This window comes from Urocitellus parryii, chromosome 2, assembly GCF_045843805.1.
Source record: "Urocitellus parryii isolate mUroPar1 chromosome 2, mUroPar1.hap1, whole genome shotgun sequence".
NCBI lineage: Eukaryota > Metazoa > Chordata > Mammalia > Rodentia > Sciuridae > Urocitellus > Urocitellus parryii.
The window spans coordinates 207,438,514-207,510,602 of record NC_135532.1 but is presented as its reverse complement, the minus strand read 5'-3'; positions in this window follow the sequence as shown (position 1 = coordinate 207,510,602).

Here is a 72,089-nt window from a genome sequence, read left to right as displayed (position 1 = left end):
CTTATAGGTATGCCTATGAAAAATATACACACAGGAGGATATTTTTTTATCTTCACTTTTTTGGGAAGGTTGAAATGCTTTATAAATCTTTTTAATTCCTTTTTCTTGAATGCAAGTTAAGTACGGTGAGGAATTTTATTAGCTTTGCTTAATATTCTATATTTCTATATCCAGCCCTCAGAACAGTGCTAAACAGTCCTATCTCTGGGTTTTCAGGAATGACGAAGCTTCTGTACTTTCCAATGTGGAAGCACAGGCCTCATGTGACTAATGAGCTCTTGAAAGGTGTCTAATACAACCGAAGTGCTGACTTTAAATTTTACTTAATTTTAATCAATAACATTCAAATTCAAAAAGCTACATATGGTTAGAGCTATAGAACTAGATAGGTAGGTTTAGAGCATGTGTCCTACATGTATGCATTGGATATAAAAATGCATGTCATTATTTTGTTTGTTTTTCAGAGTTAGATATACTCAAAAATCCCTTCAGTTCAAGTGAACATTTTATGTTCATTTTTTAAAAATAATTTAATGCTTCATGTTATACCTCTCTCATAATTTTGTTTCCATTCATTTATTTCCTGAACCTTTCCTTTGCTTGCTGGCGATTTTATTTCTGTGTAATAAATCCCTGGGACTAAGGTTATATAGTTAGATACACTTTTATCTTAATAAATAAAGCAGCTGTTGGGCAGACTATTTTTTTAAAGACATAATATTTTTGAAATGTGACCTACGTACTAGCAGTAAATACTAGTGATAGATTTTCTCATTCTAAACTTTCACCTATCAGCAATATAGGGGTAACAAATTAGAATTTTATTTGCATGCCCATGACTGTTAAAGTGCTTAAATATTTTTACATACATTTTTAGATGGGATATTTCTTATATGTGAATATTGTTTGCACACTGTCTGTATGTATTATTCATCTTTCTAACTTCCTATCAACATGAGAGATTTTTTTCTTGCATATGTACCTATATTTTTATGTGTATACACATACATGAACAGAAAATATGCAAAATTTTATTATATAAAATGTCACCAACTTCTAAATGTCCTTTATGTTTCACTGATCTACTTATTTCTGTTCCAGTAGAATAATGATTTGTTTGTAGTGACTTTGTAGAAATTCTGAAGATGCAAGTTCTCCCATCTATAATCTCTTAAACATATTGTAGTATCTCTTCCTGAAAATTTCAGATGATTTTATCCAATCAAAAGATTTTTAAATATTTCAATCAAATTTAATTATCTTTTTTGATAGCTATTAATTTTGAAACTGTTTTAAATATTACATTCCCAAACATGTCATATCTTTGCATTTTGATAACTAACTTTATGCCACTTTATACATTAGAAAACCACTCCTATTTTTATCCAGTTTTTCATAATTTATTCTTCCCTTAACCAGCTTAAATTCATGGTTCACTCTTTTAATAACTGTAATGTACTTAATTTCCAGAATTCATGCTTAATTGTTTTAATCATTCTAAGGTATTTAATTTCCATTCTCTTTGATCTCTCATTATCTTATTTCATCATGCCCCTTGGCATAGCCTTGGCATAATCTCAAGCCCAATTCCATTCACATCTCCACGTATGCTCAGCATGTACACATGCTTGGGGGTGGGGGGGCTTCTAGCTGATGGTTCTCTATATAAATTCTCATCTATGTAAGTTATCATCTCCTCTCAATAATAAGATTTTTGATATTTCAGAAAGTCCTATAACATGTTTTCTTTGTTCTCCTGATTACTGTGCTCTCCATTTTATAGGCTAAATGAGCTTCACAGATTCTTATTAGAGTGTCTTCTCTTTGGGATCTGTGCTATTTCAATATCCATTGCTATGAGCCTGCAGTGAGGGAGAACATCAGGGCAGGGAGATCGTGGTGAAGCAGAACAGTTCAACTCATGAGGCTAGAAAGCAGACAGAGGGAGAGAAAGACAGAAAGAGGTTGGAGATAAGATGTACTCTTTCAGGGAATGTCCCTAGTGACCTGCTTCCTATGTCTATGCCCCACTTACTTTGGTGTCTAATACTTCCCAATATTTTACTCAACTATGAATCCATTCATGAATTAATCCATCCATGAGTTGAGAGTCCTCATGATTCAATGACTCCTTATGAGCTCACCTTTGAACATTGCTGCAATGAGGACATGAGACTTTGGGAGACATTGCAGATCCAAAACATAATAGGAATCAATGTTTTTGTTTAATACATGCACAAGACCAGTCATTATTTTGGTTAATCAAAGTTAATAAATGCAAGGCTTTACTTAAAGCTCAAGTCAGTGTAGCATATTATACAGCTGTCTTCATAGAATCTGAAAGATAAGTTTTGCCTTGGAAAACAATTGGCCTTAATAGAGATATTTGCTTCATATATCAGAGAAATTCACTAGAAGGCTTTTAAGGGGTATAGAAGTTATAAATTTATATAAAAATTAAGGAAAAGCAGATATAAGGGTCACTTTCACATATGTGTCAAAATAATAGATGTAGTACCTCCTTATATATTTTAATATAAATGAAAATGGCATGCAGAGAACAAAATATTGTGGGAAAGTAAATTGTAGTGACTATAACTTAAACATAATTATGATGGTTGAAATTATTTTTTAAAAATGCTATAAGTTCTACACTTAATAGTAAGATATAACTAGAAGTCTTTTGTTTGCTGCACAAATGAAAACATTGTGAAAGAGTAACTAAGATTTATTCTCTTTAATTGAATTTTAAGACAATACTAGGTAAAAATAAATTATTTTTTTTCTATTGCCTTGGAAAAGATAGGTCACCCCTATGTGGGTTTACTACTCATTCATGAGGGTATAAAGCCTGGAAATGTATGACAGGAGTCTCAGTTTAAGGACATTGTCTGCACAATGACTTTTTTATTGCTTTACTTTTTGTAGTGGTAAGTATGTGGACATATATGCTTTGGGTTAAAAACTCCTGTCACCAGTTTTGAGCTGTGTGACCTCAGGGAAATAATTTGGCCCATGTTATGATATGGATGTGAGGAGTCCCCCAAAAGCTCACCTGTGAGACAATGCAGGAAGGTTTGGAGGAGAAATGATTGGGTTATATCCTTAACCTAATCAGTAGATTAATCCCTGGTAGGATTAACTGAATGGTAACTGGAGGCAGGTGGGATGTGGCTTGAGAAAGTAGTTCATTGGGGGTGTGGCTATGGGGTATATATATTATATCTGAAGAATGAAGTTGTTGTGAGGAGATAGCTCAGAAACCACACAGAGTCTGAATATAAACCCAATTAGAGAGCTTTATTACATCGCCAGGGACTGTTTCCCATAGAGATACGGAGTCTATAGTCTCTAGGGAGAACAGCAACTTCTTGGTACTGACCTTCATCATTTACTGAGGAAAACCACAAGCCTTGGGAAGTCTCTAGCATGCAAGCTAGCCAATCACAGAAGGTAAAGCAGCAGTTAGCAGAACTTAAGAAGCCCTAAGAAAAACTAAAGATCCCCTAAGGCGGGTGTACAGTTTGGGTTTTAGTCCAGTTTCGGGGTACAAAGTACAGAAGATACAACTCTTTTGGGGAAGACAGCTCAGATGCTGATTTCCCAGAAATGGCTCTTGCCTACAGGAATAGCATTGGAGTCACTTTAGCATGCTTACTTATGTTGGCCTACAAAAATTTTTGCCTTAATATGACTATGTCTTAATTATTTGTATCTTGTAACTTCACCTGTATCATCTTAACATTTGTATGTGACTATGGACCTATGGACCCCCCCCCCCACACACACACATTTATAACTTATATTATCTATAACTTACCACTAACACCTTTAAGTCTTATGTCTATGTACTATATAAGGCTATATGTTTATACTACTGTATTGTTATTTCTATCTTAAGCCCTAAAACATATTTAAGTATCAACATTAACTTTTATTTTTATTATTTTCTATTTATTAATTTATATCTATTAATCTATAGCCTATGACTTATCAATATGACTTATTACTAATCTATGGCTTATCTCTAATAAAACTGTTGCTTATTTTAGACCATAACAAAGTCTCTCTATCTCTCTGCTTCTGATTACCATGTTAGCTGCTTCCCTCTGTCACATTTTTCCCCCATGATGTCCTGCCTCACCTCAAGCCCTGAGGAATGAATCCAGCCCTCTATGGACCATGACCTCTGAAACTGTGAGCCCTCAAATAAACTTTTCCTCCTCTACAGTTGTTCTGGTAGAATTCCTTAGTTACAGCAGCAAAAAGAGCTGACTAAAACAACTCAATTCTAAATTTCCACATTAGGAAAATGGAATATAAATGATTTTTGTTAAAATCAATGTAGATCATTTATCTAATGCCCTTCCACAGTCTGTCTCATCTTAGAGATTTAAGAAAAAGTTATGTGCTACTGTCTTCCCACATAGTTTGAATTCTGGGTTCATTCTATTTTTTTTTCTTTTTAGCAATTTAGCAAATATACATTGAGAAACTTTATCTTTGAAAATACAGTAAAGGGATTCCCAGATATTACTTTCCTGTGAGGTGGCATGTACAGAGCCTACAATCTGTGAGTTCATAGATTGTAGTAATCACAGTGTTATCATGTTTAATTGAAAGATTTACTAATATTAAAAATTGTAATTTTGTGAGAAAAGTACACATACTTGGTTAAGTGCATGTAAATATTCTGTACTCTCTTCATCCATACATAGTTTCTCAGATACCAATCCCTTTTGAAGGAACTGCTGACATCTGTGTACTTGGGAATAACTAGACTTTGAGGAATTATGCAAATGTTACTCTTGTCCTATCAGAACTCTTTATGTCATTACATCTGTGTTGGCAGCTTTTCATTACTATAATAAGACGTCAATAGTAATAAACTTGTAAAGAGAAAAATTTTATTCTGACACAATTTTGGAATTTCTAGCCCATGATCATTTGGTTCATTTGATTTTGGATCTGGGACAAGGCATTAGGTCCTAGCAGGAGCACACAGAGAGCAAAACTGTTCACCTCATGGTAGGAAGAAATAGAGAGACAAGGAAAGGGTCAGGTTCCCATAATCCCCTTTGAGGGTATGTCCCAATGACAGAAAGACCTCTCAGTAGGTCCAACCTCTTAAAGTTTCCACGACGTCCTTGTGGCAATAGTTTTGCAACCAAGACTTTCAACATGTGGACTCTGAGGACATACATACAAGATCCAAATTATAGCAATATCCTCATATAATAAAATATTTCTCAGGTTTCTTTTTTTTTCCCCAGAGCGGAACATCCAATTTTCAGTCTTACACATGCTAGGCAAGGGCTCTAACTCTGAACTTCATCCCAGTCATCAATAAATGGCTCCTTTATCAGTGGTTGAGTTAAATGAAATATTTTCACATTCATGGATAAAATACTCATTATTTTAAATGTACTTCAATAGGGATAACTTTTTATTAGTTACATGTTCTCATATAGCTGCAGTGAGATTGCTGAAATAGAAAGGCACTTTCCTTTTGGGGGGAATCTGTGATTTGTGAAGGAACCAGGCAAACAACTAGAAGTGGTCACAATTTGTAGTCTCCTTTGTGAGCATCTAGGAGGAAAATGATTGATTCTAAAAAAACATAACATTAGAAGGTTCAAAATGGAAAAAAAATAGGTAGATAGGAGAAATAATTCCTGTTAATCTTTTTCTTCAGTTTTCCAGAAAGTCCCCCCAAATCCTTCTTTTTCTCCTTATTTATTTATTTATTTATTTATTTATTTATTTATTTATTTTGTTTAACTTCTTGAGTACTCAATGAGTTCAAACTGGTTAGATGTGGTGAACAGTTTGCATAACCAGTGCAGAAGTACCTGCAATATGACTCAGGACAGCCTGGGTTTGCAGCAGACAAATGAGTGGCTGGGTCCTTCAAGAAGGTCTGATTTGTAGCAAACCTGAGAAGTAGAAACTGGAACCCTGAGAAATTTCACCTCCTTTATTGTTTGTCTTTGAGGGAGTCAGGGAACAAAAAAGGAGAAGAGCATTGTAAAATGCCAAACAACATATTTAAAAAACCCTAATGGACTTTAATTTCATATTTGACTTAATAATTATCCCAGGAAGACAGTAGAGAGAATTATGTTGTTGTTGTTGTTGTTGTTGTCATTGTTATTGAAACTATAAAGTGATGCTTATTAAGTGAATGGAAAAAAATTATCATCTGCTTCTAAAAACAATTTCTTTTCTGCTTTTCTGCTTTAATGATGAAACTTAACTGAAAAATTATTTGATTTTCATTAATGAAAAAATGACTAGAATAGTTTTTGCATACTAACGTACATAGTTAGTTTTGAAAAAATAAGATAATATTTTTAAAAATTGTTTTCTGAGATCACCAGATAGATGCAAATTATAATCATAGCCACATACCTCAAAGGAAGCAATTTTTCTAAAATGCTACCTTCACTTTTATCAGTTCTTCCTTTTTTTCTGTAATTACTATTATAAATTCTATTCTCAATCATTCGGAGCAATTAGACTCAAGTTTTGACAATGAACTTCTTACACGTTGTCACTTAATTTTAATCAAAATAAAACCATAACAAAACTGTGAATGAAAACACATTTTCAATCAGCCTTAAGAAGCACGGAAAATATATTGATTTAAAATTGATAGTTATACAGAAATCTATAATGTGAGATACTTTTTGAAGGGTTTTGTTTTACTTTTGCATGTAAAAATGTTTAATACAGAAAAGCAAAATCCTTTTTAACTCATTCTTTGCTGAAGTGCAGAAAACTTTTGCTGAGGAGTTTTAGTAAAAAAATGATTATATCAATACTATTTAAAATCAATATGTAAAGAAGAATTTGTACCCTAGTTGCATAAAGATTCCAGACTCTAAATTCAAATATCTTGTTTAATTTCAATTTTACTTTTCATTAGCTGTATTTATTCATGTATAAAATTTGTTAGTAGTATTTGTTTCACAGAGTTAATGAGAGGACTCAGTATAATATAGTCTTAAATATAGTGCTCCAAAAGCAGTAACTATTCACCAGAATTAATTCTTTATAACCGTCATTTAAATTATCAGATCAAAACATCTACTAGGAAGTAGTATCCTGATAGGAATCTGAAAGTTTAAGTATTAAAGTATGAAATATGGAATTGTATATCTGAATAAAAGTCCTATCAAGTCAAAGAAAAGTAAAGAATTATTTTTATAGTAAGAAAATATTGGATTGGGGTTGTGGCTCAGTGACAGAGTGCTCACCTAGCATGAGCAAAGCCCTGAGTTTGATCCTCAGCACTGCATATAATAAATAAATATAATAAAGGTTTTGTGTTCAACTACAACTAAAAAATAAATATTAAAAAAAGAAAATATTACTTAGGAATCCCCAAGGAAACAATAAAACAGTAGTGTTTTTTTTTCTTTTTCCTTTTCTTTTTCTTTCTTTTTTTTTTTTTTTTAGGCAATGGTTAAGATCTAGGTCAATTTTCAATGTATGTTTAATCATTTAGATATATTTTATTTGTAAAAACCAAAGCATGTCTATATTATGAAAAATAAAAATCACTTTGTTTTTGATTAAATAATTTTGTCAATGAGGAATCTCATTTTGTTTTTTAAAAAGCTACAATTATTTGTATACATCCGGTTAATTTTAAGCATGGGTAGAACACTTATTACATTATCTTAAAGTCAATTCTTCATAATCACAAAACCTATGGAGAAAGTTAAAACATGAAATAAAATGTGAATTTTTTGATGAAATTTAAAAGGGCCATTATTGCCTCTTGTTATCTATTGCCAACAGTTAACAAATGTTGTAGAGAAAAATTCGATGTGTACATAATTTTTGGAGATATTTAACATTAAAGCAGGCAGTCATGGATCTTATTTGGATATAAAATCTTAAGCACATCTTAGAAGAATTAAAAAGAGCATTAAACCTTTCTGAGCTTCATAAGATTCATATCCATAATTAAATCACTGGACTTAAAGACTTCCAGACTTATAGAAAATAATAACTCAGGGCTAGTAAGGGGTAAAAAAAAGCCAAACCAAAGCAAATCAGAACAAAACAGAATCATTCATATCATTTCAAGCCATAAGATGAGATTCAGTGAAGATAAACAACCATTGTGAAGTAAGATATTATCAGTGGACACATAGCTTTCTGGTTGTATGAAATGAGACATTTAAAGTTTTCACAGTCACAGCTTCTTCCCAGTGTAAACAGGAAAACTCAGCTTTACTTACATCATAGGCTCTAAGAGTGTTTACACAATGTGGGCAAATGCTGCTTATAAGGTTTAGGTGGAGGTTGCTCAAAGCATGTTTCACACAGAGTAAAGCCCTTTTCCAATAATGAATTTGAAATATATTTTCAGGGAAAAGGAACTATTGAAAATAAAGCAAAGCCCATCATCTAGCACCAGAATTTTTGTGTTCTGCTGAAGATAAGTTATCCATGGTCAATAGGCAGGTCTCTGGGAAAAAGATTTCATCTACTAAGGAGGTAAATAAAGAGTTACTACTGTTCCTTGGTCTGTATTTTCTGGATATCAAGGTGTTTGGAATCACTGATATTGCCAAGCTACTGAAGATGGATGAAGTCCTTAAAGAAAAAGAGATAGGGACAAGAGAGCCTAGGTCTGTTGCTGCATTATAAAGGGTAAGTTGGAAGAACAGAATAGCTGATCCTAGTACTGCAGATCCTGGTATTTAAGGAAAGTTACCTTGAGAATGAGGTGTGGTGGTGAGTGTGGACAGCAGAGGGGGAGACAGTAATGTCAGAAGAGGAGCCTTAGGAACTCTTGACCTATGTTTACTTGCAATCTCATTGTTGGAAGGCTGAGGGAGAAATTTAATAAAAACCTAACTCAATTCCTCTTGATTATAATTGGGCCCTTGATGTTTCCTGTGACTAGGTTAGCTTAGTGGAATAAAGACTTACACATAAAATGATGCTTGTATTTTTTATTTTAGAGACCAGCACATTTTTTTTTTTTCCTTTTTAGTGTTGAGGATAGAACACAGGGCCTCACATATGCCAAACAGGCGTATGAACCACATTGCTTTACCACTGAGCCACGTTGCTCCAGCAATAGTGAAGACATTTTAGAGAAAAACAGAGGTTCAGGATGATTTCAATTGGCAAATAAGGAAACATATTTTTAAATTAATCTTAAGGTAAACAATGATAATAGTTAAAGAAGTCAATTTGATAACTAGGAAAAAATATTAACAATGAGACATGAACTTAATTGGATGAAGGATTCCATCATACTGTGATCCAGCTGCAAACAGGGACCAAACTATAACTATGAAGAGCTTTGAAACTAAAGAACAAAGAGATTTCCAGGAGGAAAATAATGTGGAATTGTATGGTAAAATATGTAAGCTATAATTTCTTTGGCCTTTTTTAAAAGTGTAAAGTTATAAGTGGAAGAAGGGGAAAAATTATAATAGTTCAAAAACAATTGTTCAGGTACAAGGCAGTCATGATGAGAGTACACTGAGCTGAAAGAAATACAAAGAAAAGCATACCACTTCAAAGCATAATTTCACAGACCCATTAATTTTCTTGGACAGGAATTTCTTGATTTATGTAGTAGAAAGGATAAAATATGATAGATATTTTGCTTATTGTTATTTTATTTTGTACTCTTTTGTTTGACCTTTCTTTGTTTTTAGGTAACAAAACCAAACATTTTTTTCCTTCCATTTTCTTTGCTTTCATTGTGGAGATTAAAGTACTGTAATTAAAACAAAAACAATTTTTTAATATATTTCAGCAAACCACCAAGGTAATCTAGCTCCTATATACCATAAATAGGGAAATTGAGACAGCAAGAGGTTAAGATTTCACACAGCATCTCCCAGCAATTAAACAGAAGATTTGTGACTAAACTCCTGTTTTCCGAAGTTAAAATAAAAGGCCTACAGAAGTATGTCATTATCATGCTTTATGCCATAGCTCATGCCTTAAAAAAGATTTAATATTAGATGCCAATCTTCTGGTTATTGGCTTTCTTCCCAAAATTAACTAATTCAAATATTCTACTTTTGTATTCACTAATGAGTTAACTTTCTTCTAGATCTGGCACTGTGCAAGTTAGTGGGTGTGTGTAATTATGCAGCATATGGAACAGTTGAATGCATTCTTGGGTGTGCTACTTTGTATTCTCTGTAATGCCACTCATTATTCTGTTTGACTTTAATTGTGTTCTTAGGTGGATATGTTAAAGATTAATGATGCATTTAGCCTAAATCAAGACTTACAGAGATGTGAAGATAAAAAAGTGAGTAGAGGCTATAATAGTTAATGATTTTACTTTTTCTTTTTGAAGAGACCATATACTGAGGATTTTATGTGAAAAAATTGAAGTAGTTATAGTCAATCTCCTGGTACATGTGTTACTATCCCATATCCTTGCCATAAAGCTGATATTTTAAGTCTGCCATCCAACCTGGAAAAACAGGGTAAGCTGGTGTGCAAAGAGAGCCATTATCCAATTCAATACTGTTGTTTCTAAATGATCAGGGTGTTCACATATCTACATTGCCTTAGTAAAAGAAAAAATACAACTTTCTGCTTTGTATCAAACAAGATGCTTGTCTTTGCATACAAAAGTAGTTGTCTAAGTCTGGAACAATAATTTCTTGTGTAACTAATTGAAAGGAATACATATTGACAGGTGCCAGTTAAAAATGGAACTATATTTTCTTTTCCAAATAAAATTATAGTAACATGATGAGATTAGATACATTTTTCATTAATTAATGATTATTTGGTTTATAATAAGTAAAGTAATTATGATAATAAATATTATGATTATATTAATAGAAGCCATGGTAGATATGTGACAGCAGCAATAGGAAGAAACATATTTAGAATTATATGTAATGTAACCAAAACACTGTATGTAACAAATTGTTAAATGTTGATAATAATCCTATAAAATAGGTCACAATTTTGTGCTCATTGTATCAATCATAGAGATTAAATAATTTGATAAATGTTGCATTCATAGTAAATTGGACATTTGGAACTGTAAAAGAGTTTTTATGGCAAGATTCTGTATTCCTGTGTATGTGTGTTTATATGTGTGTAATAACTTTAGTGAGCTATAATTATACATACATTCATTTCAATTATACAATTAATATTTTCAGTATATTCACACAGCTTTTAAAATATTACATGTATTTTAGAATATTTTCATTGCCCCCAAATAAAACATTTCTGTTAATAATTACCTTTGCTATACCCCATCCCTTTAGCCCTTAGACAATCACTCATCTACTTTCTATTCATATAGATTTTTCTGTTCCAGTCATTTTGCATAAATGGTATCATAAAATGTAAAGTCATTTTTTGACTGTTTTCTTTCATTGTAATGCTATTAATATCCATCCATGCTGTGGCATGTAGGTACTTCATTCATTTTTGATGAATAATCTTCCACTATAGGAATAGAACATATTTTATTTATTCATTTATTAGGTAGATGAACATTTAGATTGTTTCGACATACCACTGTTTCATAGTTAAGCCACTATTGCCAAATTATATTTTTATGAAAAAAAAATGGAGTCCAAAACTGTTGGAGAGTCTACAGTATCTAAACAAATCACTAACAAGTTGTTCTTATCTTCTTTGTAAAAGAAACATTCTGCTTACTAATCTCATAAGAGAATGGTGCTAACTCCATTAAGTATAAACCACTGCCCATTTCTATTTAGCTTGTAAGGATGGCATCAGAACTCACTGGAGGCAAAGGAATCAAAATGCAGTCTGAGTTTTATTCATCTTTATTGAACTTTATTCATTTTTTTCTCCACAAGTTTCTACAGGGTTTAGTATATATTGGTTGCTCAAATTCTTTGCTGAAATCAAATCCTGCGCTCATCAAAAATAATTATTTGTTGTCAATTTTGTCACCTTCTTAGTGACTGGTCTTTTTCCTAGACATTACAAATGACACCAAAAAGGCTTTATTCCAGTTGTGGAAATCACTTCAGGCATGTACATATAGCATTATCTTTCGAGTTGTCCCTACTTTCTACCAAATTTTTTGAAATGTTTTAACAGAATATATACCAGCTTCTTGAGATTTTGGGGATAATATTTTGTATTGTACTTTTCATTGAGATAGTTTGTGATGTTTATAACTGTCCACCACATGGAAAAACACTTTCAACGTATCTATTTATTTCCTTACACAGCATCACCATGTCAGACTGATTAAGTACCTTAAGCCCTGAATTGCCACAGTCTGGCTGGGCACAAAATCACAAGCCACTCACACCTTGTAGATTCAAACAGCAACTCTTTATTCTCGAACTGTCACGGACACTCTACACACATGCTCTGGGGAAATCCACACCTCCACTGGGCTCTGCATGCCAAAAAACTCTCTGAATCCCAGGAGAACTCAATGGGAACTCAAGGAGTGGGCGTGCCTGAGGCAGCAGGATAAGCCCTATTCCCAGCAGGGTACACCTTAAACCTGGAACCGCCCTAAACCCAAGGAGCGGGATACTCCCTATTCCCAGCAGGATACACTCTAAACCTGGATCCACCCTAATCCAACACGATCCTCCCTAAACCCCCATCCACCCTGGTCCTTGAGCAGGGTCACCTTACTCAAGCATACATGCAATGTCACTGCAAATGACCTGGGTCCAAAGGCAAGCCCATTTCCACAATGGAGAGTCCTTCCTCTAAGCAACATGAAGTAGGCTGACAAAGAAATTGCCATGCATCATTCCTTCTTGGCAATGGCTCTCAGCACTGAATACATACTAGAAGTGACCTGACAATCCATATTCTCATAGGCTTTTACAAAAAAAAGTGACTCATATTTATTTCTTCATCTAAATGAAACAGTAACTTGATTCTTGATTTGCAGTTCATCATTTCCTGCAACAAGTTGTGTTCTTTCCCTGTGATCCAGCCCCTTTGACTGTAACTATGATGAGGTGTTGTAGCTTCATTTCTCTAAAAAAGTGTTTCTGCTACATTTTCCTCTCATACATGCATTGAATGAACCAAGATCCCTCTTGTTATAGCAATATCCCCTCTACTATATCTTTATTGCTTTCATCTGTGGAGAGTTTCTAACCCCAAACTTGATAGAATTAGCAAATTTATCACACACCCTGTGATCGCTGATCTCTGTATTGGATATCGCATACTTACAGTCACTAGCTTCTCTTTCAGTCTGGCTCATTTTATGCCTGTGTGGACCACTTCTCCTCAGGGTTGCACAGCTGAGGCTCCCCCATGTTTCTCAGCTGAATCAGTAAAAACTAAACTTGATTTTCAGACATTTCACTTCATTTTCAAATGAGATGGATTCAGAGAAAGTTCATGAGGCTGTTCCAAAATACATTTTATATTTTGTATAAAGAGACACCTCTCAAAATTAATTAGTTAGAATTTTAGACTTTTGATATATAATGAATAAGCAAGCTTATTTGTGGCTTTGACATTTAGAAAATAATGTGCAACAGGAAAATATTTTGATTAGCAGCCTTAGTTTATTATATTTAACATAAAATACTTCATGACCACATGTTACCAGAAATATTTGAGACTTTCATCCTGGACCTTTAACATAAAGAGCATTGTTCTTGATAATGTTTCTATCTTTTGTTCTTTAACTATCTTAATGAAATATTTGTTTTATTTTCAATTCACAATGTAAACTATTAATTAGAAGTGAGAATGGTTTTGTTTCTTTATCTCTTTGATGTTTTTCATTTTCTTTAGTTTTTTGTTGTTGTTGTTGTTCTTTTTCTTCCCCAAAGAACTTGGTTTTATAATCAATAACTACTCCTACCAAAATTAAACATACCTTAGTTAAGCAGATTTAGTATATTTTAAATTGTGTGACTTTCATCAGATTGATGGTCATATGGTCATCCTTTTGAGTTTCAGTGTCTCCATCAAAAGCATTATCAAAACCTATAAATTGGGATTAATGTGAGGATTACAATAAATGTCTAAACAGCAAAATTATGGAAATGAAAATTATCTCATTGACACATTTTTATTATATATTTTATTAAAGTACTATCATACCATTTTTTCAAACAGGGATACTGAGAGAAGGATAGTCAAGTAAAAATTTCACTTGATTCTCTGATTTTATCAGTTTTATCAGTTATCAATCAACTCACCTTTCTCTGTTCAAATAAACAAAATACAAATAATATTTATTTTGTCATATGATAGGATAACAAATGATATTTATTTTGTCAGATAATGTCCCAAAAGGTATTTTTTTCTAGGTGTTGCCCCCCCCACACACACACACTGAGCCTTTGTTAAGTGTAGTTATGCCCTCTTACTATCAATCAGCAAACTTTTAATTAAGCAATGACTTATTCATTCTGTTCAAAGTTCTATGGGTCATACATACTGTTAATAAACTTAAAGTCTAGTTGTTAATATTGTAGTAATTAATGCCATCTTGATGGATTAATAGATAAAGAATAACTGAGCCCATCAGGCAGTAGATAGGTAGAAAAGGAACTAAAAGCCATAATTTTTAGCACTGACAGCTTTCAGCATTTATCTCCCCAGATTTTTTTGTTGTTGTTTTGAAACAGCATGGTGCCAACATATGCTTCCAATTTTTGAAAAGCTTCTATGCAGAAATATATTGAACTAATGGTATGGAAGATTTGTATTTCACTGTAAGTACTTTGTTCTCCTTGACTGTTAAGTAGTGCCGAAACTCCAGGGCTGTACATTTTTCAAACAAATTGGCAGAGCTATTGTGGCAAAGGGATTTGACAGAAGAACACATTCATTTCTTTGCTGATTCAAGTTACATTGTTGTGCTAAGTCTATTTCATTTTCCTGAACTCTTTCACTGAGTCAGTAAGATTATAAACTCAATATAAATAACTAAAGATGATTTAGTACATTCAAAAGCACTAGAATAATAGTCTCATACAAAAGAGTTTTTTTTTCTTTTCATTTCAAGACAGAGATGCCTCTGTTCAAAACTGCATCCAAATAGCCAAAAATTCAGATTAGTTTCCACAAGCTGCTGCTTCTTATACTATCCTTAAACCTTCAGAGCACAGACCTCTTTGACATTCCCTCTTGGTTCAATTTTTACTCTTAGATATTAGAAATAAGAGGTTTTTAGGGTCAAGTAGCAAAGCCAAATTAAAAAATTTTAAGTATTATAAGATTTTTTAATATTAGATTTTTATCAGTACTTTGAGATTTCTCTTTTTTCTTTATTTGATTTTTTTTAGTTTCTTATTTTAAAGAAAAATAGAATCAATGTCCCATATAGTTCTGAGATTTTCTTAACAATGTGTATGTCAGATAATTATAAAATTACTTCTGAAATCATATTTTTATGATCTGTGAGTATGTTATCTCACAGGAAGGTAAATTTCACTGTTCTAATATGTGATGAACTCAAGTTTGACCCTCCTTCGATCTAAGCTCAAACCTCTGGGAAAAGGGTATCAAATTCATTTACCTTTCATGTATTGGGTTTCATATATTTACATCTATTTATATTTATATCTGTTCCTTATTCCATTTATACTAATACCAGTACTTTGGGTTTCAGATATTTTTATATGTATTTTGGTTGATCAAATCATAAAAAAGAAATAAAAAATAAGATAAACCTCATGTAGTTTATAATCCACCACAAAAATAGAAAATAAATGAAAGACAAGCTCAATGTCTATTATTTAGTATTATGTGATAACTAGAAAGTAAAATGGAGCTAGAGGATAAGACAAGTGTGGACATTGTGTATGTGTAAAGTGATTCTATTCCTATAGAAGACCTGACTGAGAGGTGATGTTTAAATACAGACCTAAAAGACGTGAGGGATTTAGTCACACAGATATCTCATGTAAGTCAGGCACAGACAAGACAAATATGTAGAGTTTTCTAGACAAAATCTCTTCCTTTGCTCAATGCCAGACCTTTTAAGTGTTAAATGAGCTTATGTGTTTCTTCTCTAGTTGAAAAGTCTTTATTTTGGCTGTAGCATGATTACACATTCTTTATCCATGCAAAAACATCCTCCTTCTGAATATTGTCTAGTTTGTGTCCAATATATTTCTTCACATTTGCATTCGATGACAATTTTGACTAACTCAGGAGTAACTGAAATAAATTAGTGAAAAATCCATATGTCATATTTGTGGATTTAAGTATACACTTCATTGCTAAATACTGTTGAATATTCATATTCTTTTCCAAATATCATCTACTTTTTTTTCTTTTTTTTTAACTCTCCCTGTTCTTCTTTAAATAGAGTCAATACATGACTTATTGTTCCATAAATCTTCTTATTCTTTCCCTGGGAAATCAAATAATGGTCAAATGGCTGAGGGATTGTCTGACATTATCTAACCTTGCTCACATATCATTTGGAAACTAGCAGCCCATTTGCAATTTTTATCAACCTCATGGTTAGAATGTATGTACATATATGTGTTGGGGTGTGCTTTGCTCATGTTTTCTGTATAAGTTAACTCAATTAAAATCAGTAAAACAGGTTAGTTACTTCCTGTTCCTTGTTCATTTAAGTAAAATATTACCATTTTAATCTGATTTGTCAATAACATATGTTTTCAATATAGTATATTAAACAATCTGATAATTTTTGTGTATATAAAGTGGTTTGAGCTTAGATCTAAGGTAATATATATGAACGAGAACAATTACAGAAAAATTAAGACTTAAGGTCATTCTAGTAAAAAGAGTTTTTTAAACAAATTTGTCTTGCATAATGTCTCAGATCTAGAGTCAGTATGCAGGGAAACATTCTATCATAGTTGTGCACAACCAGGCATGTGATATTGGGAATTTAGATTGTCCAAACTTCAATTTCTTCATCTGTCAATTATGATTAATAATATCAATTATCACATAGGATTATTGTAAGGATCTATCAAGTAAAACATGCGCATATATATATATATATATATATATATATATATATATATATATATATTTGGTACCAGATATTGAACTCAGGGGCATTATTGAGTCACATTTTGGCCCTATTTTGTATTTTATTTAGAGATAGGGTCTCAATGAATTGCTTAGCACCTCACTTTTGCTGAGGTTATCTTTGAAATCCAGATCCTCCTGCATTAACCTCCCAAACCACTGGGATTACAGGAATGCACCACCACACCCAGTGAGTAGAACATAAAATTTGACTTAGCAACAATACATGCTTGAAGTTAAAGATATATTTATACTTATTTCAACATTGCACAATATGTATATGTATTGACATATTAAATGGTACTCTAGTAACATGCAATTTTATTTGTGATTTGAAAAGGTAAACGTAAATATAATGTAAAAAAAGAATAAATTTTATAATCAAAAAGTTCACAATTTAAAGGGTACTTTAACCTGTTTATATTGCAAATACTCAATTCAATTATAAACAAATTGACTATGAAATTCTAAAGCAAATGTGTATAATAATTTGAGTAAAAATAGGTTTTAGTTGGTTATTAATAGTTGCAATTAATAGATTGCTATTAAAATTGTTTTTGATCCTAATGGTTTAAATTGCATGAAACTATCAATAACAGAAAAACACTTTTATTATGTCTAACTTCTGACAATGTTTAAAACATTTAGATGCAGTAAATTCTCTACTTTTTCTCACAACCCAATGCACAGGTATTGCAAATAAAATGGAGAAGATAGAGATTAATGGATTAATTCAAAATCTCACATCTATTAAGTAACAAATCTGAGATTTAAGCCCAGGTATTCTGGCACCTGAATTATATTCTTAACAGGCTATACTGCCTTTAATATAAAGTACATTAATGTATCTATCCATTGTAATATTTAAACATGCATAATTTGAAATTCAGAAATTTAGACAAATTTTTTGAAATAAAATAACTGGGTAAAAGTTATAGTGATTGTTTATGGAAGATTAAGGAGAAGTCAACCATTTTAATATCATCAAATTATAAAATAAACATATGGGGAAAAATCAAGTTCACATTTGATGAAATTATTAGAAACTAGAAATTTGTAATGAAAATTTCGAAATAAAATAGTGTAACAAAAGCTAGAAATGGAAATCCAAAAATTAGCAATTATAACGTTTTGAAAATTAAATATATATATTGATATCATTTCAGAAAAAATAAGAGGAATGAATCTCATCAATACAACTTGTGAGAGATTAGGCAAACTTTCATTCAATAATATGGTTATAAAATTAAATCTGATATAAATGTATAGATAACAATTAAGACATTTGAAAATATAGACTTTATAAATGAATTTTCCTGTAAGTTTAGATTTGCTTACTCCTTTTTAAAAACATAACAAATATGGAATGTGTGGCCAATACATGTGAAGTTCTGGTTACTGTATTCAGGCTGTTCATCAGAACTAACAGTATCCAAGGAAAATACTACAATGATAGTCAGCAATTTCCAACATAAGAGACTACATTTAACAAATTCTAATAATTTGCTTCCTAATTATGTGTTATGATCAAATATGAGGTGGCCCCCACAAGCTCAAGTGTGAGACAATGCAAGAATGTTCAGAGGTAAAATGATAAGATGTTAAAAGTTGTAACCAAAAGTGTATTAATCCAGTGATATGGATTAACCCAGAGGTAACTAAATGTAGGTAGAGTATAACTGGAAGAGACAGGTCACTGGGGCCATTCCTTTGGGTTATATATTTCATCCCTGGTGAATGGAGCTTTCTCTCTGCTTCCTTTTTGCCATATCCTGAGATTCTTTCCTAAACCATGCCCCTCTGTCACAATGTTCTCCATCATCTCATCCCCAGAACTCTGGAGCTTTCTATGGACTGAGACCTCTGCAACCATTAATGTCAAACTTTTCTTCCTCTAATTATTATTGTCAGGTATTTTATCACAGATACAAAAAGCTGACTAAAATTGTATGCTTCCAAAATGAAGGCAAATTTCTTGAGAACAGAAACCATATTTTTAGTTTAATGGTGTTATTTCTAACTTGTAGTACAATGCCTGGCACATGATACAACTGCAAACATAATCTGGTTAATTGAATTATTTTTCGTATAATCTAAAGAAAAGCTACATGAAAAAAATTAAATAATTTATGAAGCTGGAATTAGGAATGTTGTTGAGTATGTGGTGTTCATTACATTTTTTCTATTATTTGTTAGAAAGTTAAATTTCTTTAAAATGATGAAGATGTCATGCGATTAGAAGTTTCTTATAATAACTATTATTAGGTTTTTCCAATTACTATAAATGGAAGGGGAAAATTAGGTCCAATGATTAAAGTAATTCTAACAAAACAGATCTGTAGAAACATAGGATACTGAGTTTTTGAAACAGGCCAGGAAGCCCCATAATTTTATTTTCAATTATATTTATTCTTTTATTTAATGCAGTTGATTTTGTAAAGAATAAACTTCTTGTTAAAAAAATGAAACATATTTCATGAGTGTCCATGGTAAATGGTTATTAATAAGGAAACCACATCATTACATACCTGAAATTTGGCACCTGATTAAAGTTCAATCCTGAGGAAGGTGAGAGAGACATTTCATGATTTAGTATAAGATTCTGATTTAAATATAAGCCTGTTGTCTTCAATGCTCTAGAACTGAGAAACATAAAATTAAGTGAGAGAAGCATTTTGTTAAAACTCTGCATGAGCCCTTGGTGAGTGGTGATGAAAAGATGGAGATATGGTAGAGAGAAGGCCTGTGGCATCATTTAGTCTGTATTTCTTCCAGGTAATAGTTATCAATGCTATGCCATTTGCAATTAAATTCAAAGACCACTGGGAGTCATAATCCATTTAATTAAACTGGAGAAATGGAGCGTAAGAAACCAGATCACCTGGATTACCAGTTGGGCAGGGAAGACAGAAGGTATGAGGACAGCTCCCCATGCCTTTATGTCTGCTCTGTCCTCATTGCTTTCTCCTCCTGCTCACAAAGGCATCAAGAATTGTAGAAATAATTGATGACCAAACTTAAAAGTTTGCTGCATATCACACTGGAAAGTCCATGTTATTTATATTTTCCAAATGTTCTCATCAGATACTAAAAATTGTTCATGAATCTGTTCTTGGAACTGAAAGCAAATACATTCATTGTGAAACGAAGGTAAAGAAATGGAAGTTGTCTTTAGAGATATTATTATGCTATCAACACTTACAAAAATTTTTTGTCATATATATTTTTATTCAATTATCTATCATTAAATTTCTTTAATTCTGAGTTATTTTAAAATGTTTAAAACATTATATCTTCTACAATGTATATTATAGGGTCCTTTAAAAAAGGCCCTTTTTTGTGTCATGATTATTTTCCACAGTCATCTTCAGATTTGATACAATCCACACACGAAAATCAACTGGGAAATTTACATTTCTCTGTTTTTAAAACCCCAAGCAAAACAAAATAATGACTAAGACTTTTCCAAACATGCTTGATCTAATTTAGGGTAAAAAAGTGCTGCCAATAGACACATTTGCATTTTTACATATAAAAAAAATAAATAATTATTGTTAGATTTTGTTTATTGTTGTTGTCACTGCAACAACATAGACAAAAACATGATGGAAACCAGATTAAATAAACAAAGCATTTTATTGCCTTATCAAACTACAAGTTCAAGAAATTATACACTTTTAGGTATAGAGTTTCCCCTTTTTCCTTCTCATGATACTTACTGCTTTTGGTTTCTTTAGTCTTCTTCAGTTTGTTGAAAACACTGTCCCAGTTCACCTGGCCTAGAATATTCTGGGGAGTGGGAATGCCTAGTTCTTCTACAACCCTGCTACCTGTCTTTTGGTTAACACTGACTACATCTGTCCCCAATGTCCAATCAAGCACTGTGTCCCAGAGAAAGGAGTTAGGGAGAAGTTTTGATAGAGCTGACTATTAGATTGCTTGAGTACTTTTGTGAAATTGCATCAGACTTTTCCTAAAGACACAAGATTTTAGTCAAATATTAAAGTAACAGTAAACCATAAAATTAATGAGAAATTTAGTGAAGTATAAAAAGTGTCTTGCATCAGTAGTAAAGAATAATTAGTTCTAGTTTGAAGTTTCATCCTGGCTAACAAATCTTAAAAGCAAGGCAAAAAGCATTAACCTACTTGCAAAAAATCACAGTGTTTCCCAGAAAAAAAATCTGAATATTTAGAAAAATTAAAATACACAACCCTCAACAAAATCTATCAGGAAACTATTAACATGTAAGTAGAACTTGATGTTTTACCTCTGATATTTAAAGAAAAAGGATGGGTTGTCACTCTTGCCCCTCCCTCCCGAAAAATGTATGTGTGCTTGTAAACTGAATATGAGAAAATTTTCCTAGACTTGTTAGAAATCTGTCACAGGACAATCCAGCTTCTAAATCTGGAACCAGGAATGTCTCAAGCATACAGAGCTTTTCTTAGGTGAGATCTGCAAGCCTAAGGCAGAAATTAGTGGACCCTAATATATAAGAACTATTTCACTGATAATTTTGATTAATTTTTAGTATAGATGTCTCTGAAAGTGAGGCCCCTAGGGCCACAGTCCTTGTAGTTGATAAAACTTAATTGGATATTTTTTCAGAAAAAAACATGAGGAGTAAATGCAAAAAAAAAAAAAATCTTAAGAATCTGGCAGTGGGAGAGGAAGAATAATAAATAATCATTTTCAAAAACACAGTCTTCTTCATAACTGGAAAATACAGAGAAATGTCATTAATTATGTAAAATCTGCAATCTAATTTCAGCTGTATTACAAATTCAGGCATTAGGGATTTAAGAATTTTGAAATTCTGTGAAGAAGCACATAAAAAAAAACCTTCAAAGTCAAAATGGGGGGGAAAACATACAAATAAACCCAAGAACATTATGTGAATTTGAAGCCTTTGATGACCATATATAGAACACACATCGTACACAGTCCAACACTTCTTAGGAATGTAAAGGCAAAAATTATCTGACGGAAAAGTAAATCAAAACTAGAAATGCAAAAAGGGAACTATAAATTGTGACCAACTATGATTTATTCAAGGTAAGTTTGATTTAGTATTGTAAAAAATAATGAAATTAATCCACTACATCAACAAACCAAAGAGGAAAAATTTTATAATTATAATATTGATAAACAAGAATCACCTGACAAAATCTAACATTTTTTTTTTCATGATAAAACCTTTCTAACTGTTAGCAGTCTGGGAATGTAGGCCTGTAGTAGAGAGAGCTAGTGGTAGATAGAGCATGTGCAAAGCCCTGCATTTAATCCTAATACAAACCAAACCAAACAAGGGGCTGGAATTGTGGCTCAGTGGTAGAGCGCCTGACTAGCACGGGTGGGACCTGGGTTCGATTCTCAGCACCACATAAAAGTAAAGGCATTGTGTTGTGTCCATCTACATCTAAAAAATAAATGTAAAAAAACAAAACAACAACAACAAAAAATCAAACCCAGACCAAAAAAAAAAAAAAAAAAAAAAACACACACACACACAAAATTTAGAAAACCAGAGGAACATTTCCACAACTTAAACAAGAGCATATACAAAAACCCTCAACTGATATCATACCCAAATGGCAAAAAAGTTGATGCTTTCTTCCACCCACTCCCCAAGAGCCTGCACAGGAAACATATACTCTTTCATGATTTATGTTCATTATAGCAGAAGTTGCATCTATTTCTTTTAAAGTTATAAAGGTAATAAAGAAGGAAAGAAATCTCCCTCTGTCACAATTGACAAATGACTTCTTATGAAAAGAACTCCCCAAAATGACAAAAAATAAAATAAAGTAAAATTTTCATACTAATAAGTGATTATAATTCAGTCAGAGGAAGCATATTTAATATACAAATGTCAATGCCATTCTCTATACACCAGAAACACTGAACATTTAAAATATAAATTTATGTGTATATATGAAAATGTATGTTTTTTATGCATACAGATAACTTATGATAGCTTCAACAAAATACTTGTCTAAATCTAAAAATTATTTTTAATGTTTCTGTGTGAAATTTTCTGATTAAAAAAAGAAAAAATATATAAATAAATGGAGAATATTTAGTCTTCAAAATTCATATTCAATATTAAGATGTCAATTCTTTCCAATTTTATCAATATATTTTGAACCCAAATCTCATCAAGTCCTTAAGTTTGTATAGGTTGAGTAAAAATGTATAATATTCAATGAAATATTGAAATAAAAAGTTTGGAAGACTCATACATTCCAAATAAGACTTAATTTAGAGCTAAAATATTGGAAATATCAAGAATTTTGGCGAAAAAATGAACACATTGATTAGTGAAACAAATAGAGAGCACTCAAATATGGATCCACACAAATATAGATGACTAATCTTTGATGAAGTAGCAAAGGTAATTCAACAGAGAAAAGAAAGTGCCACTAAAAATAATTTCTATTAAAAAATGAACCTAGACAGGGGCTGGGACTGTAGCTCAGTGATACAGTGCTTGCCTGGCATGTCTAAGGCACTGGGTTCAATTCTCAGCACTGTGTATAAATAATTAAAATAAAGGTCCATTGACAATTAAAAAAATATTTTTAAATGAACCTAGACAGAGTTTTATACTGTGAATAAAAATTAACCAAAACTAGTCATATTCTTTTGTTTAAACTGAAACTAGTCATACTCTTAAATGTAAATGTAAAACTAAAAAAAATTCTAAAGTGAAATACAGGATAAAATCTCTATAATATTGGGCTTGGTCATTACTTTCAGATATAGCCTCAAAGAGCATGATCCATGAAGAATAGTACTGACAAATTGGACCATGCATAATTTAATGATGAAGATCCATTCTGAGAGTTATGTCATCAATCAATTTCATCCTTATGTGAACATACTGTGTATTTAGGTAGACCTAGAACATAATTGAAGATGTGCTCACACAAGTGATTTTGCTCTATAATAAGTTCATCTGAAGTTTCAAAAATTCTTCTATTGTTTCACATCAAAATTTGCATGTTTCAACTTATTTTCATCTTATGGAATGAGTATTCTTGAATCATGCAAAACACCCAGAGCTACCAGTAAATTCAAGAATGTGGACAGCACCATTCTACCTTCCAACATGGTAAATGAACTTTGGTTTTTGCCATGATTGCCATGGTGATCAGAAGGATATGCTTCTGGTTTAGGTCTTCAATCCAGTTTAATAGAAGTTTCTCTATATCTTACATAGGCCCTTCTAAAATTCCTGTTAGTCTCATTGCCTTTAATAAAGAAGACCATGTAAAAACTTCCATTACTTTGTTCTTGCTCTTCGTGATTGTACTTGTGTTGGAATGGGACTTGCTTATTTATGAGTAATAACCATCATGGGTTTTCCACCTTCCTAGTATTTAATCATTTTAAAGTTAATTTCAGGGTCAATCATTCAGTGGAGTCTACTACAGTCAATGTTAAAAGGGGATTTTTGTACACCTTATGACCATGGTGAACAAAATAAGAAATTAAATAAGGCACAAGATAAAATGATTCAATCAAAACCTGTAGTGAACACAGGATGAGCTAGGATGCCACTAGTCACCATTCACTGAACTACAAGAACTTTTATGATTGTGAATGAAAATGCATCATGGCATAGTTACTTTGGAAGTCAGTTGGAAGTTTCTTAGAACACTGAAAATAGGTGGTAAATATAGTAGCAATCACACTTTTAGGTATTTTACAAAATGACTGGAAAACAACTAATATCTATACAAAATCTTATATGTGAATGTTTATAGAAGTATTATGCATGATCATCCCAACCAAGATGAATCAATATGTTCTTAATTAGATGAAAGTATAAACTAAACAAATATGGTATATCCATACAATGAAGCATTGTGATGAAAATAAAAACTATTTCCTCATTAAATACATGAATAAACACTAAATGTATATTGGAATTAGTATATCCCACAATCAGACTTTGTCTTCTAATACCATTATAATTAAAAGAAATCAGATTATCTTGCAAAAAAAAATGTCTGATTTCAGGACTTAGGCAGAGAACATTTAAAATAGGTCACTTGAATTTTATAGTGCCAAACAGTAAAAAGTTGCTTAAAAGAAATCCATAAAATAGAGCTGTGTGTGACAGAAGGAGAGAGGTGCTACCCAAAATCTGAAATAATTTGTACAACAGAATAAACATAGCAATATTAAATTATAATTTAAAGTAGAAAGTAGGTTTTCACCAGACATAGCAGTATAAAATGGGTTAAACAAACTGGAGGAAAGTGGCAAATATTTAGTGCAGAAAATTTTTAAATAATTTATTGAGTTTTTTCTCCCTTAAGAAGAACCACATAATACCATGGTAGTTATTGCAGTCTTTGTATGTTGACTTTGTTTAGAAAGAACAGTATGGCAGGTGCAGAAAAATTATACCTCTATAGAAGACAATACTCTAGAAAAGACTGCTTCAGCCAGATGATGAAGGTTGAAATAAAAAACAATGTCCTGTTTATTTTACACACTCATAGATAATTGTGATGAGAATAATATGTTCTCTTTCTCCTATTATACAAAATCCTTGTTTAATTATGACTCAATCAATTTATCAATTAGTAGAATTTCAACTGATAGAAAATCCACGAATACCTCACTAGTATTAAGTAAAATTGTCAAAATCATCAAAATCACTGAAAGTCTAAAAGTTGTGCCAGCTACAAAGAGCTTAAGAAGACATGACACCTAAATGTAATTGTGATACTCAAGATCAGGACTTAAAATAGAAAAAGAATATTAAGAGAAAACTAAGTAAATATAAATAAAATATGTACCTAAATTTATAAGAAAGTTAATATTGGCTCAATATTGACAAATATAATTTGTTAATAATACAAAACTGAGTGTGACATATTTGGAAATTTTCTATATGATTTCTGTATCATTTTGTAATTTTGTAACTCATTTCAAAAGATATATTGGAAAATTACCAGGCTCATTTCTAGTTTCTTATAATGGTATAAGAACTGATACCATGTTTAATATTGGCCTAAAGATAAAAAAATAGTTTAAATATATTAATATATACATATGTATGTATATAAAAACAAGCTTAAAACATCACTCATATATAATACATCTATATATATGTATATGTACATGGAATCTAATTTTTTACAAATGTTATATAGACAATTCAGTGATGAAAGAATGAAAGAATATTATTCACCAGAAATAATGTTGGAACTATATAAAATAAATTGATCTTGATCTATATCATATGTATAAGTAATTAAATTCAAAATAGATTGTATATATGTTAACCTAGAAACTATAACATGTACAGTGAAGCATGAGAGAATACATTTATGACCTTAGTTTAGTCCAATATTTTTATGTGAGAAAAAATTAAACTGTATAAATTTATACTTTATAAATGAGATCGCACAATAATGAATTTCTTCTCTTAAAAAGACAATCTTAGATGAAGGCTGAGACAATATAAATTAATTGCAGTTCAAATATCAGTTAAAAAATGTGTAACCAGATTAAGGACATTAGTAACAATAACTAAAACTTTTTTAAAAAGCCCCACTGACCAGCATATCCACACCAGTGCCCAGACACAGGCCATGGACATGGCCTTCCTCATGCAGTAGCCTAGAAGCAGCTGAATCTCCAAACAGGTAGCATCCCAAAGCAGTATAAGACTCACACTTTCAGCCCCATCATTGAAAGTGGTTGCATCCATCTTTGGACACCCCTACTGCTATCTCAAGTTACCTCTGCTATAGCCTCCACCACCTTTAGTTGGAATAGCATTCATTGTGGGACACAGAGGATGTCTTAAAGCCCAACACCAAGGTGAGGTACAGTTAAATTGCGTGGATACTACAAGATTAGGGTAGAAATTGGAATACTTCAGATCTGCACTGCAAGAAAGAAAGACACATAGACAACATGAAAAAACAAAGGAAGAAAGTGCCCCAAACAAACCGGATATCACAATAACAGAATCCATGGACAAGCACAGTTGATGAAACGTCAGAGAAGGAGTTCAGAATGTATATAATTAAAATGATCTGTGAATTAAAGTATGACCTAACTAGGCAAATATAGGCAAAAATGATTACTACAACAAAGACACAGAGAGCAAATAAAGACAACCATTGATCACACCAACAAATATATAAGGAAACAAATACAGGTGGCAAAATATTACTTCTACACGAAAGGAAAGGCCAATCAAAGGAGACACCAAGTCAATTTAAAAACCAAAAATAAATCAAAATGTCTGGAAGTACAAATCATATTTTAATAATAATCCTGAATATGAATGGTCTAAACTCATCAATTAAAAGACATAGACTGACAGATTGGATTTAAAAAAAAAAGGACCCAACAATATGTTGCCTTCAAGAGACTGATTTCACAGGAAAGGTGACTGAAGAAGACTCATCTCACAGAATGAAGGTGAAAGGGTAGGAAAAAAAGTACCACTCACATGGACCACGTAAACAAGCAGAGGTTTCCATCTTCATATTATATAAAGTAGAAGTCAAACTAAAGCTAGTGAAAAGGAATAAAGATGGACATTTTATACAGCTTAAGGGATATTCATACATTAACAAGACATAACAATTATAAATATCAACTCCCCAAACAATGGGGCATCTATGTATGTCAAACTAACCCTTCTCAAATGAAACAACCAAATAGACCACGACACAATAATACTGGGTAACTTTAGTACACCTCTCTTACCACTGAATAGACCTTCCGAACAAAAACTAAACCAAAAAACTATAAAACTCAATAATATAATCAATAATTTAGACTTAACAGACATATATAAAATATCCCATCCATCAATGAGTGAATATACTTTCTTCACAGCAGCACATGAATCTTTCTCTAAAATAGACCATACTTTATGCCACAAAGCAATCATTGATGCAAAAATTCTCAATAAAATTTGGTAAATTGCATACAAAAAATATTAAAAATATAGTGAACCATGTTCAAGTGGGGTTCATTCCAGGGATGCAAGGTTGGTTCAACCTATGGAAATCAATAAATATAATTCATCACATCAATAGACTTAAGGATTAAGAATCATATGATAGCATCAATTGGTGTAGAGAAAACATTTGTCAAAATATAACACCCCTCCATGTTTAAAACACTAGAAAAACTAGGGACAATAGTAACATACCTCAACATTGTAAAGCTATTTATGCTAAACCCAAGGCAAACGTCTAACTGGAAAAAAAATAGAAGTATTCCCTCTAAAAACTGAGCAAGACAGGAAAGCCCTTTTTCACCACTTCTATTCAACATAGTCCTTGATACTGTAGTCAGAACAATTAGATGAAAGAAATTAAAGGGATACAAATAGGAAAAAAAAAAGAATTCAAACTCTCATTAATTGCTGACAATATTTTTCTATACTTGAAGGATAAAAAAAAAACTCCACCAGGAAACTTCTATAATTAATTAATGAATTCAGCAAATTAGCAAAATATAAAATCAAAACCTATAAATCAAATGCATTTCTAAATATCATTGCTGAATCCTCTGAAAGAGAAATTAGGAAAACCTAATTCACAATAGCCTCAATCCATCCATCCATCAATCAATCAATCAATAAAACACTTGGGAATCAACCTAACAAAGGAGGTAAAAGTCCTCTATAATGAAGTCTACAGAACACTAAAGAAAGAAATTAAAGAAGACCTTAGAAGATGGAAAGATCTCCCATGCTCTTGGATAGGAAAAATAAATATTGTCAAAATGACCACACTACCCAAAGTGCTATACAGCTTCAATATGATTGCAATTAAAACCCCAACATCATTCTTTATAGAAATAAAAAGAGCAATCATGAAACTCATTTGGAAAAATAAAAGACACAGAATTGCCAAAGTAATCCTTAGCAAGAAGAGTGAAGCAGGAGGCATTACAATACCAGATCTTAAACTATGTTACAAAGCTGTAGTAACAAAAACAGCATAATATTGGTACCAAAATAGACGTTTAGATCAATGGTACAAAATAGAAGACACAAATATGAACCCACATAAATAAGTTATCTCATATGAGACAAAGGCACCAAAAACATACATTGGAGAAAAGATAACCTCTTCAACAAATGGTGCTGGGAGAACAGAAAAGTCACATGTAGCAAAATGAAACTAAACATCTCTCTCTCTCACCATGCACAAAATTCAACTCAAAGTGTATTAAGGACCTAGGAATTAGACTAGAGATCCTGTGCCTAATAGATGAAAAAGTCGGCCCAAATCTTCGTCACATGGGATTAGGCCCTGACTTCCTTACCAAGACTCCTAAAGTACAAGAAACAAAATCAAGAATTAATAAATGGGATGGACTCAAACCAAAAAGCTTTTTCTCAGCAAAAGGAACCATCAATGAGAGGAAGAGAGAGCCTACATTTTGCGACCCAATTTTTGCCACATGTATGTTGGATAGAGCACCATTCTTCAGGGTATATAAAGAACTCAAAACCTTACCACCAAAAAATCAAACAATCCAATCAATAAATGGTCTAAAGAGCTGAACAGACACTTTTCAGAAGAAAATATACATTCTATCAACAAATATATGAAAAAAATATTCACTATCTCTAGCAATTAGAGAAATGAAAATCAAAACTACCCTAAGATTTTATCTCACTCCAGTCAGAATGACATTTATAAAGAATAGAGACAACAATAAATGCTGGTGAGGATGTGGGCAGGGGGAGTTCACTCATACATTGCTAGTGGGAATGCAAATTGTTGCGACCGATATGTAAAGCAATATGGAGAATCCTTGGAAAACTTGGAATGGAACCACCATTTGACCCAGCTATCCCACTCCTTGATCTATACCCCAAGGGCTTAAAATAAGCGTACTATAGTAACACAGCCACATCAATTTTTACAGCAGCTCAATTCACAATAGTTAAAATGTGGAAGCAATCTAGATGCCCGTGAATAGATGAATAAAGAATACGCAATGGATATATATATATATATATATATATATATATATATATATATACATATATATATATATATATATATATACATATATATATATATATATATATATATATATACATATATATATATATACACATACATACATACAATGGAATGTTACTCAGAATTAAAAGAGAACAAAATTATGGAATTTTCAGGTAAATAGATAGAGTTGGAGAATATCATGCTAAGTAAAATAAGCCAATCCCCAAAATCAAAGGCTGAATGTTCTCTCTGATAAGTGCTTGCTGATCCATAACAGGGAAGGTCATGGGAAAAATGGAGGAACTTTAATTGGGCAAAGGGGAAGGAAGGTAGGGATGGGGGATGGGAACAGGAAAAATGGTGGAATGAAATGGACATAGTTACCCTAGGTACATGTATGACAACACATACGGTGTGATAATACATCCTGTACAATCATAGAAATTAAATTTGTGCTGCAATTGTGTACAACGAATCGAAATGCATTCTGCTGTCATATATACCAAGTTAAAATTAATTAATCAATAAAAACAAAGTAAAATAAAGAAAAAGAACATTAAGAAAACAAGGAACATTAAATAGTCATCCAATTTGGGTGTGCATCGACAATAGTGATAGTAAACATGTGCATGAAGTAATCTTCAGTGTTGTTGCTTATTAGTCAAATGCAAATTAAAACTACAATGAGGCACTTTTATACACCTAGGACAATCATGAAAATTGAAATATAAACTAAACCAAATAATGAGATATTCAAAAGAAATAAACTTTCAAATACTATTGGTAGAAGTTTAAAATAATATCATATATGAAAAAAAATTGGCCTTCTTCAAAACTTAAGCATATAAATGCCACATGAACCAGATTTCCTAGATGTTTTCTGAGGAATAGGAAAATAAGAATACAAAGATTTGTGCATCAATATACAGATCCTTCATTTATCACAGTTCCATGAGTGAATAGAAAAAAGTGTTGTGGTATATTCATAAGGTTGAGTATTTATCAACAATAAAATTAATGAGGCATTGGTGTATATGAGAAATACAAGTAACTCTCAAAGTCATTATGCTGAGGGAAGAAACTAGATCATCCCCTTCCAGGAAATAGATGCTTATTATAATATGATTCAATTTATGTTGAATTCCAGAAAACACCAACTACTACATATCAAGTAATGCAGATCTGTGGTTCTTGGATGAGGTGGGTCCAGGAAGAAGCAGGAGGCAAGAATGCCAAAGGGCAGGCAGAAACTTGGAGACACCCAGTGAACTCATTGTCTGGATTGTGGGTTTCACGCATTATATACTTCTATAGAAAAATTTCAATTTTTCAATTGTTATTTTACAACTATTATATGTGAATGTAACTTTTTATTAAAGAAAATCATGAAACTTATTTGTACCGAGAAAGAGAAAAGTGGTCTATAGTATGTGGGTGCTGGCCAAACAAAGCAGTTAGGCTTTGGTTTTCTGTGGATCATAAAGACTTCACAGAACGTCAACATCAAACAAGGTCACTCTGTTGATAATTTAGTAAGATAAAAACAAATGTACTACCAGGTGTAATGTGCAAACCCATAATCCCAGTGGCTCATAAGGCTAAGGCAAGAGGATCACAAATTCAAAGCCAGGCTCAGCAAAAGCAAGGTGCTAAGTATAACTCAGTGAGACTGTCTCTAAATAAAATACAAAATAGGGCTGGGAACATGGCTCAGAGATCTAGTACCACTGAGTTCAATCCCCATTACAGAAAATAAATAAATAAATAAATAAATAAATAAATAAATAAATAAGAGTACTCCATAGTTCTGTCTGAAAGCAAATCAAAATTGGAACATTGTGGCAGATGTTAACATAAGATCCAAAACATCCCTTTTCTTCTGCCCAATATAAATTGTGACTACTTCTTTTAAATGACAGCTATATCCTTGTTTTTTATCCTCTCTTCTTCCAGGTAAAAATAAGATAGCCAGTCATAGAATTATCCCCACTTGCTGACTCTATGCAGTACAAAGAAACACCATTCTCACTAAAAACTTTCCTCAAACCTTCACCTACAGTCCAAATTCAATATTAAGTCCTATATAACATGTTCTAAGTGAAATAACCCATGATTCCATATAACATGTAGTCTGCATTGCTGAGTTGAACAAGGAACCCAAGTTTGTTCAACTTTAGAATTCTCACTTTATGGTGGACAAATACACAAAACTGACTTCATAAAAATTCATAAATGGAGTAATGGGATCGAAAAATTGTCACTCATGAAAATCCAAGTAATGATCAACTTAGTTGGAGGTTGAAGGTCCTATGTGGTTACCAATAATGTAGAGTCCTTGAAAAAAATTGATTTTGAATTATATTAAAACTTCATATTCTTATAATAGAAGTATTTTGTGAAGCTCACTGTCTTGGAAGGAAGGAAGTATAATAAGTAGAATTGGACAGCCCCTCAAACTTTAGCTGTCTAAAGAAGCTCTACTAAATCTATGGTACTTGTCATTAGAACTTCTAAATGCATATTTATGGATAGAAAATATACCAGTAGAAATTAAACTCAGGTAAGATTGCAGCAGTAAAAATGAAACTCAATAGAAATGACTCATTTCCTGTGTGTCATTTAGTTTGAACAATTAAGGGAAGAGATTCTTAATCCATTGTAAAGAATCACTCACTTGGATTAGAATTGGATCCTTTTGAAACTGTGTGCTAGGAGTCCACTGCACACATCTAACAAGGTAATGACACCCAAGGAAAGGAATTTAAGGAGGATCTTGTCACCAACAAGAGTCAAGACACACATTTGCCCTTGAGCTAGTGATAGGACAATTTTCAATGAACTGTCTTATGAAAAAAGGAATAGGAGTGGCCTTGGCAGTGTTGTTTTGAGACCAACATAAAGGGATGCAAAGCCTGGCAGCAGAGGTAAATGCTGCAAAAAGCAATTAAATACCAGCAATGTCTTGAAATTCTCCCCACAGGGACTTAGGAAAAAATCAGTCTTTTTGGAGTCCTAAGTAATGAAATGCTGATTTTTGCCTCTCTTTTTCTTCAGCTCTCACCTCAATGACTTCCACAATTAGCTTGTAAACAGCTCTACTGGACACAGCTCCATTGTCTTTTTCTTTGTTGGAAAAACACACACAGAGACAAAGACATTTCAGCAATTATAGACCTCTTTAATGTGCAGCACAGGTGGAGACTGAACCTAATGGCTTTAGATGATGTGCCCTAAAATTGCTTTGCTCCTGCAGGGTTTTCAATTTTTTTGCCTTTCCATATGGACCTAATTTGCTCAATTTATGTTACATTGATCTTTACATGACATATGTGTACTCTGTTTCATTCCTTTAAATCAATGAGCTCTGTATTCTTATTGTTTATGCTAGGTACCGTTAACCCTTCAAAAAAGGGAATTTTGTATACATTTCCTGAGTCTTTCTGTCCTCTTTCTGTTTCCATGGGAGATATATTGCTGGGAGATGAATGGTTTCCTGCTCCAGGTAGAGAGAGGACACCCACAAACATCACATTACCCATGCAATTTCAGCAAATGATAGAGGAAACACAACCAAGATCTAACCTGAGAATGTCTACATGCATATTGTATATTGTATAAATCCATATATATCTGACCTTGAGATCACTTCACATGTGTGATACATAATCATGTGGGAAACCAAAATAGAAAAAAAAATAGATTACATCTGGTGCTACAGTCTTGATTTTGATACTAACTGGGACACAGCCACATCAAAATTTATAGCAGCATAATTCACAATAGCTAAACTGTGGAACCAACCTTGATGCCCTTCAATAGATGAATGGATAAAAATGTAGCATATATACAAAATGGAATATTACTCAGCAATAAAAGAGAATAAAAATCATGGCATTTGCAGGAAAATGAATGGAGTTAGAGAAGATAATATTAAGTAAAGTTAGCCAATCTCAAAAAAAAAAAAGCAAGTTCAGAATGTTTTCTCTGTATAAAGAGGCTGATTCATAGTGGGGTAGGGAGGGAGAGCATGGGATGAATACACAAATTCTAGACAGGGCAGAGGGTTGGGAGGGCAGGGAGGGGGCATGGGGTTAGAACTGATGGTGGAATGTGATGATCATTATTATCCAAAGTACAGGTATGAAGACATGAATATACTTTGTATTCAACCAGATATATGAAAATTTGTGCTCTATATGTGTAATAAGAATTGCAATGCATTCCACTGTCATATATAAATTAAAAATTAAAAGAAAAAAAGAAAAAGGAAAAATAAGACGTTTTGCTTTCTACCAAAGGAGAAACACACAGGATGTTTGTCTCAAATGATGTGATTCTGCACAACAGTAGGATGAGGGGGCTTTTAAAGAGGGGGCTTTTAAGGGCTACATTCTACCTGTTCTTTGTTGGAGTTGTAATTCCCTTGTTAATTTGGGAAACAGTCTTTTCTGACATCTTCTGGTGTCATCCCCAAAGTCTGGATTGCTTTATTTCTACAGACTGTATACTCAAGGGTAGATAAATCTGCCTAGGATAGGGAAGAAAGGTAATCCTGTTCCCTTGAGATTAGGGAGGGGTAGAGATTAGGAAGGAGCAGGGAGACAGGAAGAGGAAAAAAACACATCCATTTAAAAAATAAGTCGCAGTGGCATAAAGTGGACCACTGTTAAATTGCCCACTGTCAATTTCTACATTCCATTCCTATGGAAACATGGTTGATGAGATCTCCAAGCTAGTTCCTGCTGAAAGAGGGTGAAGTCGAGGAAAGTAAGCCAATGTCCTTGTTCTCTATCAGATGGGGTGTGGACCGTTAAAGATATTCAGCACCAGAACCATCAAACCTGATTGATAAATGAACTATGCATTTTTATTTTAACATAAAATACTACTTCCAATTTTCTGAGCTATAGTTTTTTAGAATTACTGCTGTTTGTAAAGACTAGCTATGAGCTCAAATGCACTGTCTGTGTGTTTACTTTCCCTTTTAATTCCATCTATTTCTGAGAATGAACATAAGGCTAGCATAGACTATTTAGTGATATAAATGATAATTAATTTCAACCAAATTTACTTATTTATACAAACATTTGGAAATATGAATGACAAACTATTCAATGTAATGTTTATTTTCATTCAATAATGAGAAAAGAATAGTTGCTAGATATATTTTCAAGGATAAAATGCAGACCACATTGTAAACAATAAGAATTTAATATGACATCATGTCTAATTTGGGAAGATATTTAATAGTTCTTATAATTTACTTTTTGGGGAATTATGGTTTACAGAATGAAGATAGTGATTTGTCTTAAGCAAAACTGTGTTTTGTGTGTATATGAGGACCACCAAGGATTTGTTGACTGCCCTGATCAGGTGAGTATGGGAGGCAAGCTGAAGTGAGCTTTCTATAGTTCTGAGCACCATAACTTTTGTCAGTTTTTAGGGAATGAATAAGAGGATGCTTGCAGTTTACTACGACTATTGTCTCTAGAGAAAATGGGAGAACCAGTTCAGATAGGAACAAACTTTTCTGAAATCTTACTGTTTAATATTTTTAAATTGTTAATAATAATGATGATGTTAGTACATGTAGTTTGGGTTATATTGAACAAAATCTATCTAAATGTAAGAAATCTGGTATAGAATCCTTCTGAATGTTTTAACTTCTCTAATTTTATTGCTTAAATTTACTATTAATTTGTGTTAAATAGAACTAAACTGTCTATGTTCACTTTAAATGTTTATTACCTAAAATCTCTAATTAAAAATATAATATTTTAATTTTGGTCTTATTATATCTCACACTAATACCAACAGAAGACCAATATATTAGTGGCAGTTTTATTGTAATTCCTTTTTTAAAAAATCTTTATTTTTTAGTTTTAGTTGGGCACAATACCTTTATTTTATTTATTTATTTTTATGTGGTGCTGAGGATCCAACCCAGGTTCTCACACGCGCTAGGTGAGTGTTCTATTACAACCCCAGCCCCTATAAATCCTTTTTCTTTACCCCTTTTTCTTACTTTTTTTAATTTTTTTTTACTGACTCCATTTGTTTTTATTTTTAGCAGGTACATATACATCATATATTTTGTGGGGTACCATGTGTAGTTTTGATGTACAGACTGTACAATGTTTAAATCAGCTAACTATTTCTTTCTCCTCAATTATCATGCATTTTTGGTGACAATATTTAATTTTTTTTTCTTATAGTTTTTTAAAATTATACCACAGACTATTGTTATCTATAGTCTTCCTACAAGGCAAAGGAACATGAGAACTTCTTACTCTTAACTATAATTTAGTATTTTAATCAACTTTTTCCAATTTCCTCTACCTCCTACTCTCTCTACTCTTTGAGCTCCATCATTAGGCTTTCAACTTCCATAAGATTAACTTTTTAATATTCTGCATATGAATAAGATTATGTGGCACTTGCATTTCTATACCTAACTTTTTTATTATTAAACTAACAAAAATTAAAATATGTGTATAATTATATATGTCTATGTATTTAATTCATACACACACACTTGTATTTACTCTTCAGAAATGATATATATACATGTTTTATATTGTAAGAAGATATAAATATATAACAGCAGGTGATATATCAATATATCTCCTTCTATGGCAGATCAGTGGCAGGTTAACCTTATTCATTTATTTATTTGCAGTACTGGGGCTTAAACCCAGGGGCACTTGTACCACTTAATTATATCTCCAACCATTTCATCTTTTATTTTGAGACAAGGTCTCATTAAATTGTCCAGGCTGACCTTGAATGTGCAGCCCACCCTACTCATAGAAATTACAGTAATGTGCCAACATGCCTGGCAGGTTAATCATATTCTTACTCCAAGTTGCATTATAACCACTTGGATTTTTACTGTATGCCATGTTGTTCTCTGTGTTTATAGTAACCCTGTTTTCAAGTATATATGTTGCATGCTTTGACAACTTAGGGCCTCGGTGATCCTGGAGAGACTTTCCTTTTCAGTATTAGTTAATTTTCTAATATCAGCAAAGATTTTTTTTCCTGAAATCTTACCTTTCATATGAAACTCTACCACTCCAGAGCCCATGTTCCCAACTGCCTTCTTTATGGAGCTCTCATACACAAGAGCAGTAGTCCCCTGTCCACATCAACTCGGGACCATCTTAGACATAACTCAGATGCTCCAGAATCTGTAGAAATTATTCAAACAAGCAAATATTAAAACTTTTCACCTGCCCTACCATTCTTTCTTATAAGAATTGAATAAAGAATCTTGATTATGTTTTTTTCTCCTTCCTACTCCACTAACCTGGTGCTTCTTCATGTGGTCCTTGTGCCATGACATGAGACCTTGGAGTATAATAGGGTATATTTAATTGACAATTCTTTTTTTCATATACTGGTATTGTCATACATAACTAAAATAAAAAACTGTGCCTTAAAACACCCTTCTATATAATTATTGTTAGATTTATTTTTTGGATAAATGTAGCACGATTTATTTGGTCATTCCTTTATCAATGTAAAATTATATTGATTCAGTTCTGTTATTTTTGCAAGCATCTGAATGACAGCTTTCATTTTTCTTAATATTGAACCAATAAATCTTAAAGATTTATTTTCAGAATTATATCGTACTTTAATTCATACGATTTGAAAAATATATATAATATAAAAATATCTACTGAGATCTTTCTATGAGCATTGTGTTTAAATATATATGGTGGAACAACTTGCTTGATAATTTCTAATGTCAACTTATTTTCAGTGAAGTAAGAAATCTTATCTAGGTAAGTAAAAAAATTATCAATAAAATAAATGTAAAAGCATGGTGGAAAAATGATAACAGTTTCTATTTATCAAGAAAATACTATTAGATACTGTATCACTATTAATAGAAAAATTTAGAAAGTGTTGCCAAATACCAAACACTGTTGTAGGTATTTTGCCTACATTAAGCAATTTGGTCCTTGAGAAAAACCTATTAAGTAGGTGCTATAAATGTTCACATTTTAAATATTTGTAAACCTTAGCTGTATTTCTTTAAAATTTTTCATATTTTCAGGGCAGAACTGGAATTAAATATTTAAAAGAACTCAGCAGAGAAAAAGTATTTATTATGCCCATGTTTAAAATGATAATCTGAGAGTAAGAGAGATTAAATAAGCTCTATGAAAACAAAAATTTTTAAGTAGGAGTGTGGCTTTGCAAAATCAGGTCAGTAGAAACAATACTACATTCTGCATACATTGACAGATGCCTCAAGAATTTTAAAATTTTAAAAGTGTGAACAAATAGAGAACACATAAGGTCAGGGCAATAAAGGGAAGCTTGTTAATTTCTTTTGTTTAAATTGAATAGTGCAGCATGAAATTTATTCTAGTTATCTGGTGCTGGTGGATACGGCTTGGCATCCTAGAATGAAGGAGCAGAAGGAGCACCAGCAAAATGAAATGTATGTCATATCTCAGTAACACTGGCTAGTGTTACCTGAAAAAAGTATTATACACACACACATATATAATTATACACACACACACAAACACACACACACAAACACACACACACGATTATATGTGTGTGTGTGTGTATGCCACCAACTGCTGGTGGCTTCAACAACACATTGTTAACTCTATGTGTGTGTGTTTGTGTGTGTATATATATATGTATATACATATATCTATAATGATATTGGAAGAGCAAAAGTTGTAGAGTGAGTTCACTGATTCAACATTGTCAAAAATGTGTGTGTTTTTTTTTTTTTTTTTACAGTTTCGGCTGTCATTATCTTCATGACAGAAAATACACTCAGGAACAGAGCTTTCTAAAACAGCACCAGGTGCTGCATGCAAATACAATTAAACACTGTAAAGAAGAAGACAATGATGTTTTACCCTGTGTTTGTGTGTGTGTGTGTATTTAAAATGGAGAAGTTTTCCCAGGAACTTGTAGTAAGCTCTCCCCAGCTTTCATTAAGAAGTATTAGGGTACAAGTCTCTACTTTATTCACAAGGTAAAGGATCAAGTGTCTTGAATTTTCAGCTGGAAAGATTATAAGATGTTTTTTCCATTGAAAATAATTATAGGAGCTGGGGAAACTATAGAAAATCAACAATGATAGCACAAAGAATAGGTAAGAGGTAATTGCAGCAATCTGCATAAAAGTAGTTAAGTTTCTTAAGACAGTAGGTATAAGACTGAATATGAGAGAAATAACAAAAGTTTTATAGAAGCAGAGCTACATCTAATTACATGATTGGTCCTGGAGAAAAAGAGATTTAAAGCTGCAAGTTTATTCCAAAAATTCAATCAAAACTAATTAGAAGAATATGTCAGTGCTATTAATTGAAATAAATTTGACTTTGGACCAGTTTAGTAGACTCTTGCCTCATAACTTGGGGTAAATGGTCTTCTGTAGCTGCTGAATTCCAGAGCAGAAGAGAAATTCTAAAGTCTCTACTTATTTTTTACCTACTAACTCTAGCACATTTGTTTTTCTATTGGCATGATTGCATTATAGAATTCTTTTTCGTATATTATCCTGGATGAGGTTTATCATGATTCTGATTGTAATAATCCACCTTACTTTGCATATGATCCCCTGAAATAGGTCAATGATTAAAAACTTGCACAATGGGGAGCAGAGTAGAAGAGATGTTCTTTGACAAAAGGTAAAAATCAGTGTATTTGGGTTAGAGATTTGCAACGTTGTGATAATGAGGAAATTTAAAGTAAGGACAGGTGGCAAGACTGCTAGGACTTAAAAGTTATAAATTGGTAGTAAAGTTTGGAAAAAATGTATAAAGATCACTGTATAAACTGATACACTCTTAATGTTGGAAATGAAGATGTAGCAATGGGTTGGTTAAAAGTAGGATTTCAACCAGGGGTTGTGGTACAAGCCTGTAATCCCAGCTGCTTGGGAAGCTGAGACAGTAGGTTTCTTAGTTTAAACCAGCCTCAGCAAAATGGAGGTGCTAAACAACTCAGTGAGACACTGTTTCTATATAAAATACAAAATCAACCTGGGGATGTGGATCAGTGGTCAAGTGCCCCTGAATTCAATCCCGGTACCAAAAAAAAAAAAAAAAAAAAAAAAACAAGTAGCATTATGAACTATACAGAACATTCATTAATAATCAGAAAAACCTGAGTTTTAAATTCCACCCTTACCACACACACTTCTTGTGAATTATGACAATTTTACCTTCTTTATTAATAGAACAAATTTATCTTTTATAAAATTAGGAGTATTGTGAAAACAAAGCACCATAATGGATATTAGCACACATGACATGTTTTTCCTATATGGATAATCATCATTTGGTGCACTAGAAAGGTAGACAATGAAAATAAAGGAGTTTAGTACAATATTTCAAGTAAAGTATTTTTGAAAACTAAAGTCAGAACCATAGTTTATCAAAGGGAAATAAAAATAAAATAGAATTGTAGGATTGGTGAAGAAAATATTGTATTTCCCAGGCTATGTTCTCTTTCTATTCATTCAGAAAGAGTAGTCATTAAACCTCCCTGGGTTAGGACATAGTTCTCAAAAATGAGAATGTGTACCTCACTCCTAGCTTGAGGTTATCAATTGTAGAGGAACACACTTCAGACTCTCAATTTTGAATATCACTAGGGACCACTAATTTAACAAAACCAAAAATATCAAATGTTTTCTGTAAAGTTGGAAAATGAAGAGGAAACTGATAGCAAAAGCTGGACAGATGGCGACCAATTTTATGCAGTGGAAAACTATTTATAGGCCATCACCTAGGACAAGCGGAAAGGCAATCTACGTGCCTAATGAGGCTGTTACGCTAGAGGCAGAGGATGTAAAATAGGATTTTGGTATTTTGGGTTGTTTTAATTTTAAGTTCTTTTGACAAAATGTTAGCAGAAAGATATAGTTTTCAAAACTACAAATGTGTGCCTCACTCCAAGCTTGAGGCACTCAATTATATTTGAGCATTCTTCAAACTATTGTCCTTGAATATCACTAGAGAACACTAATTTAACAAACCCAAAGTATAAAGTGATTCATGGTGATTATAAAAAGTAATGACAGGAAATTAAATAGTTCATGAATTAAGAGACTATCTGGAATGGGAAAGCCAATTGGTTCTATTCTCCAAACATGAAGAGCTGAGGGTTTCCAAAGACTGTGAGGCCTTGGAGTAAATTTCAGTGGTTCAGTTCTTGCTTACCTTGTGTGAACTCTGGATTTGACCCAGCACCCCACTTCCCTGGCTACACACAAAGGTTTTGAGAAGTGCATGCTCCATAATAATAATAATAATTTAAATTAATTAAAATAGCTTGGTCAAAATTTCAGATTAGAAAGTGAACTTTTACCTCTTATAATTAGTGTCAATATTATCAACTAATTGTTGTATTTTTGAATACATTAATTTTAGAGTGTTTTATTTGAAAAGAGGAGATTATTCCCCAATGTTCACTACAGAAGTACACAAAAATACACATTATTTGGTTGCATTTATCAGGAGAACCCTATTACATATTTTTTTTAGAGGGTGGTTCTAAAAGAACAGAATCTTAAGGGTGGATTTTCTGAATTGATTTCAAGAATTCAGAATTGATTCTATGTGATTAGATTGAAAGACATCAGTGATCCTATTTCCATTGTAAAGACAGTCACAATACTGTATAGTGTTATGTGGTGATAGGCAATAGATATGCAGAAAATACTACCAATATGTACACCTAATCAAATATTAATGAGAGGCAAGTTCTATATGGCCATGTATATGAAATCTTCAAACATGTTTATATAATTGTGTATAATGATACTGACTGGCTGATAATAATGTTATTGAACAAAGTGGGGGAAGAAAAAGATGAATTCAGTGACTTGAAATTCAAGTTTAACAATAGTATATATGACCCCAAAACCTCCATGTTTACTGAGAGCTTTACATCCTGTAATATGGCAAAAAAATAAAATCAAGAATCTGAATTTCATTCTATAAATGGCTATGTTGAAAACAAATTCAATCTCAACCTTGTGTGGTATCTATTTTTAAAGCAAAATTTGTAGATGATGAAATAGATCTCACTCTAGTGATAAGAGTAGGGAGGAAACAGAACTGGGCAGAGGAATTCTCAGACTGAATTGCACATCTGACAATATGTTGCCTAATCCAGGAAGGGTCTCTTGAAACAAAATTTACCCAATAAAGCAGGTTTAATTGCAGCAGAAACACTTAAGCATTGGTATTCAAACAATGCTCAGGTTTTGCATGGACCATGCACAGAAAGAGTGTGTCTCAACTCAAAAGAGGATGAGTTTGATTCTAACAACTGTGAAGCAGGAAGATCTCTGCTAACACTATGCAGATAAATAGCAAATTCTCTCAGTTGGGAGATCCTTCACAGGGGCAGCAGATCTATTGAGAAAAATACACATTTAAAGGGTTCAGAGTTTTGCATTCTGTGAAGGGAAGTTTTGCACAGAATGTATTTATTGATAATTTGTTGAGCCTCTTACTTTGTTTTTTTGTAAATTTGTGATGATGATTAGGGACTCCATTAGCTATTTCTGTTGTCAAAACAAAGACAAATTTGTTTTTAGCTCAACCAGAACTTACCTTCCTCTTCATTTTACAATAACAGATAAAGGAATAAGAAATTAGTCTCATGGTTTCCCAGCTGTCAGATCTACTCCCAGATTAAAGATAAGGTACTGCATTTAACATTTACTCTAGCAAATCCAAGACAAGGATAATAAGTATTATCCCTCTCAGGGCTTTATGTAATTCAATGATGAAGAAATTGATCTTCAGTTAAAGCAATAACAATGCAGGTTGTGCTCTAATTAGAGAAAAATGACTACAGCAATGATAGTTGTGGTGTTTTGAGATTAACTTGTATAATGCAATTGCAAATCATACATTGTCTGAGCTACTAGGAAGATTATTGAGTTAGATATATTTAGTTGCTAAATTTTGAGCTAATTTGACTAACACACATTACCACTGGTAATGATATATTTTTAAATGTAAGTATATACAGTAGAATTTTTATGATAGAAATATGACAAAGGGAATGGGAAAGCTTTATGGCAGAGTAAATAAATTTTCAGGGACCATGAATGACATCCAGGTATTGTCCAAACTGTGTTTACAACCAAAAAAAAAAATGAGAAGTTGTACCCCATTTATGTATGATGTGTCAAAATACATTCTATTGTCATGTATAACTAATTAGAATGAATAAAAAATAAAATTAAGAAAAAAGATCAGTTTAACTGTTGCTTGGTACATAGTGGAGGCATAGAGATTCTCAGTTACAATTTCCTTATCCTTACAATAATAAATTAAATGTTAGAAATTGAGTCTATCTAATTCTAAGTAAGAGAGAAAGTATTTTCATTAAATACTTGAGAGATGGCAATCCTAGGTCTAATGTTGAGGACAGAAATGTAAGTGCTTTAATTCAATAACTATTTATAATTCACACTGTTATTCAGATCAGATTTATAATTAACACCATGGCTCAGATTATGTTGAAAATAGTATTCATGGCACATGTGACCTTTCATAACCATGTTTTTTTTCATTTTCTAGTTTTTAATGCTTCTTTGAAACTGCAATATTTTTGTTTACTCTTACACAAGATGTACATGAATTTGCAATGTAAATACTATGCAAAACATTTTTTATCAAATAGTAGGAAGTTTTATTACTTCTATTTTTCAAATTTATTCATTTTCTCACTTTCCAGATTAGAAGGGAACTTGTTTACTAAAATTATTTCTCTGACAAACAAATAATGTATTTCTGTTAACTCTAGGGTAAGAATGTGTCATCTCAGTTTTTAGCACCTATGTACTCCTAATCTACAGAAATCTGATGCCAGCCACACAGCTAATTTAATTTTTTGTATGTATAATTAAAGCATAAAACACAAGAAAATGAATTTAATGATGTATTTTATTGAATTCATTATATCAAAATATGAATTTTTTGTATATCCATGTAAAATTTAAAATGGGGCATTTTATATTATTATTTCATACTAAATTTTGAAAGCCAGTTCGAGAGTACAACGTAAAGACAATACAAAAAGCAAGTAAGTTCTACTATACGCTCTACTATATGCTCTGCTCAAGGATTTTAAAGTGTTATCTATAGAGAACACCACTTACACAGCTTTGTTTTAAGATTTTCAATTTATATTTTTATTTGTATATATACACATAAGTAATATAAACATATAAGTGTGTATATGAATGAATATTCATGTTTGTTCCCCCACCTCTCTCTATATATATCACTTTTGCATGCTTGTTGATATTCATATTATAATTAACATTCTACAAAGGTTACACTTGAAGCTCTTTTTTGATTTCTCTGATTCTATCCAGAATCATTTTCTTCAGTGGGAAAATTTTATTTTGTTAGTTTCTTTGTTTGTCCTAAAATTATCATTACTGTTACATATATATTATTATTAGCCTGAATTTTTTGGAACTTTTAGAATTTTCATTCTAGGGTGTTGAGAGAGATTTTTGTTACATAGAGAATTCTGAAATGGATTTTGTGCTTATGAATCTGCCTACTTTTAAAAATTTATTTGCAATTTCAAAACAAATACTAATTCTACCTTCAAGGCTGGTTATTTACTGACATTTACAATGGCACAGAATTTCAGCCACCAGATATAAGCATCCTCAGCCAAGGTTAAACAAGGTGACATTCTGCCTTCTGGTTTCAGTGCCCACACTGTAAACAACTGCCTTTCTGCCTTTTATTTAGTGCCATGTTGTTCATGTTGGTGCTTTTGATGGACATCTATTACTCTTCAAGGGCAATGCTAAAGTTCTACATAGTGTTCCTGAGTATGCAAAAGCGGCTATGGGTCTTATAAAGAAAACACATGCATTGCATAACCTTCAAGTTCAGGCGTGAATTATATAATGCCCTTGTGCATGACATTGATGATAATGAATCAAGAATAAATATTGAGCATGGTGCAATGGCCCACGTCTGTAATCCCAGCCACTGGGGGGCTGAGACAGGAGATTCAAGAGTTCAAAACTAGCCTCAGCAACAGGTGAGGAGCTAGGCAACTCAGTGAGACTCTGTCTCTAAATAAAATACAAAAGAGGGCTGCAGGTGTGGCTCTGTGGTCGAGTGCCCCTGAGTTCAACCCCCTCCCCTAAGATCAGTAGTCACAAATTCATATCTGTGGAGACTGAGTGTCAACACTTCAAGGTATTATTCACTTCATTTATGGCATTCATATTTTCAACTTGAAAACATCACTCAATCCTTATTATTCCATAGATCACTTTCTTTTATTTTTCTCACTTAAATTTACAAAATATTTTTTCATTTCTCTACTCTTTCACAGTGACATACCAAGCATGCCTATCCATATATTCTTCCTATTCAGTGTTGTAACTTCTTGAATAAGTTATTCAACTTACTTCTTCAGTTTTAAAAGCTTTCTAAGTTTTTATATCTAAATATATTATTTTAGCATACATAACACATATAAGATGTTCTTTTGGGGAGTTTTTTTTGATACAGAATGTTAGAAATTTGTAAATTGTGATATTGATTCCAATTTATATTGTACACTTTACCTTCTTTATTCACAGAAGTAGTGAAAATTTTATTAAAGCCTGGCTTCTTCCTCAACTATGTCAATTATATTGATGACTATTTATTATTCACTGATTTTCAAAAGCTATGTTTACGTATTTAATTTTTTTATTTACTTATTTTTGTGGATTTAATTCCCACTGAATTATTTTTATGATCATCTACTTTGAATATATCATTATAGTTTTGTTCACAGCTTTGCTTCATAAAATATTTGATTACTTTTTTCATTATAAATATTTCCTTTTAATTATTTCTTGTCTTCTACTACATTTGCTGATGTTTTGCTCTTCCTTTTCTAAAAATGCTCACCATCTCTAGCAGTCCGAGAAATGCAAATCAAAACCACCCTAAGATACCATCTCACTCCAGTAAGATTGGCAGCCATTATGAAGTCAAACAACAATAAGTGTTGGCGAGGATGTGGGGAAAAGGGTACACTTGTACACTGCTGGTGGGACTGCAAATTGGTAAGGCCAATTTGGAAAGCAGTATGGAGATACCTGGGAAAGCTGGGAATGGATCCACCATTTGACCCAGCTATCGCCCTCCTTGGACTATTCCCTGAGGATCTTAAAAGAGCGTACTATAGGGATACTGCCACATCAATGATCATAGCGGCATAATTCACAACAGCTAGACTGTGGAACCAACCTAGATGCCCTTCAATAGATGAATGGATTAAAAATGTGGCATCTATACACAATGGAGTACTACCCAGAAATAAAAAATGACAAAATCATAGAATTTGCAGTGAAATGGATGGCACTAGAGCAGATTATGCTAAGCCAAGCTAGCCAATCCTTAAAAAAACAAATGCCAAATGTCTTCTTTGATATAAAGAGAGCAACTAAGAACAGAACAGGGAAGAGCATGAGGAAAAGATTAACATTAAACAAAGATGAGTGGGGGGAGAGAAAGGGAGAGAGAAGGGAAAGCATATGGAAATGGTAGGAGACCCTCAATGTTACACAAAATTACATAGAAGAGGATGTGAGGGGAAAGGGGGGGGGAACAAGGGAGAGAATTGAACAACAGCAGATGAGGTAGAGAGGGATGATGGGTGGGGAGGGGAGGGGGGATAGTAGGGGATAGGAAAGGTAGCAGAACACAACAGTCACTAATATGCCATTATGTAAAAATGTGAGTGTGTAACTGATGTGATTCTGCAATTTGTATTTGGGGTAAAAATGGGAGTTTGTAACCCAATTGAGTCAAATGTATGAAAGATGATATATCATGAGCTTTGTAATGTTTTGAACAACCAATAAAAAAATATAAAAATAAATAAATAAATATTTCCTTTTTTTTTTTTTTTTGCTATTTGTGTCCTATTATGGTTTAGATAGGAGGTGTCACCAAAATACTCTTGTGTGGGATAATGCAAGAAAGACTAGAGGTGAAATTATCGGGTTATGAGAGCCTTAACCTAATTAGTGCCATTAATTCCCTGACAGAGATTAACTGGACAGTAACGGTATACCAGTAGAAATGGAGAAGGTGGGTCATTGTGAGCCTGCCATTCGGGTATATACTTTAGATCTTGATGAGCAGAGCTCTCTCTCTGCTTCCTGTTATGTTGTCTTGGGCTGCTTTTCCCAGCCACACCCTTCTTCCATAATGTTCTTTCTTACCTCTGGCCCAAAGCAATGGAGTTGGCCATCTATGGACTAAGTCTTCTGAAATCTTGAATCCCAAAATAAACTTTTCTTCCTTAAAATTATTCTTGTCAGGTCTTTCGGTCACATCAAAAAAGCTATCTAAAATATCTCTTTTTGCAAAAATAAGAAGATGAAACCTAATAATGTATTTGACATTTTAGAAAACCTGTAAGACCGAATGACGTTATTTTGTTATAAAAAGAATATACCTTTTCAAAAGATAAAATGAGGGCATTTTACCTTAACCCAGTCTGGAATTTTGTTAATAAATGATTTAAGTTTTAATGTTTGTGCAGGTTTATTTATTTCCATTTTAACTTTACTGCCTTCTGGAGTTCCCAATAGAAACAATGCATTTGTTTTTATCAGGGATCCTCCTCTATGATGTACCAGGGCCTCCAATTTTTATCTCCTACCTAGTGAAACTTCTGGGAAAATTCTGTTATTCTCTCAATCTGGACTGACACTTACAAAATAGAAAATGTGTCAAGGAAAAAACAGATTTAAACTTTAGAATCTCTTCTCTGTATTTTCTCTTGAATAAAATTTTATTTCCTCAATTCTTCCTTGTGTTATTAAAAATTCTATGTCTTCACATAAATGCCTATTTACTTGGGGCTTTTCCTTGAGACATTTGCTCTCAATCTTTCTGCCATAGATAGACTATTTGATCTGAATTGCTAGCTTAATTGGTGGGTATTTTCCAGGCTTTATTAGCTATCATGTAAATGAAAGGTCATATTCCAGAAATACTTAGCTAATTTTTTTTCCATCTTTACATCTAAATAATAAAGGCTTTGTTTGAAGACTTTGTTTCTTTATGTACATGAATTTTGCTTGGTTGTTCATTTTGAAATTAGTCCCTCATTAGTTAGATTACCTTTAGAACTTATGCTATTATTAATTATAAAGTTGGTTAAGCTGCATGAAGTCTATTATATTGTGGCTACATACCAGAAATAGCAAGAACTGGACATATGTCATCTAACAAGACTTTCATTCTTCACTCTTCAAAATGGTCCTTGTCATATGATTATATTATCCTTAGATACATAACTACTCATTTGGACAATTCTGGTTAGCTAAATTGATTTTTATTAAGTGTTTTTTACCTCTATAATATGATGTATTATACTGAGTGAACACTTCTTTCAAGTTGCAGGCAGACATCCTAAAAGAGGGTGAGACTATATTTAGCAAACAAAGCATATTTTATGGTCATTGATTTTATTCATGTAAATGAGATGGTGATTAAGGAGACCTGTGGGACTCACATTTTTTTTTCCAAATGGTGCTCATTTCTACTGTGCATAAAAAAGGAAAAATTACTAATTATGCATGATCAGTTTGATTATATCAGTTTATGCAACACTCAAATAATAGTTTTTGGATTAGAAATATAATTTAAACCTTCATTTTAGGACAGCAGAGTGCAGAATTTTGGCCTAAGAAACATATACATACATACACACACATATGTGTGTTTGTGGGTGTATATGTACATATATAAAATTGTATGCTTAATTTAGTCAGTTTATTAGTTTTTCAGGGTTATAACATGTACTAAATGCTGGGTGGCACAAAACAACACAAATTTATTTTCCTATAGTTCTGGAGAATAGAAATCTAAAATTGAAGTGTCAGTGAGTTGTTTCCTTCTCAGAACTCTGAGGAGGGGTCTACTCCATGCCTCTCTTCACTTTCTATAATGATCAGCATTCCTTGGCACTCTTTGGTTTGTAGATGCATCAATTAAATCTCTGCCTCAAACTTCTCACGACACTGACCTTGTGTCTCTGCCTTCATATGTTCATCTTCTTATGGCGACATCAGTTTTAGATTCAGGACTCAACCTCTTGTACTATAACCTCATCTTAACCAATTTCAACTATAATGGTACTTTTTCTAAATAAGGTTACATTGTGCTATATAATTCAGATTATATATAATATATAATTCAGATTATAATCATAAATGGGCTTTTATCAAAATCAGTTCCTAAACATTTTAAAAATGGAAAGACTGTTCTTTGTGTGATACTATGTTCTGCTTAAACACATAATTTTCAGAATATTTCATTGACTCACACTTCAAAATATTAGTGACATTCTAGCCATCTCGATTTTAGGAAACTAAGAGTCATGACCATAGAGTAATACTTTAATTTTTACAATGATTGCTAGTATTTAATAATATACTACATTTGAATCAACACATTTCAGAATTTGATTTGAAAAGTAGTCACATACATTTTTAAAAACTAAATTTTAGTTTACTTTGTTAAGAGGCCATGTCTTATTCATACTATAAACTTTAATGAGTGCATTTCAGAAGTCAAATTATCTTTTATGATTTTTCTTAATGACTTCAAAATATTTCTCCTTTTTCTATCAGTCCTGAGTTGTCTTATTATGTTATGACCTCACATGACCTTAAATAAGCATACATTTAATACAGTAAAACTTTAGCATAGAAATAACAAAACAGAATGTTGTGTGTTTGGAAAGAAGTGCCCTGAAAGTACACCTCTTTTAGTGTTAAATAGAAATAAATTTATTGCTGCATAAAAGATACACATTTATGATGCTAATGTGATATTTGATTCATTAAAATTTCCAGAGGCTGAATGATTGAACAGATGGAAGTTTCTTTAAAATTAAAATATCATATGGCATTCTAACATAAATGCAAGTAGGACATATTCTCATACAGAGTGTAAATATAAGAATAGAATCTGCATCAAGTTAAAGGCTTAATGTGCCAGTTAAATTCTCTTAGTGTGCATGTGACTATGGTTCTTCCCTTTCCAATTTGGAGGACAAAATCACTGAATCTAGTTTTCAAATATGTCTATAGTCAGTGTGCCTCTTTTTTAAGAAAAGGAAAGTATTTGTTTTTCAATTGTTTGTTTGAATTAAGATACACTAATATTTTTGAGCAAACACTATATAGGCATTATAATTTATCATATTTTTTTTCTTTTTCAAAAGCAGGATAATTTTAAATAATTATCATATGATAATTTCCATCAATTCTTTAATGTGAAAGGTACAGATTAATTTTAGTACAGGCTGGTTTATAAACAGGAGATAATTTGTCATCAAGTCAAACCTGATATTTTAAAGTGTAAAATCTACTCTTAAATGACTCTACTTATTAATTCTCTAGAAAAATACAAGGAAGACTTGATGATGATGGTATTCCCTGATTAAGGGAATGCTAGGAAAAGTCTGGACTTAGGGTAAATTTTAAACCCTTCTTGTAATCATGTGAGTTATAATTCATTCCAAAACTGCCATGAATTTTTGATAATTTGGTCATATTATAATAATTTATTGATTAAACAAATATATATCAAGCACCTGCTTATCACAGATAAGTAAAATCTTAAAATTTAAATAGAAGTTGTGAATTTTGATCTCAGTTGTAAATAAGGGTCAAATAGTAGAGACATAAATTTTTAACATGTCTTAATTATGTGTGAAATCAAGCCAATGATATGTCTAATGAAAGACAAATAGCTGGAGTGTAAGAAAATTAAACAGTGGAGTGAATATGAACAAAAGTGGTGGGCAAAAGCTTTCTTTGGTAAAATTGATACATTTTACCAGGCTAGATGGCAAATAATGCATGAATGTAGAGATGAAAGCTTTCAGTATGATTAAGTTTACCTACTGAGAAGAAGAAACAGAGATCCTATGTTGCAGCCTCTTGAAACTAAATTATTTAGTGGTCCAACCGAGATTGGATCAGAAAACAGGACAGAAAAATATTGTATGGAAGATCTGATAGGGAGGGATATTTCTACAGAAAACGGTTATTTAAAAAGAAAACAACTGAATCTGCTAAGGTAATAAGATGAGGAAGGTTATTTTTGTTCATTTAAAAATGAGACTGTAATTAGGGAGTGGTTTTATAATAATAAAAATAATAAAAATTACTAAGAAATTATTGGTAGGTAGCTGAAGAATGAAAGCAAAAAAAAAAAAAGTAAGTAAGATATTATGGTTTAGATAATGTGTCCCTGGAAAGCTCAGGGGTAACACAATGCAAAAAAGATTAAAGGTGAAATGATTGGGTTATAGAAGTTTTAACCTAATCAGGTGCATTAATTCCCCTGACAGGGATCAACTGAGTGTTAACTTTTGGCAATTAGTGAATGGCAGAAGAAGATGGGTCCATGAGGGGCATAACTTTGGGTTTTATATTTTGTACTTGGTGAGCAGAGCTCTTTCTCTCTCTCTCCCTGGTACCATGTCCCCAGTTACTTTCCTCTTCCACACATTTCTGCCATGATGTTTACCTCATGTCAGGCCCTGAAGGAGTGCAGCTAATCATCTACGGACTTAGACAACTATCAAACAGTGAGCCTCCGAATAAGCTCTTTCTCTCCTAATTGTTATTGTTAGGTCTTGTTGGTCATAGCAACAAAAACGCTGACTAAAACAGCAGCCTTAAGTGGTATTTAGAAGGTAACATTACCTTATAGCTTTTATGATTTATTTTTATTAAGAGGTAAAAATAGGAAGATAGTCACGAATAACCTATAGGTTTCTGGCTCATTAATATTCTGTGAGAGGGACAGATTTTCAGATAACCTTAGGAATATGACTTTAGACATATTTGAGTCATGCAAGTACGATTACTTATGGATAGGCTGTTTTGTGCACTTAAAGGAAGTCTGCATGGAATATTTTTAGAAGCATGCTAACTGAAACAAAGGAAAAGAGAGGAGACAGGATTGCATGGCTCATAACCATGTAGCATCAGAGCAAAATTTTATTTTAACCATGAGAGTCATTCAGTTGTGGAAAGGATGAATATCAAAAAGAAATGTGAAACTTGAAAGATAACCCTGCATCTTCTGCCTGAGCTTTAGAGTTCTCTATTGAAATCTTTCTGTTTACATATTGTAATCTTGTGAAACTTGTATTGTTTTTCTGGGGTGTTAATCCACACAAGGATCCAATACAGAATGAGAACATGACTTTCTTTAGGAAGGTTACTGACCCATTTGTCTAACTAAACTGCTATCACTTCTTGCTCAAATTAATGAAAATTAGCTTTGTTTTATTTCTTGAAAAGAAAAACTCATGATAGAAAAACTTTATTTTGCTCTATGAGAAAAAAAATGGCACAATTTTGTAGTCATATCTTTTGGCACCTCATTCACTAGTCAAGCAAGAATAAAACATATTTTGAATAAATGCTCAGACTTTTATCTAAGAAACATCTAAATAATTATTGTTTTCATCAAGATTCCACTCCTCCCAGTTTAGGGTTCCAGCTATTTCTGCTCTAATCCTTTTACATTTTAGACTGCAAGGACTATAATCAACTTGGCATAGAAAAAGTAAACAAAAATATTATAAAGCATCTTTATTTTTAATTAGACTGAAAATCATGACTAAATTGTATTCTGCCCTGTGCTCTATTGAGTTGTTTTCTTTTTCCTTCTTTCAATATATTGCATTGTGTGTTATTAGGTTAAGGACTGAGTTATCCACCATTAAATTGCCTGAAATTGTCTAAGATTGTTTCTAACATGCATTTCAGAAACATCACCCATCTCACAATTGTTAAATTGAAAACAGAATTGTTCATAATTATAAAAAAAAATCTCAAATATTGTAATGCATAAGTAACTACAAAGTAGTGAATTAATATGATTCTAAAAGTTGTTATGTCTTTCATTTTTGAAACACCATAAATAAATGCTTTTAAAATCTGTTAGAACTTCAGTGTATATAAAAGAGAAGTAAGGAAAGATTTCTCTCTGTTAGACTCTATTAGTTGAAAAGGCTATAGACTCAATACAATTTTTTTTCTATTTTTGTTATTTTCTATGTGTGTGTTTTGAACATAATGTGTATGCACTTAAACTCAACAGAAAAGTGATTCCATAGCACTGAATGTTAAAGTAAACGAGTATCAGTACAACTATTATTGCCAATTATAGGCTAACTGGATATAGTGAAACACTGGAAAGCATAATCCTCATTAAGATTGTTTTTTTTTTTTTAAATTTTGCTGAGAAATCTGTATTGTGATTTTTTTTAATTCTTCCAGAAATCTACTGTGCTTGTTAGTAGTCACAATAACTAAAGATATATGAAGAAATTGAAAGTATGTTACTATATAACAAAAAATAATCTCTATTATAGTTTTGTTGTGACACAAAATTTCTACCTCAATAGCAGAGGCAACATGTACAGTTAATGAGGAGATTAAGTTTCCAGTTACTATAGCCCTGCTGATCGCCCTTCGTCCCACTGGTGGGTAAGTTCACAAAGAGAATCCCTTCACTGTTTCTGCACAGTTTGAATGAAGAATTTCAGACCCTTTACTTATGTGGTTAAGAAAAGTATTTCTAATAAATAGCCCGTTTTTTTTCCTTCATTGTAAGCACATTAATAATTTTTGAAAGATTATCAAAAGTTATGAAAATGTAACATATGGCAAAAGCCTTCTAATTCAATATGCTTCATAGGTGACACATGTAGTGTTTATAGTTATCAAGCTACTTTCTGTGTCAGTGCCCTATATAACCTGTACAGTTCTCTATGGGGGAAAAAACTGAAAGAGGAAGACAGATAATATTCAAAATTCCAGGGTATCTCTGCCTTACACCTTTACATGTTTCCCCTGCCTGTGTTTTACTTTTGCTACCCATGTTATTTTATGTGCCTGAAACAGTTTGAATTCTCAGCATGCCAAACAAAAAGCTTAAACATCATTTATTCATCATTCATGATCCTGTGGCTACTCTTGCCCAGTCTCCCTTTTCACACCTGACCTTCAGATCATTTCCTTTGCATAATTACCAGGAACCTTTGCAAATCTGTTACAGTTTTCATTTTCCCTGGCTTTCACCATTTCTTTCTTAGAGCACAGTCTCCATTTCGCTGTCTAAATATATTACTATTCATTCTTTATAATTCAGCTGAAATATAATGATGCTCTTCTAAAAGAAAGTTGATCTCAAGCTTTTATTGTATACTTCCCAAATATCCAGTGTTCCATTCATGATATCATGTGGAAATTAATTGTTTTCTGAAGTGGAAGAATAATTAATTAAATAATTACAATTTCTGACAAGATTCTCCTTTAAATCAAATTGAATTAAATTGCCAACATTCCTGTTTGTTTGTTTTGATGTTTTGCCTGGGGCATTTAGAAATTTAAGCTAATTGCAGGCAAAACCATAAAAAGGGAAGAGGAAGAGAAAGATTTTGTTGTCAAGAGGTAAAACATGAAAAAGTCTCCCATGCAGATAAATGGATTAGGTTTTGTCTTTCATGTGACAGGGATGTGTACTCTTCTGAAAAAGTGGTAGCTCTGGAGAGCTGTACATGGGACAAAAAAGCACTTGTTCCTTTTGCACTGAATTTCCATTTATGACAAAGATTCCCATGACTCATTGTTAGAAATTAGCCCAAAGCTTAGAATTTTATATGGCTTTGTCAATGAGAATATCAGAAGTGAACGTAATGAAGAGTCACAATTTCTCTCTTTCCTAGCTTCATATATACAACCTGAATTCTGACTCTACACAATTTTTTACATAAAAAGAGTATGTATATAGATCTCAGGCTTTTGTGTTAAGCAGAACTTGATTTGAATCTCAATTCTGTGTCACTTTTTACCACACAAATTTGTCTTGCTAAATTTTGTATGGCCTAAATTCCTCCTAAAGAGAACTGCAATAAGAAGTATTAAACATGAAAATAAATTGAACTTTTCAATTTTACTATATATTTTTCTCTCATTAATAAAATTAATATTTAGTAATCCTAATTCTGCAGATAAAGGCACAACACAACCCAGATTTAATCACCAATTTCTTTCATTTACAAGTTTCTAATTTAAAATTCTTACTGCATTATATAAAGTATAATTTGGGTTATGATTTAAAATGCTGTCAGGTAAAATATTATAAAGTAAAAATGGGAAAGATGCATATAAATATATTAACAAAATGTACAATATATTTATGAGTCCCTAGAGCTATTTGTTTTTTATAAAAATTGAAAAAGTCAGGGAGTAATGAGATTTTAATGAAAGATATTTGAAAAAAAAAAGAAAGATATTTGAAAGAAATTCAGATGTATTTCCTTAGTTTTGCTACCTAGGAAATGGAACAACCAAATTAGCTTTTATTATATAAAAATTCAGAAACTAAATGATAAATTCAGCCACAGTTTCTCTCACATCATTTAAACAAAGAAGCCAATTAAGTAGAGCATTAAAAGCTGATGAATCAAAGAGTGGCATAAAATAGCAATTAGAAAATAATCAGTTAATGAAGTAAAATGACAATGCAGAAGTCATCAAATGACAGTAGCAGAACAAGTCCATTAATGAGAAGTGACATTGAAGGATAGAAATGCCAAACAGAACAGCCACTATGACTGAAAATGTATTGGAAAAGATTCATACAACTAATTGGAATTAAAATGCCTGTGGTGCTGAGGGTATTTTGTAGTGCTGATTTGGTATTGCAACAAGAACAACAAACATCTTATATTCATCTGCTGTAGAGATGACCTTCATCTACACTCTACTTATAAATATGTATTAAGAATTGTGTTGAAATATGTGATGTCTTTTGATTAAAAAATAACAATACTTATGTGTATTGAATATGCATACATAAGGTGCATATGTACGAATATTGGGAAAATTGTCTCTTTCTTAAGGAGTCTACCAGTGCTCTGTGCTACTAGATGACTCAGAATGAGGGAGAAAGCAGATGCGATGGCAGAATAAAATAAAGTATGTTGCCAGTGAATTAAGGTAATTAATTCTCAGCATTTCTCTCTTCTCACAGACCATTTCTATTAATATGCATGGGCTCTTATAGCATAAACTTCTTGGTAAATCATAGCCTACAAATTAGCAATAAGCCCTGATATTAAGAAAATTCCTTGTGGAACACAAAGTATAAGTAGTACACTTTTGTATGTTAAATTGTTACATTTATAGTCTTGGTACTGAAGTTTTTATTAAAACCAGAATACCCACATATCTCTGCCATTTATAAACATACTATCTCTCATACTATCCACATTCCATAGTATCATGGTGGTATTTTTGTTATAGTAGATGAACTCATCTTAACACATCATTGTATCTAAAGTCCCTAGTTTACAATAAGGTTGTCTTGGTGTTGAACATTCTAGTGGTAGGGCAATCAAATATATCTATCATTAGAGGGTCATACGGTGTGGTTTTACCACAGGAAAAATTCTCTGTTCTGTCTCTTCATCCTTTTTTCCCCATACTCTAGTTACCACTGAATTTCATTGTCTCCATAGTTTTGCCTTTTCCAGATTGTCATAGAGTTGAAATCATATAGATGTAAACTTTTCAAATTAACTTTATATGCTTGGCAATAATCATTTGGAATTACCTCTTCTCTTTTTACTGCTAGTGAAAGGGCTTTAGGTCACTGGAGGCTCATTTCTGGTTAATACTAAATAATATGCCATTGTATGAATGTGCTATGGTTAAATCATCTGTTCACCTTCTGAAAGGCATCTTGATTGTTAGCAAGTTTTGGTGATTTTACAACCATGTGGGCTGATGATTTGGCTCAGAGGTAGACCACTCACCTGGCATGAGTGGGGCACTGGATTTAATCACCAGCACCACATAAAAATAAAATAAAAGTATTGTATCCACTTAAAACCAATAAATAAATAAATTTAAAAAACAACAACCATGTGCAGATTTTTGTGTGACTATACATTTTTAATTCATTTAGTTAAATCCTGAGGAATATAATTGTTATGGTTAGATTTTATGGTAAGAATATACTTAGTTTGGTCAGAAACTATACCAATATCTTCCAAAATAATGATATTATTCTGCATTCCCACCAGCAATAGTCTTGATGTCAACTTGATGATACAGAAAAATGATGGAAACTATAGGAGGTACAGCCAAATAAGAGGTTTCTAGTATACTGAGAATGTGCCATTGACAGTGGTTGTGAGTCCCTGGCTTCTTTCTCTTTCTCTATCTTTATTTCTCCCTGGTCATCAGGTGACCAGTTTGCTATACTATGTATTCCTGAATGTGCTACCTAACCACAAGCACAAAGCCATGCAACCAACCAATCATAAACTGGAAACACAAAACTGTGGAGCCAAAATAAACCTTGTATTTTTATATGTTGATTATCTCAGGTCTTTGTTCCAGAAACAGAAAGTTGGTTAACATAAAAAAGTTGATCCAGAGATGTAATGTCATTGCAATTAGTGCATCTGATGATGTGGAATAATATTTGTGGTTGATTTATAGGAGAAGCTTGGAAGAGTAGTATAAAGAGAACCTAGAATTCTATAAACAGAGCTGTCTGTGGTTTGGTTCTTGAGTGGCCCACAGAGACTCATGTGTTTACAGTTTGGATCCAGGATGTTGCTATGGATATGACAGGGAAACTTTAAAAGATGGAACCTAGTGAAAGGGCTTTAGGTCACTGGAGGCATGTCCTCCAAAGGGATAGAGGTCCTGTGGTCCCTATCATTTTCTGTAATCTACATTGAGAAGTTTTACTCTTCCTCACATTCCTGCCATACTCTCTTTCCACAGGCTCAAAGTAAGAGTTTCAAATGGACTAAAATCAACAAAACTATGATATAAAACAAATTAAATTCCCTTCATAATTTAATTAAATCAAATATTTGTTACTGTAACAGAAACTGACTGACACAGAAAATCAGTAATAAGGAGTAGAATAGTCATTTATGTGACTATGACAAAGTGGAAAAGCTATTGGAATTGGTTTGTAGGAGAGATTAGGTAAAGTTTGGAGAATCAATCTAGAAAAATCCTAGAGACTATAACTAGAAATTAAAGAGAAATTTTGTTCAGGACTCATAAGACAAGAATGTGGGCAGTACAGACTATGTTGATGATGGTTCTGATGGAAATGAGCATTCTTTTAGAAACTGGACTAGAGACCACAGTTTTTGCATTGTAACAAAAATTTGGTTGCATTCTGACCATTCCCTGAGACTTTGTGGTAGACTTAACTCAAAATTGAGGGACTAGTTTATATGGCAAAGAAACTTTTAGGGTAGTATAGCTTTAAGTCTATAGATGGGTGTTACTAACTGCTTTTAGCCAAATTTGCAGTGAGAAATCAGTATAAAGAGAAGCAGAGATAAAACATAGGACAGCATCAAATCATGTACAAAAAGGAGTATGTTTAAGTTTTTAGCCAAGGAAATAACTTATTACTCTAAGACTGGTGAAAATGGCTTGCTGGATATTTGAAAAACTAAAAACTTGAAGAACAAAATCAAACAAGTAAAAGGGCCAAGGAAAGAGCAGACAATATTTTGGCCCTTTCTCTCTAAGGTCAACAAGGACCCAGAGTACAATAGGACCCCTCTCTGGGCCCTGAAATTCTAATGAGTCACCCAGTCCACTGATTAGGGAGATCTAGAGGAATCTAGAGTACAGGAAGTCAATCAGTGCACATTCTGCAAAAAGAAGGGTCACTGATAGAGAAAAAGGACTTTCAGTTACTTCCCTCAATTTCACCTTCTTTCAGCAGCCAGTAGCTTGGAGAAATCATCATCCATTTTACATAGAAATGGAATATAGAAATTGATGCTGGGGAAGTGTAACAGTAGCCCACTTTATGCTTTGAGTATAGCCCTTGCTGCTCTACCTTTGTAACTTATTTTTAAAATGAACATGTTTCTTTCTCCTCCTCTTGCATTGTTTCTCCATAATTTCTCCTCCTCCCTAATCTCAGAGGACATATGATTACCTTTCTTCCTCATTCTAGACAGAGTTATCTGTCCTTGAGCACACACTCAAAATAGGAACAAATTAATCCAGACTTTGGGGATGGTGCCAGTAAATCTCAGAATGTACTGTTCCCAAATTAACAAGGAAATTACAACTTCAACAGAGAACACCTGGAATATAGCCTTTGGATCACTTCTTTAAAAGCCCCACATTCCTATTAATTGGCAGAATCACAGCCTCTGGGACAGAAGTACCTTGTGTTCTTCCTTTGGTAGCAAAGCAATAAAGTTTTTTTTGTGTTTATCAATAATAATGATAATAACAACAAAAACAACAATAATACAAGTGCTTTGCACTAGGAAAATTGGAATAAAACTTGGGAATGGGCAAAGTCACAGCTATCACCAATTGAGAGATAAAAGAAGAGCAAATTTATTTTTAAAAATTTCCAATGCAGAATCATTGGGAATCTTGCACACCGAGCATTACTTGGGGAATCAAGTAATGCAGAGTCCCAGGGAACCTTGCACACTGAGAATTGGGAATCATTTTCCTATATTTAGATAGTGAGCATTCAAAGACAATTGTAATCATGATTGAGGCATGCCCAAGTATAGCTCAAGTTGGAAGCAGACTTTGGCATTGTTCACATCATGCTGGTGATACAGTCATGCAAAATACAAGGGTTATTCAGTGTATGTCAGTGCTTTTCTCTATTGGAACAGAATCAATAGCATATTTATTTGCATAATTATAAAATGTGATTCATTATATTGGCTTACATGCCCAAAGGCTGGAGAGTCTTACAATGTCTGCTTGCATACTAGAAAGACATAGGAACCACTAGCTACTGATCCAAGGATCTGGAGCCTCAGAACAAGAGGAAACAGAAAGTCCAATCCAAGAAGAAGCACTGGAAATTCCCAGAGACTTTATGGTAAGAATCAACTTTGGAAAAGGAAATGAAATGGAGTCTGATGTTTAGTGGTGATGGCAGCAGTAATAGATTAACATGCTGAAGAATTGAACTTGCATCAACATGGCTTCCTCCTTTTTCCATCTTTGTTCCTTTTAGAAACCCAGCCTATTGGGCAGTACTGTTCACATTACTGAGACTTTAGTTTAATATTCCACATGCTTATCATCTCTAGAAACACTTTTGGAGAAACACCCAGAATTATCTTAGTCTTAGGCATTTCCTAGTCTCTCTCAATTAAGTTGTCAATTCAGATAAACCATCACCATAGAAACTTTCACTAAGATTTTAAAGGAAAACTCCAGAATACAGGTAGTGTTTCCCAGAATCAGAACACCCTTAAGCAGCACAAGACAGGGTAATATATGGAGCAGCAGACATGAATTCAAAGCTTCAGTGGAGATCCCATGGGAGTCTATGTGCCTGCTATGTGAAATACCTACCAGGGGAAAATTGCAGGCAGAATGCCAGACCTTCTCAAAAGAGAGGTCATGTGACTGTCAGCCAGTAAGGTCCTAGAGGCATGGCTACCCAAGTTCTCAGGACAATACATCCCACTGCAGTGTGCCTGAGATACTGGATATGGAGATTAATGATTTGTGTTTGCCATCCTGAATTTTGTTATTCCTTGCAGGCTCATATTTATTAATTTCCTATTATTTCCAGATGGAATAGGAATATTTACCCTGAAAAAGTCTCACCATTATACCTTGAAATTATATACTTTTCTAAACAGGAGTTTGCAGCTAAAAGTTTCCCTTTTGCCTTTGAGGAGACTTTGTACTAGGTCTTTCAAGAAATGCTTAAAAAACAAAGACTCTGTGGAGCCTTGGAGATGGACTTAATACATTTTGTATTGTAAAATGGACATGGACCTTTGGGGACAGGGACAGGATACTAGATTTCTGATCTTGAGTGTCATCTAAAAGCCTATGTATGAAAGCCTTGGTTCCTTAGAGGTAGGGGTGGAGGCTGGGAGGTGGTAGAATCTTTTAGAAATGGGGCCTAGAGAAAGGCCTTCAAGTCATTGAAACATAGACATGAAGGGAACTGTTAACCTTCCAATTCCTTCCTCTCTCAATTTTTGTTCCCTGGCCATAAAATACGTGTTTATTCCTGCCATGTACAGCTTCCATGCTGTGCTATATTGCCATTGACCCAAGGGAAGGGAAGAACCATGTGGACTGGAACCTCAAAACTCTGAAGCAAAATAAAGCTTTCATTTTTGTAAGTTGATTATCTCAGTAATAGAATTGGGAAGAATGAGTAACAAGGTTTTCTTGTCTTATAATAGCTGTATCTTCTAATACAGTATTGCCAAACAGTTTTGAGGGGGGAAAATTATTACCTTACTCCTGTTTTTAGGAGGAAAACTTTGAGTTTCTCACCATCAAGTATTATGCTAGCTGTGTGTGTGTGTGTGTGTGTGTGTGTGTATACACACATATGCATATTTAGATATCTTTAATAAACTGAGAATTTCTTTATTTCTAGTTTTGTATGAATTTTTGTAATGATTGAGTAGTGGATTTTGTCAAATATCTTACCTGTGTCCATCGATGGGATCATGACATTTCTCTTCTTATCCTTTGATACAATAGATTATATGGATTAATTTTCAAATATTGAATTAAACTTGCACAATTGAGATACATCCCACCTATTTTGGTAATGGTGTTTATCTCATTTCATACATTGTTGGATTTAATTTACTAATATTTCTTTGCTGATTTTGTCACATATGTTTATGAGAGATATTAGTCTTTAGTTTTATTTCTTCATAATATCTTCATCTGCTTTAAGTATTAGGGTAATAGCCTAACAAGAAATGTTAGCAAATATTTCCTCTGATTATTTTCTAGAGCAGATTATGCAGAATTGGTATAATTTTATCTTTAAATGATCCATCCTATATCCTACCATATTGCTTTAGTGTTTCAGAAGTTTATTCATTATTGATTTTATCTTTTTAATAGCTAAGATTTATTTAGATTACCTATTCTTCTTGTGCTTGTTTTTGTTGATTGTAGCTTTCTTAAAATTGGTCAATTTGTCTATGTTATCACTTTTTTAGGCATAAAGCTGTTCATAATAAAACTTTATTATACTTTTAGTATCCTCGTTATATTCCACATTTCATTTCTAATAGAAGTAATGTGTGTGTGTATGTGTGTGTGTTTCCTTAGTATAGCTAAAAATGTGAATATTACTAAGCTTTTCTAAGGAATGTCTTTTTATTATGTTGATTTTTCTGTACTTATTTCCTATTTGGAATTTTGCTTATTATTTAATTTTGACTGTTTCATTTCTTACTTTTTACTTAACATTCTTCCCCACCCCATCCCTAGATTTCTGAGATGAAAATTTAGACTATTGAATTTAGATCATTCTTCATTTTAATATATGCATTCAATACTATAAATTTCTTTCTGCATTGCTTTCTCTATATCTTACACATTTTGATAGTTGTATTTTGTTTAGTTGTATATACTTTGAATTTCTCTTGTGATTTCTTATTTGACGTATATGTTATTTAGACATGTGTTCCTTAAACTCCAAGTATTTGAGGATTTTCAAGCTATCTTTTTTACACTACGTACACTGTGGTCTGAGAGAAGAAATTGTGTGATTTCTATTCATGTTAATTTGTTGAGGTGTGTTTTACATTTCAGAAGAAAGTACTTACGTCTTGGTGAATGTTCTATGTGAGCTCAAAAAGAACGTGTATTCTGCTGGATAAATTCAATAAAATAGTATATAGATGTCAATTTCATCAAGTTGATTGATGATGCTGTTGAATTCAACTGTGTTCTTACTGGGTTTCTGCCTGCTGGACCCATCCATTTCAATAGAGTAATGTTGATCTTTCCAACTCTTATAGTAGATTTATCTATTTCTGTCAGTTTTTTCCTCATATACTTTTATGCTTCCTTGTTAGGTGCATACTTGTTTATTATGTCTTTTAGGAAAATTGATTCTTTAATCATTAAATTATATCCCACAGTGGCCAAGAGAGACTTCCATGCTCTGGAGTCTGCTCAGCCTGAAATTAGCATATTATCCTTACTTAATTTGAAGAGTGTCAAAATGGTTTATCTTTCACTATTTCTTTACACTAATCTATATCTATTTTTATATTGGAACTAGGTTTCTTAAAGACCATATGTGGTTAAGTCTCATTTTGTTCATTCACTGACAATTTTTGGCTTTTGTTGGGCATATTTAATGGGTAAGTTAGTATGTATTTCAGGTAATGATGGATGTTATTGGATTAATATCTACTATAATTGTTACTGTTGTTTTTTTCTTTTTTCACTTGTTGTTGTTGTTGTTTTGTTTGTTTTGGTACTGGGGTTTGAACCAAGGGGGTCCTAACCACTGAGCAATGTCCCCAGCCTTATTTTGTATTTTATTTAGAGATAGGATCTCACTAACTTTCTTACTACCATCTTCTTCTTCTTCTTTTTTTTTTTTTTTTTTTTTTTTTTTGGTGAGGCTGGATTTGAACTAACAATTCTCCTGCCTCAATTTCCCAAGCTGCTTGAATTTCTTCAAGAAACCCAGTTCCAATATAAAAATAGATATAGATTAGTGTAAAGAAATAGTGAAAGATAAACAGTTTGGACACTTTTCAAATCAAGCAAGGATAATATGCTAATTTCAGTGTTCTCCACCACACCCTGTTCACTTGTTCTTTTATCTTTTACATTTTCTACATTTTGTGATCGTATTGGATATTTTATATGATTGTACTTTTTTGTTTTCTTAGAATAATAATTATACTTCAATTTTTTTACCTGTTTTCATGGTTTTGGGTATATATTTAAAATAATCCAAAACTTCTTTCAAATGAGACTGTACTGTTTCACTGGTAGTGTGAGCACTTTACTGTGGGAGGCCATCCTTGCATGTGATTTGAGTTAACTCCCTGGCTGGGTGAGAGGCGCTTAGACACAGCTGTGTCAGAGCTTTCCCCACCCTTCTCCAGGTCCCAGAGCTTGTCCGTGCAGAGGCGTGTCTGGCCACTGCCCCAAAGACCCAATCATCACCCCTGACCTTGGGATGCTGCCCCCCTTAATTTTCATTGGATGGTATTTTCCCAAGATTTTTTTGTTCCCCAATAAAAGTCCACTCCCTGGCGTGTTCTCCCTCTCCTCTCCTCCCTCCTCTCCTCTCCTCCCCTCTCCCCTCCCCTCCCCTCCCCTCCCCTCCCCTCCCCTCCCCTCCCCTCCCCTCCCCTCCCCTCTCCTCTCCTCTCTCTCTCTCTCTCTCTCTCCCCCTCTCTCTCTCTCTCCTCTCTCTCTCTCCCTCTCTCTCTCTCTCCTCTCTCTCTCTCTCTCTCCTCTCTCTCTCTCTCTCTCCTCTCTCTCTCTCTCACGCGCACGTGCACGCTAGCCTCTTCAGTAAACCTCACTACCGCATTAGGTGGATAGAGGCTGGAGCTAGGAGAAGCCATCCTGGAGTTGGTTTTAAAGGTAATTAGAATCTTGTCTCTTTAACTTAAAACTCCCTAGCGTTTTCTCACTATTCAAACCTTCTTTCATGAAGCCCAGCGAGGGTGGCGGGCTAGACTTTACAATAATTAACTATTACTAATCCTTTTTTCATACCTTATTTCTTTGTTTCCACTTCACTCATATATAATTGAATACATAATTTCTATATTTATTATAAATAAATAATGAAGCTAGATTATTTAAAAATAGGAAATCTAAAATTTGTTTTTCTTTTATTATGTTCTTCCTTTCTTTGTAGATCTGATTTCTGATCTATGTCATATTTTCTTGTCCCTGAAAAATTTTCAACATTTCTTTCAAGGCAAGATCATTGGCAGTAAATTTCCTCAAATTCTGTTTTTTTTTTTTTTTTTTTTTTAAAGTCTTTATTTCTCCTTCATTTTTGAAGTAGGATACCACAGAATATAAAATGCTACATTGGTGTTTTGTTTATTTCTTCTCAACACTTTAAATATCGCACTCTACTTTTATCTTTTTAAAATTTAACCTTTATAATTTATTTCTGCAGTTCAAATATGTAGTTTTCTTTTACTCTTGTTTTAAAATTTTTTCTTTTCCTTAGTTTTTTCTTGTCTTTTCTCTATATTTTTAATCTTACTTGATTTTTTGAAAGTCCTAGAGTGTGGCTTAATGTCTGAAATTAATTTGGGTATATTCTCAATTATTTTCAAATATTGCTTCCTTCCCTTTCTTTTTTTCTACTCATCCTCTTATATAATTACACATATTTGTACCATTTATCATTGGCCCAGGCCTACAGTTCTTCTATGTTATGTTCCTGTTTTCTTTCCAGTTTTTGTCCTTGTGCTGTTCAGTCTTAGAAGACTCTATTGACATATTCTTAAGCTCAGACATAGATGTTGTAGTAATGTCTAGTCTACTGATGAGCCTATCAAAGGCATTGTTAATTTATGTTAGAAAATTCATAATCATTTGTATTTATTTCTCATAATTTACATTTTTCTTTTTATTTTAGTCATCTTGTCTTATACAGAATTAATGTAAAACATTTGATAGACCTAATTTAAGATATCAATCTATAAAATTTTAGAATATAATTCAGTACTTTCTTGCCTATCACAGCCAAAAAGAAAAGTAACAAAAAAAAGATAAATCTGCTAAATCACAATAAAATCTTTATTCTATATATAATATTGATAAAGTGAAAAGACAACCTACTGAAAGGGAGAAAATATTGAGAAATCATAAATATGGTAAGTACCTTTATCCAGAATATATAATGGATTTTTAGCACTAAGTATTAAAAATGCATCTCAATTAAACAATGGACCTTAGTTATGAATAAATACTTATAAAATAAGACATATTAATGCCTTGTAAACATACAAAATGACTATCAACATCATTAGCTATCAGGGGAATGTAAATCACATCAAATCAAAACCATGAAGTATCAATTCACACCCACTGTCATAGTTTTATCCTAGAAACCTGACAGTAATAAGTGTTGGTGAAGAGGTTGAGAAACTGGTATCTTTATATATCACTGGAGGGATGTTAAGAGTACAGTTAATGTGGAAACTAATTAGTCATATTTTCAATAGATCAGAGGTACATTTACCACATATCAATTTCATTCCTATGTTTGCAAACAATAGAGTGTTACGTAACAATAGAAATAAAGAAGCATATAAAAATGTTGCAACAAGGAAGACACTTGAAAATGATGCTCAGTAAAATAAGCCATTTGTTGAAAACCACATATTATCTGAGTTCATTTAAGCACAGTACTCAAAAGAGGTAAATTTGTAAGTATATAATGTACCTAAGTTTTTGCCTAAATCTTTGGGCAGTGTGCCTGGCACTGATATTAATGTGTACAGCAGTTCTTTATGGGGTGATGAAAATGTAATAAACTCAGACTGCAGTAAAAGTTGTACAATTTATGAATATACCAAAAATAATACCGAAGTATACAAAAAAATCAGTGAGTTTTAGAGCATATAAATTATATCTCAATAAAGCTTTAAAATAAAAGAGAAATTTCACATTAGCGGTCATATTATATAAATGAAAACCAAATTGAGTTTCAGTAATTAAGACAATGTGTCATTTTATTAAAACATAGAACAACAGACAGGAAATAATATATTAGATTATTCCTCTTCTCACAGCTGATAAAGTATAATTATGGGAATCTCATCTCTAAACCTACATTAAACTATTCCACTTCACTTCAAAAATTATGAAACATTGAGTTCAGACTTTTAGTAAATGTATTTTACAGTAGTGTTTTAAACTCTGGGTGCTTAAAAAGACAAACAAAAACCCAGTATAATGACATTATTCTAAGGAATACTAATTTACTTCAGCAGGGTGTGGTCCAGGACTCAGCATGTGGCCTAGGGAAAAAAATGACTTGATGATATCATTGTTCAGTCAGTTTTTGAAATAACTATTTCATACGTAGAATAATAATGGAGATATACAGGTATTTGAAAGAAGAAAAGGAATTTATTGATAAAATTATAGGTGGTGAAAATCATTAGACTCATAATCTTTATTTAATATGCTATAAATCTCATGCAATTTTCTAAGTAAATATAATAGATTTCATTTATTAAAATGAAGAATCCAAATTTGTTCTTTAAGCAATTCGTACACAGTGACATTAAATAATTATTCAAATTAATATTAGCATAAACTTTCCAACTTTATAAGATAGCTGAAAAATCAAAGAAAACCTGGAAGTGGTGTCCAATGCATGTAATCCCAGTCATTTGTGAGGCTGAGGCAGGAGGACTTTGAGTTCAAAGCCATCCTCAGCAAAAGCTCTGCACTAAACAAATTGGTGAGACCTTGTCTCTAAATAGAATACAAAATAGGGCTGGGGATGTGGCTCAGTGGTCAAGTATCCCTGAGTTTAATCCCCAGTACCAAAATAAAATAAAATAAGTACAAATAAAATAAAGATTTAAAAAAATCAACCACAAAATTTAAACAAACTACTAAAGTGAATTAGAAACCAAAAATTAAAAAACAAGTCAGAGGTATTGTGAAACCTCAGTATAGCATATTTTGCACTAAAAATCATAAAAAAAATTATCAATAACCTCAATGTATTTAGTATTTTCTAAACCAGGCTGTGAGGCTATAGAGCAAAACTTCCATTAATTTAGGATTTTTTAGTAAACTGATATGATCATTAAGATAGTTTGATTAGGTGAACATTATAACATACTCTTAAAATTGTACTAAGGGTAATTTCAGATGTCCTAGCTGGTGCTTTATTTTACATTGCCTTGAGGAACACTTGCACATTGCAAAATAAAGTAAGTATAAAAGACTGGGAAAATAAAACCATGCTGTATGCTCCCTGGCATTATTTTTTTTTTTTTTTGGTGAATTAAATTTATCGGTTAATTTGATTTTCTTCTAATTCTCATTATTATAGATTTGCATGATGATGGTGGAGGTCACAAATAACTAATTTTATTTCTAATATGTAGCTTTCCCATAAGAATTTTTGTATGTATAATTTTAGTAGGATCAACTGCTCATTAGACTAAAGTCAATTGATAATGTGAAACAGGTTTTTTCATCATATGTATTATATACAAATAAGGATATGTATGAATATACATGTTTGATCAAGCTTGGAAGAATACAAGGAACTCTGTACAGTGTTATACACACAATATATTATTTGATACTTAAGGCATATCATTGAGAAACAATGAAACTTAAAAATTATGAATAACTATTAAATGGGAAAGAAAATTTAAATATAATACCTTCTATTCCCAAATGTACATTTATAACTTCTATGGTAATTTGCCCCTACTTTGTCCACCATAAATTTAATTCTATGGTCTTTCAATGTAACAATTAAGCTACTAAATTCAGATCTCAATGTTTTAGTTGATTAGATATTTGTAGAGATCAAAATGACACAGGACGGACATATGCACAGCTAAATGGTAGCCAGTCCTAATTTTTATACATTATGGGGGGAATCATAATGATTCAGATTTATAAATTTTCATATAACTCTTCCACTATGGGTATATGAAGAAGCATACAAAAGTATAGTATCCTGACTATAGTTTTCATTAAAGTCTTCCTGTTTTAATTATAGACAATCACAGTCTTTTTTTTTTTTACTTTGTCTATTTACTAAACATTGGTTAATAACAGCAATACAAAGAATAAAGAGTGTAACAAATAATCTTTGTTGCTATACCCAAATTCATCCACATCCACATGGAAGAAGAAAGCCTGTATGGAAAAAAAAAATAAAACTGATTTATTCAACCATAGCAAGAAATTACTTAACTTCTCTCTTGGGAATAAACCAGGACTCTCTACAACACAACATAGTTCCCCAATTCCAATAGTGCTTTATTCAAAGGTAAACATAAGCTTTACTGTCTGCCCTAGGACTTCAATGAATAGTGAAGGAATTAAAACCGTATTTCAAAATTAGTTTTTTCTTTTCACCTTTTAATATATAATAGTGAATATTAAGGAACATTCCAAAGATTCAAAGCATTTCTTAAATTATGTGAATGTACTACATCCATATGTTTAAAAGGCTTTACCCTGATAATTCCTTATACTACTATGCATTCTTTAAAGAGATGATGGCTCTGCTAGATGTTAATGGAATGATGATGAGATTCAGATTACAAATGTCATGAATGCTATGTGACAGACATCATTTGAGCTGAGTGTGAGTTTCATTTAAGTGGTTTTTTTAGGGAGAATTTTTCAAAAAATTTATACATGAGACTGGAAAAAAGAAATATTTTTCTGTTTATGAAAGATGTTAATATATGACTTATTTTTACAAAATCTGTTTTTCTTTCTGTATTTATCTTCGAAGAAAATAAGAAAAAACAAATTCTAAATGCTTTTGCATTTTCTTTGCCTGGATCGTCATTGAAACCAAACCAAAGTAAAATTTTCTGTTTGCAAAATAATGATAATGCTTTGATTGAGGACATGGGTCTTTTTTTTATTAGACTGATAAAGCACATGAATAATTGTGAAATCATACTAAACATTTTGGGTCTAAGTCTGTGAAGTTTTATGCTGTGATATAATTACTCATAGAAAACAAAAATAGGAAAATATAATACACATAAGATTTGGGGGGTTCAAGTTTGTTTTTATAGCTGATAGTTTCCATATTTTCAGTATTTTCCTTTTAAGGTTCTCAAGGGTTTAACATGCTGAAGTTGAAGTTATTTTGTTTGAACTTGCTTGATTGCAAATCAGATATAACTACTATTAAAATGAACCGACTGTTTTATTTTAGAGTACTGCAGTAAGAAAGTGTTGTTTTGATTATGACAATGCTAGCTTTTTTTAAAATAATAAATATTACTACAATGAATCTCTATATATTATATAACTTTCATTTCTTGGGGATCAGTAACCAAGAATGCAATAGATGTTTTATATGGTGATTAAAAATTTATGTTTTTTAAAAAATTGCCCAAAGGATTTCTAATGTACCTTTGCTACTTCACATTCTACCAGAAATTTATAAGTAGTACTTCCTCTGCTTCTTTATCCGTATTTAATATTGCCAGTATTTAATTTTAGTTATTTTCATCATTTAGTGGGTGGGTAGGGGTACCGTTGATTGAATTCAGGGACACTTGACCACTGAGCCATATTCCCAGCACTATTTTATTACTCAGAGACAGCATCTCACAAAGTTGCTTAGTGCCTAGGTAATGCTCCTACCTCAGTCTCCCGAGTTGCTGGAATTACAAGCGTGCACTACCATGATTTTCATCATTCTTTTTTTTCTGTTTCCTTGATTCTTTAATAAGTATAGTTGTTCTTATTGAAAAAATCATAATAAAAAAAATTCCCAGGCAAGACATTTGGAAATTAAAATCAATGAACAAACAAAAAACACAAAGGGTCCAGAATTTCATTATATCTACCTATTTTTGTCTATTAATGTAATATTCTCTCCTTAATCTGAATATTCACTTTTAGTAACATAGCAGATTCTTAATCATGGCCAATACCCTGTCCTCCATTTTAGATCTAATTCTATTTGATCATTGCTTCCAATATCCCTTGTCTTAAGACTAAAGTCTCGTATAAGAGCCACATACAACATTTGCTATACATTGGAATTATCTGGAAGCTTAAAATACAAATGCTACTTGTACCATCTCCCCAGGGATAATTAGTTTAAGTAGCCTGGTGAGAAATGGGACATCATGGGTTTTGAAACTTTTTAGGTAAGTTTAATGCATTGTCAATTGCTGAGAACCACTGCCTTAGATAGTGCTTTATGTTTATCAGGCTTGTATACCTTAACCACATTCCTAACAAGATACTAGGACTACCACTTCATTGTACATTAGGTCTTGGAGAACCCTGCTCCCAGTACCTATTTTTGGTAGCTTGGGTAGGAGATACTAAGACACTAGTTCTTCACATATTGATAGTGTATCAATGCATTTCATTGATATTTTGTGTAAAAATGACAGTTCTTTGTTTTAGAATGCTCTCAAACTTGTCCGAATGCCCAACTAGAGCTACTGAGCTCAAATCAACACATTTCAGTCCCACTGTAAGAACATTGTACTAATGTTCTCCCTTTGATTATAAATACCTTATGCCAAGTTCAATTTGTCTTATGGTGGGTGAGTTCTTACCCTGGTTTTTAGGTCCCTATTCTTCTTCTTTTTATTTGATTTTTTTTAATCTATATAACAGTAGAGTGTATTTTGACATATTATGCATACATTTCGTTTAACTTATTCTAATTTGGATCCCATTCTTGCCATTGTAAATGAAGTGGGATTTCACATATATGAACATAGGAATGTTATGTCCAATTCATTTCACCTTTTTTCTTATCCCCATCCCCTATTCCCTTCCCTTTATTCCCCTTTGTCTAATCCAATGAAGTTCATCATTCTGAGAGATGCGTACTAATTTTTTTATAGTTTGAGGTTTTATTACTGACAACTAATGAAGTTGAACATCTTCTCATTTGTTAATTTGACTTATATATTTGACATATATTATTCTTATTTTTCAAAAAATCTATTAGTATATTTTGCATGTGTGTGTGTGTTGCTAGGATTGAATCTAGGGTCTCGTCCTTGCTAGACCAAGTGCTCTAACAATGAACAACACCCCCAGACCCTTATACTCACTTTAAAATTTTTATGTATTTGACCATTTTTATTTTCTTCCCTTGTGCTTTGATAGTTCCCTACATTCTAAATATTTATTCTTTAGTGAATATGTGATCTTCAGTTTTGTGGTCTTCAATATTTTTTTTGTTGCTGTTCCTAAAGTGTAGCTTTCTTTTCATTCATTTAACAGGACTTGGGAACAGATATAATTTTTAATTTTGTGATATTCAATTTACCATTTATTTTATTGTATAGATTTTGCTTTTGTTATCATACCCAAGAGATGTTTGACTAGCCCTGGGTGACAAAGTTGTTCTTTCCTGCATTGAATCAATTTCATCAAATTATATTATAGATCATGTTCTGCCATAGATTTAGATTAAGAGC